The 66,651-nt window shown below is 38.4% G+C and overlaps 3 protein-coding genes and 1 long non-coding RNA gene across 4 annotated transcripts in view; 2 read left to right on the top strand and 2 right to left on the bottom strand.

Moving 5' to 3' along the window:
* LOC149068625 (eukaryotic translation initiation factor 3 subunit G-like) overlaps positions 1–6,843 on the top strand; it is a 13,227-nt gene extending 6,384 nt beyond the window's left edge. The window contains exons 4-9 of the mRNA XM_089251166.1: positions 1,577–1,636; positions 2,572–2,676; positions 3,557–3,722; positions 3,841–3,954; positions 6,473–6,609; positions 6,733–6,843. Of these exons, the coding sequence (XP_089107292.1) occupies positions 1,577–1,636; positions 2,572–2,676; positions 3,557–3,722; positions 3,841–3,954; positions 6,473–6,609; positions 6,733–6,843 (693 nt within the window). The remainder of the gene's footprint in view (positions 1–1,576; positions 1,637–2,571; positions 2,677–3,556; positions 3,723–3,840; positions 3,955–6,472; positions 6,610–6,732) is intronic.
* A 6,422-nt stretch (positions 6,844–13,265) lies between these two features.
* On the top strand, positions 13,266–26,239 carry LOC149068626 (uncharacterized). Its single transcript, XR_016195127.1, has 3 exons — positions 13,266–13,404; positions 19,091–20,098; positions 24,692–26,239. It is a non-coding gene; the product is annotated as an uncharacterized LOC149068626 (long non-coding RNA).
* Positions 26,240–30,128: 3,889 nt separating this feature from the next.
* On the bottom strand, positions 30,129–36,671 carry Ing3 (Inhibitor of growth family, member 3). Its single transcript, XM_089251306.1, has 2 exons — positions 36,297–36,671; positions 30,129–31,635 (listed from the first exon to the last, which is right to left on the bottom strand). Exon 2 carries the CDS (start codon positions 31,551–31,553, stop codon positions 30,294–30,296), a length of 1,260 nt encoding a protein of 419 aa, XP_089107432.1. The 5' UTR covers positions 31,554–31,635; positions 36,297–36,671; the 3' UTR covers positions 30,129–30,293.
* A 2,267-nt stretch (positions 36,672–38,938) lies between these two features.
* On the bottom strand, positions 38,939–60,318 carry LOC149068628 (uncharacterized). The gene is made up of 5 exons (XM_089251305.1): positions 60,036–60,318; positions 54,222–54,553; positions 50,211–50,488; positions 45,053–45,170; positions 38,939–40,806 (listed from the first exon to the last, which is right to left on the bottom strand). Exons 2-5 carry the CDS (start codon positions 54,526–54,528, stop codon positions 39,674–39,676), a joined length of 1,836 nt encoding a protein of 611 aa, XP_089107431.1. The 5' UTR covers positions 54,529–54,553; positions 60,036–60,318; the 3' UTR covers positions 38,939–39,673.
* Positions 60,319–66,651: the final 6,333 nt, after the last annotated feature.

Genomic DNA, 66,651 nt, shown 5'->3' on the forward strand with positions numbered 1-66,651 from the left:
AGTCTCGGCGATTACGAAGCGTTTTTACATGTTTGATGAGCTCTTTCACACGTAGATGGCGCACCTTTTTCTCGCTTCTTCGCGTGTACGCAATTACAACTGCTTATTTAGTTGATCGTTCACGGTTCTTGTGTGTCAGGGTGTTTCCTCGTGTCTTTGTATACACACTAATGCCTAATGGTAAAGTAATAATTTGAAAAGAAAAAAAAATGTTGTCTCACGACGTAGTATTGGGGAATGTACTTGTGATCATGTACAGAGACGCATTTACGGAGGGGGGGGGGGGGCTATAGCCCAGGGTGGCACGTTCGAATTGGCGATGGATTTGAGGAATGGGTGGTCAAGAAAATTAGTAGGATGGAAGAGAGGGCTGTAAAATTTTTACAGGCCACAGAGGCGATAAAACCATAAATCTCCTGCCTAGAAAGCGAGGGATCAAGTCACTGAGTCGCAAACGAGTGACCTAAAAACTTTGCAAGTACGAGAGTGACCAAGCGAGTGACATAGAGAGTTTACAAGCGCGAGAATGACAAAAGCGTTGAACTGGAGAGCAAGGAACCAGGTCAGTATGAAATAATGCACAAAAGAATGAGAGAAGGGTGACCCGTCAGTAGGAAAGAAAAAGAGTGTTTGCAAACATGTGACTTAACAAATGAGTGACCTCATCCTGCTAACCAGATCATGACACGCCGCTCTGTCTTAACGAAGCAGAAGGTTGAAGAAGACCTGGACCATGCTGAAAAAACAAAAAAAGAGTTACAAACAAAGGAGTGACCAAAAACATGTGCAAGCGTGTGTGTGTGTGACCAAGAAAGTGTGCGATATGTGTGTTACCAGAAACGGGACTTTGGTAACTCGCTGAAGTTAGTTTTTTGTGGTTCCCAACTCCGATACGCGAATGCGAGCCGATCTCCTCGTTAAAAATTCTCGCCACAGAGCAACAGGCCTACAACGATAAAACCTTCAATCATTACACTTCGCTCATAGTTAGCACAATTGACGGCAGCACTGCACATAACAAGCATTGCACACTTCGTTAGGTTCACTACACGAACACGCACGTTATAGCATGTACGAATTCGTTGGAAGTTTCACAGAAGAATGTGGACGAGGTGCATGTCTGGTTTAGTAGTAGTAATAGTAGCCTAGGGCTGTCAATTTTAGGAATGAGTGGCCGAGAAAATTGGACCAAAATAAGGAGATTGGCGGGAAAATTAGTGTAGCCCACGGGCAGCAAAACCATGAATCCGCCTCTGACCGTGCACGAAGGTAAAGGAGCTAAAAGTCGCTTAATTTTTCCAGTCTCTTGGGTTTTGGAGTGTTTTTTGGGGCTGCGTCGTGTGAAGAAGAACGGGCAACTTCAGTCGTTCAGTCGACGAGTCTCTTGGTCTTTGGGCTATTCGATATGGGTTGGTTTGAGTATCCCCCGTGTGAGGAGGCCGTATGAAGAAGCATTTTGTTCCAATTAAAAGTTGCTGCTCCATATTTGTAATAATATTTCTTTGCATGTGTCATGTTTAAGGGTGTTTTATATGGTGTGTACACTGTTGTGTCGTTTTATTTTTCCCCCCTTCAGATCATGCGCTATTACAAAGTTCAGAAGTTCGTCGTCTCGAAATCGGTTGCTCGTCGTAAAGTAAGTTCTTGTTGCATATGAAAAAGCTAGACATTTTCAACTTTTTTTACAGCTATTCCAACAACGAGATTGGACTTCGTGCGGTCTCTTTGGGAAGAGAGGCTCAGTTCGGAATTCTCTGACGCCGAATGTATTTTTTTATCATTTTAGTGAAAATCGGTATTTGTCGCGAAGTTCTTGCCATTCGAGTGCAAGGTGTTGAACAGTGTTGGCCGGCTAAAGTTGGTCTTCTGTTGTTTTCCGAATTCAAGGCGCGAAGGCGAGCCATTTGAAAAAGTCTCTCCGTAGAGAGCAGGCAGACCAACAACATGATATTTACATGAAATGGAAATTCAAACATTTACCATCTTCATTCCAAAATATGGAAGACAGATGACAGCGCTATCATAGGCGTATTCTTCCCCACCGTCGCCACGATGGCGGTCGGCTGAATTTGGTTTAATTTGGTTCCCAACTTCGAGGAGCAAATGCCGACGGGCCGATCTCCCCGCTAAAAAGTCTCGTCACGGACAGCAGCAATCCTACAATGATACAGTTATTCAACCATTACACTTCGCTTATAGTTAGAAAAACGTGACAGATGGCGCCACCGCACGCAAAAAACATTACGCAGAACCAAAATTCACGTCAGGTTCATAACACGTACACGCACATTCTCGCATGTACCAATTCGTTAGAGGTTCCGCAGAGAAATGTGGACGAGGTGCATGTGTGGTTTAGTGGCACTCTCATAGAAGCACAAATCTGACAACATAAATACGTTATGGTCACGTATATACATACACACCTACAAATTTTCCGGCATGTGTTATAGGCAACTATAAGTCGCTTGTGGGGAGCTATGCATCTGTGTATCCTATTATTGTATAATTATTATTTTTTTTTATGAATGTTCGGATTTATTTTTTTTCACCCTCGGTGTTATTTCATGGTAGAAATGGGAGAAATATGGAGCAGCAGCTGACGATCCCCCTGGACCGAACCCTGCGAACACTTACAACGGGGAAGAGATATTCATGCAGTTTCTCCAGGAGACCAAGGTACCACGTTTTTTTCTGGTAATGGGTAGTAATAATGCACTACGAAATGACAAACGCTGAAAATAGCGGCAGCATCAGTGCCATGGAAAATAGAGGGGGACTAGACCCACAGTATTTGGTTCCCTTCCCCCAGATTGCCGCGGAATCAATTCAGAAATCTGAATTCTAAATCTAGGTGAATCTGAAACAGATCACCCTTAAGCATGGCCGTCTTAGGAGCATCATTGGCCTCCCGGTCAAAGTGATTTATTTTTTTTGAGGTCCCCTACCTGACTAGAAATGCCTGCCTACCAATTTACATCAATTTTACCAATATACCTCTTAGAACTTTCAACCAGGTCTCATTTGCACGAGCCCTCCGCACCTGAGGTCTCTGGGTCATGGCAGGGTGGGTTCATGCGTAAACTCTAGCACTCACGACTCTAATGCTTAATTTCCGATGCCTCTGAATAATAGCTAACGAAATAGCCTATATGTTGGGATAAAAAATATCCACCGGCAACCTTTTTATTTAAACACTCCCGCAGAAAAACTTTTCTGATTTTTTCATCGGCAGTCGTCCGATAAACGTATACGATATACCGTTATAATTGTGTGTTTTTGTCTAAATATATTTTTAGCATTTCTGTATATTGTGTAGTTTTTTATACACTCTTTGGATGGTACTTCTTTCTCCAAAATGTGCAAAACGAGGCCCAAACAGCCCTTAAAATATTTTGTAAATACAGGCCCTCGACTTCATTGATATGGTCCTGTCTCTAAGTGCTAAACAAGTCCCTGGGTGATTTGATAAATGAAGCTCTTCGTGTTAAAGAATGTCATTATATTAATAAGTGATATTTTTCTCCCCTGGGTGCTCTGGCGTGTGGTGGAAATCTAGAAAGATAAGCAAGCAGAGAAACCGCCCGATCCCTTGACAAAGCTGAAGGCGCAAGGTCAAAGGGTGGTGCAGTGCCAGAACTGCAAGCAGGACCACTGGACTATGAAATGCCCTTACAAGGACAAGCTCTACGCTCTGCCTGACCATCTCAAACCTGAGAAGAAAAGTAAGTGCTAGAAAGTTCTCTGTATATACGATTCGCGGACATCTTATTTAGTTGGGTGAAATCTTTTGAATCTTCCAACGATTTTACTAATTGATTATTTCGTGTGTTCCTGTTGCAGCTGTCCAGGCGGCTCCAGTGGAAAAGGAACAGAAGCCAGATACGGTTCCCAAATACGTTCCTCCCAGCTTGCGTAACAGGGGCTCGCAAAGGTCCAACGATCCCGACCAAAGATGTAAGTTTATCGTTCACTCGATGATTATTTTGTACATGTGTGTCATTTATAGTGCCGTCTTAACGCATGGGCCCACCCGGGCACGACCCGGGGCCTTAAGAGTGGAGGGGCCTCATAAAAATGAGATCTGATTAAAATTTACTAGAATTTACAGGTAGGGCCTCACAAAAACTACTTGGCCCAAAGGCCCACGATGCTCTTAAGACAGCCATAGTCAGGTAATCTATCGTTAATAGTTTCAACTGGTGTGTTCTGCGGAGGCAGATTGACGGCAGCCATCAGTACAATACCAGGTTTGTTTAAAAACTTATCCGGCCAAAATTTTTCTTTCTTGAACCAATGAAGCCAGACAGGCGTGGTTCCGTGCTTGAATTTTTTTCCTACCTGCAAAAGCTGCCAATGGGCGAGGAAGTGTGAGTGTCGAATTTCTTTTTTGACAAAATGGGAGGAAAAACTTGAACAACGCTACTACATTAATCAGGATGAAACTGCCAATTGCGACAAAGAACCTATTTGTAGTGCACTCCTTGGTTATGGTCTGCCGTACAGTGCGTACTCGTAATGAACTACGCCACTGGGGTCAAAGAAGATGGTCAGCATGGCTTTGACATTGCATCTCCTGAAGTCCAAATCGACAGTCAAAATGAAATGAACGGATCCATGCTAATGCTCACCTCATCTGCAAGTTTTCTGATCGTGATTCGATGATTCTGCGTCGCCAGAGTCCTTCTTACTTGGTCAATAACGATCACATTTCTGGATGTTGAGTGCCTGCCAGAACGTGCTTCACTCTCCACAAAATATTCAGGGCCGTAAAAAGTAAATTAAAATGCATGAACTATATATATATAATCCATCGCAACTGCCTAAAGTCGTAGCTGGAAATTAAATAAGAATATAAATAGTAGCTCCGAAATATAACTATTATTTAGGAAGTCAAAAACGATTACACTGTCATGGAATAGTAAAATGTAAACAAATCCTTTTAAAAAAAAAAAGGGTGAACAACGCAGTAAAACCATCCGGTTCACCTTGACTTGCTTACTTCGGATCTCGTAATTTACACAGTTTGTACATTGCTTTTGGAAGCGGTCTTGAAAGAGCGTCATTCTTAAAAGAACTTGCGTGTTTTCATAATTTGCTGTGCATTGTCGAAGAGAGCTGACAGACTAGAGTGTGTGGAAGACTCCAGAAAAGAATTACATTGTTCAACACTGATTTTGCTATCAAAGATATTTGAATCATTTTAGGGTATATAGGGGCTGATGATTCCGAATCTTGCATTGGTTTTGTCAGATTGGGCCCAGTTTCTGAGATGAACTGAAAATAAAATTCCAATGGTAATACCATAAGCAGCATACAAATCACATTGAAACTGTGCGCTGTATACAAATATAGTAAACGATTGCCAAAAAGATAATTCAGTGATTTTAGGGTGATATATTGGGCCTCTAATTCCGAATCTAGCATTGGTCTTCCCGAATTGGCTCTAGTTTTTGGGATAATGCATACTCTCAACAATGTTATTTATATGCTGCTTATGTATTGCTAATGAAATTTAATTTTCCCTTTATCTCAGAAACTAGAGCCAATCTGACAAAACCAATGTCAAATTCGGAGTCAGCGCTCAAAAATGACTAAAATCACTGAAATATCTTTTCCAACGATTTACTGTATTTATTATTAATGAACAGTTTCAACGGGATTTGTATGCTGCTTATGGTATTACCATTGAAATTTAATTTCCACGTTATCTCAAAAACTGGAGCCAATCTGAAAAGAAACTTATGTCAGAATCAGCAGCCCCAATATACTCAGGAATACCCTGGAACCATTAAACTTTCCTTGATAACATGAAAAAAATATGTTTTTGTTTAGCTTGTTTGTTATATTTTTTCTCAATAATGTGTACACATTATAAAACAACCGGAGCCAATTCAGCTTTTTCTTTGTCATATTCATATTCAGCACATTGAATTAATTAGGAAATGACTATTTTCATCTCGGAAGCAGAAATTTCTTTTGAAATTTTGTAGCCCACAGGGCCGTCTTAAGAGCATCATGGGCCCCCGGGCCAATTGGTTTTCCTGAGGTCCTACCTGGAAAATTCTCGGAAATTTCAGTTAGTTCTCATTTTTGTGAGGCCCCTCTTCTCTTGAGGCCCCCGGGCCGTGCCCGGGTGGGCCCATGCGTTAAGACGGCACTGGCCCAGTGTTATCTGTGGGTGCTAATACACTATTTTGGCCGAAAATTGTTTTTGTAACCTGTCAATTTGCTTTGGCTGGAGAGAGTCAATCTTATAGGATACTGAAGTAGTGCTATGAAAAAAAAATTAATTTTAAAATTAAAAAAGGGGATGAGGTACCCTTCCCCCGCCCTACTTTTTCTAATTGTTTGAGTGGGAGCCCTGAATTCGTTATTGGCGGCCCGCAAACTGAAAGTTTGTTTCTCCGTGATAAAAGCGATGACTTTAACCCGAATAATCGTGATTTTTCTTTTTTTCATTTCTCGTGTTCAGCCGACGAGCCATCGACCATTCGGGTAACCAACCTGCCAGAAGAGACCGAGGAATTCGACATACAGGTGTTGTTCAAGCCTTTCGGAGCATTGCAGAGGATATACTTGGCGAAGGACAAGTCCACTGGCTTGTGCAGGGTCAGCTTCGATCTCAACTATTTCTGATTGATTTTAATCGATTACTTCTAGCTCAGATTTTTCAGATCATTTCAGCATTTATTGTCAGTGTATATTTGATGTTTTTCTTCTTAATTTCTCAAGGGTTTCGCTTTCGTGACTTACTACCATAGGACCAACGCGGAGCAGGCCGTTCGGAATGTGGATGGTTTCGGATACGAGAATCTGATTCTGCGCGTTGAGTGGGCCAAGTAAGTTGTTCATCGATTGATTGATTGTTTGATTGATCTTCTTCTCATCAATATTATTAACTATGATAGCAAACTGTATTTTTTGTATGTGCCTGAACCTCGATGTAAATAATGTCGCAAATTACAGAAAAATAACTCAGCTTTTCACCAACGTCAGTCATTGCAGAGACGTTTTTTTGCGGGTGGGTTGGGGGGGAGGGGGAAGAGGTGACAGCGGGCTGTAGCCCAGGGCAGCAAATTTGAGGAATGAGTGTTCAGGAACATTAGTAGAATGGGAAAAGGAATATTTTTTTTGTGTGTGTAGCCCATAGGCGGTAAAACCATAAATCTGCCACTGCCTACAGAACGAATGATTAGGTCATCAAGTGACCTAGAGCACGCATGTGAATGACAAAAACATAGAGAAAGTATGTAAATGTTCAAAAGAGACCTAAAGAGCGAGCGACCCAATTAATGAGTGACCTTGAGAGAAAACGATCAGATAAATGAGTGGCCTATAGGGCGAGGGACGAGATCAAGAATGAGTTAGAACACAAACGACCAGGTCAGTGAGTGACTAAAAAAAGTGAGCTACAGAGTAAGTCAGTGAGCAACTAAAACCCTGACCAGGTTAGTGAGCTGCTAAAAAGTAACTTAAAAAGCGAGGGACCAGATCGATGACTGATAAAAAGAGTGACCTTGACAGCAAGGGACAGTGAGCAACCAAAAGAGTAACCACGAAAGTGTGCAAGCATCTGAGTGACTAATTTAAGACAGGCGTATTTGCAGAGGCTAAGAGGGCTATATAGCCCAGAGTGGTAAATCCTTTGATTGATCGTGGTCAAGAAAATCCGCACGAGAGAAGGGCGGTAAAGTTTGTGTAGCTCACTAGTGACAAAATTATAAATCCGCCTCTAGTTTGAAGAAAAATGGGTTTTTTTTCCTGGTCTCAAAAGCTATCTTGTGTTTTACTGCAGTGTTCGGGGCCGTGATTAGGATTTTTGCCGCTTGGGCCAAACATGATTCAGCCACCCGGGGCAAAATAACCGCTACATATACACCGTTATAAAATTCGATAATTTTATAACGGTGTTCTTTGTTCCCACCTAGAATTGCTACCCCCCCCCCTCCCTTTTTTAACCCCCTAGAATTTTGCCGCCCGAGGCAGTTGCACCCCTCTAGTTACCTAGACTTCTCGTTTCAAGACCAACAAGCATCTGCCGATGTTGCTAAGGCTAACCGCTGGATGCAGACAGTTCAGCAACACGATACTTTAAAACCTCCCAAGATTCACACATCTAGTCACTTTCAAGCAATGGCGCTGACATGAAAAAAAAAAAAAGAACATTGCCGGACCGAAAAATCGGCATTCGTTCCGTATATATTCAAGCTCAAACGTAGAAGGCAGAATGGTGCGTTTGATTGTTATTCATGAATTATTTGGGGGGAAAGGGGCTCAGCCCCCCCCCCCCAGATTCCGGCACCTATGCTTTAAGGTGTTTATGGTGCTACAGGTACCGCGTTCCAACACCATTTGTGGGTTTTTACTGCCCCGATCACTTGGCGATGCATAAAAGTGAATGTTGCTTTTTGAAATATTTTTGTTGTGGGGTTTTGCTAGGGTGTTTCCTTCGTGAGCGCATGGTTTTGAAACACCTAAATCACGAATTTCATTCGCCATTCGTTGTTTTTTCGTTATATATATATATATATATATATATATTGTGTTGTTATATCTCTGGCAATTGAATTTCTGATTTTTGCATATTTTAATTTAAAATTATCAATGTCGAAATTCACTTGTAAAGATGGAGGTGATTGAGAAATGTTGATGAAACCCAAAGGGTGTTTCTTCGTAGAAATATCGCGGCTAACCAACACCAGCTAAAGCAGAGATGGTGTTGGGCTAACACACATACCGGAAAAACAAAATTATATATACGTATTATACATGTCTTTTTTTTTCGCCGACGCATTTCTTTTTACACCTTTTATCTTTTCAGGTGTTCCAAGGATCACATCTCGAAATGATGTAAGGAAGTGTCTCTTCTGTTTTGCTATTGTTTTTTTCCTATTGGTTGTAAGGATGTGTTTTCATGTTGAGATTATTTGAATTCTAATAAAAGGACTGTGTGTCTTCCTTTCCCGAGGATATTGTTATTTCACTAATGCATTACCAAATCCCCCCCCCCCCCCACTTTTCTTTCATTGTCGATTTTGTAAGCACGAGGGACTAGAGGGAAGGGATTGAAAAATAGTGATAGAAGCTGTTTGTTAGCATTCATAAATTACAAAATTGAAAGAAAAAAAAAGAGATGCACTTGCCTTGTTGAATTACCTGGAGAACCTCCTACAAATAGTGGTTATATTGCAGAAAGTTTTTGTTTTTCAGTGTAAGTTTGGTTTGTGCAATTTTTTTTTGGAAGTGTTGCTACATATGTATTTCCCGAAATGTAAGTGAGTCATTAGTTTGTGAGTCAGTTTTTTTGAGAAATAGATCGGATAGGAAAGGGGGTGGAGTGAAATATCCTGTTTGAAGGCTAGAGAGTGTAGCGTGCAGAGAAGTGATATTGAAACCATATGGGTTGAACTTGAGAACAAAAGACGTCATAAACTTATTGTTGGGGTTTGTTACAATCCACCGAATAGGGATCAAAACTACATCGCCAAATTGCATGATGAAATTTCCTACATGTGTAAGCGAAAGAGGGTTCTCATACTAGGGGATTTCAATTACCCAGGTATTGATTGGGAGAACCTTTCATCTGGAAATCAGTATGAAAGAGACTTTCTTAAGTTGGTGCTCGAAAATTTTTTGTATCAGAAGCCACTAGGGGTACTGCTATTTTGGATTTAGTTCTTACTAGTTCTGAGGATCTAGTTCAGTGTTTCCCAAAGTGGGCAATATCGCCCCCTGGTGGGCGATGGAATGGTCCAAGGGGGCGATAGAACCTACTGATTTAACATAGAATCCTATGGGTTTACTTCAGTTGGGGGGCGATGAGAGGAAAAAATTTCTGATGAAGGGGGCGATGGAACAAAAAGTTTGGGAGACTATGATCTAGTTGAACATGTTTCGGTGGGGGAAGAGTTTTCTTCCAGTGATCATCGTATCGTCAGATTTCACTGTAACTTTTCCTCGGGTAAGGTTGATAACAAAAGACTGGTTCCTTGTTTTCGGAGAACTAACTTTGATGTTTTGAGAAGAAGGTTAGCGGAAGTTTTCAAAGACCGGTTGCAATCAGTAGGGGTGGTAAGTCAATGGGAAGAATTTAGTACGAAGCTGTCCTCTGTTTTGCACGACGTCATACCCTTTGTTCGAAAAAAGCGTGTTTGTACATCACACCCTCTATGGTTCACAGATAGCGTGCGGAACCTTTATCTTGAAAAGAAAAGAGCATTCAGAGAGTATAAAAGTGGACGTGGTGACCTATCATTGTTTACTGATAAAAGAAGACTGTTGAAGAAAGCGATATGGGATAGTAAAAAGGAAGTTGAATCTAGGTTGGCAGATAACATTAGCTCTGACCCAAAATCATTTTTTCGATACGTCAATAATGGATGTAAGGGGACAGTTGGCCTCCTCTTGATAGGAGGGTCTAGGGTAGAGAGCAAGGTAGGCATGTGTAGTGCTTTCAATGACTTTTTCGCGTCGGTTTTTAATGGAGATAATGATATTCGATATACGGGTGTTGCATGGGGTAATAAAACCCTCAACGATATTCAAGTAGAAGACGTGGAGGTCCTAAATCTTCTAAGAAATGTATGTGCAAGCAAAGCACCAGGACCAGATGATAGCTATCCCAGGGTTCTCAGGGAATGTGCTAATGAATTGTTGGGTCCAGTCGCACATATATACAGGAGTAGTGTTGCTGAGGGTATCATCCCTAGAGATTGGAAACTGGCTAACGTTGTTCCGATATTTAAGAAGGGTAGTAGAGAAGTGGTGTCTAATTATCGTCCAGTGAGTTTGACGAGCTCCCTCTCGGAAATTTTGGAAATTATCATCAAAAGGCAGTTTGTGAAGTGGATAGACGAGAATAATGTATTGTCGGATAATCAGCATGGGTTCAGGAAGGGGAAGTCATGTGTAACTAACCTCCTTTGCTTCTATGATCACGTGACTAAGGCTTTGGGTAAGAGCAAAAATGTTGACGTTGATTACCTTGATTTCCAGAAGGCATTCGATCGGGTCCAACATGGCAAACTCTTGAAGCGTTTACACGAGATTGGAATAGGGGGCAACTTGCTGAATTGGATAGAATCGTGGTTAAGAGATAGGTCGCAACGAGTTATGGTGAACGGGGAATTCTCTGGTTGGACAGACGTCACAAGTGGGGTTCCTCAGGGAAGTGTCCTTGGCCCCATACTTTTCTCACTTTTTATCGATAAACTCGATCAGGGTATCGATGGGATTACTAGCAAATTCGCAGATGATGTGAAGCTACTGGGGGTAATCGGGAATCAAAGCGATAGGGAGTTGCTCCAGACCAACTTCAACAGGATTGTAGCATGGGCAAATGAATGGAGCATGACGTTTAGCGTTCATAAGTGCATAGTCGCTCATTTTGGTTCGAACAACCCACGGTTATCTTACGAGTTGAATGGTGTCACTATCCCGGATGCAACTAGGGTCACCGATTTGGGAATTCTCATTGACGAGCGGCTTAGGTTTTCTGAACATTGTTCAGCGGTGGTCAGAAAAGCGAATGGAATGCTCGGTTTCATTTTCAAAAAGGTCTCTTCGTGTTCTCCCAAAGTCATTCTTCCGCTTTTTCGAGGCTTAGTTCGTCCTGGACTGGAGTATGCTGTAAGGTTTTGAGACCATAACTACAGAGGGACATAGACTTGGTTGAAGGGGTGCAGAGAAGAGCTACGCGTGTCCTTATTGGCACACAGGGCTTGCGTTATGAAGAGAGAATTTTTTGAATATGTTTACATTGGATGAACGCAGGTGTCGAGGAGATATGATCGAAGAGTTCAAAATTTTCAATGGGATGGGCCATGAACTTTTAGTACACCGCCAATCGACTGCTTTTACAAGGGGACACCAGTATCGATTGGTGAGGGACAATGCAAGGTTATGGTGTTGCAGGGAATTTTTCTCTAATAGGGTTGTTAATAAATGGAATAGCTTACCCCCGGAGGTAGTAAATTGTAACACAATTGACACGTTTAAAAAGAAATACGATAAACATGTTGGGGTAAATCGAGAAGCTATCCATTCTTGGAATAAGACAACCATAAGTATTCTTTATGGGCATTGTATAATATTTTATCATGTGTATATATTGTTTATAATTTTTGTTAATTGCCTTTTTAATTGGGTTGCTGTATTTTTTAAATATATGACATCCATATTTTTATGGGCATCTTTTTATCAGCCACCTCGTTGGGCATTTTGCCTGTTGTGGCGTTGTATTTGTATTACAAATAAGTTTCACTTTCGAGCTTTTTTTTCACTGGCATGCAATCTCTCCTAGGAACGAGTTCTCTGGGAAATTTTACACATTTTGCGGCACCCCAAACTGTTGTATAGTTTACGGGTCCGTTACTACTTAAAATCAGGAACCACAAAACTAAAGGGGGGTAACTGCTCCGGGTGGCAAAATTTAAGATTGTGGCAAATTTTAAGTGCTAACAGAAACCGTTATGAAATCATCGAATTTTGCAATGATGTGGGGCGCAAAATCATGTTTTCCCTCCACAGAAATCCTAGAGTCCTGCGTCCAGAAAGACTACTACGAGTGACACTATGACTCGAATTGTCCGGAACATTCCTCTATTTCCATTTAATATTGGCGTACGAAAACGAGGGAGTATTTAACCCCTTAGCTGTGATTATAGTGTTATTTTTGCCAGGGAAAAATTCCCCTTCAGAAGAAAAGAAATTACGCCTTTCCACCCCCGAGAAAATCTCGCATATGTAGTTACCCGCTTTCCCCACCCCGTGTTTCAACATGGTCTGCGTGAATTTTAATTTTTTACTGAAATCATTTCCCCAATTATACCGGGACCCCCAAAAAACATGGGACCCCCGGCAACCTCACCTGTCGCATACCCGTAAGGGCGACTCTGGTTTACGATGCTTTTTTTTTTTTCATGAATTTTATTTCAAAGCTCAGTGATTCACAGTAGTGTTTCATTTCTCACCGATCAGTAAATTTTTCAGTATTTTCTAGCGGTTTCTTTCACCTAGACACACAATTTTTATCGATGACTGGCATTTCGCCATATTTTTCTCGGTAGAATATGGTCAGAGTACATTTGATGGATACAACACAGACATGAATAACTTAATATCGTGACAAACAGATGGCAGTATGTGTCAAGTGGTAACATGAAATCTGATTTTTCCGCCACCGTCAACGCAGAAACTACAGCGGCTAAAGCCGTCCCGATCCGTAGGCCCTGACAACATCAACAAGACCCAGTCAACAGGTAATTACCAGGTGATTTTTTTTCCCCACTGTTTGCAGCATTCTAATGGTGCCCGCGGTACCCGTTATCTACGTTTCGTGGGATACGCGGCACTGATTGCGGGCGCTAATGTTCGGAATCAAGCGTCAATCCGCGTGAATTTCCGGTAATTAAATATTTTCCTTTTTCTCCACGTACGCGATATTATAATTGCGATGTCCGCTAATGCTCAACGTATAATAATTTGAGCTTTCATTATTTATTTTCGAAATTCATTCTCCCTCTGTAATGATCTCCGTCTTAATTTATAGTCGAACCTCTGGGGGGAGTAATGGTGCCCCGGGCGGAAAATTTTAGGTTCGGGGGGGAGAACAAAATCATTGAATTTCACAGTGGTGGGGGCGGCGAAATCATGTTCGTCCCTCTTCCCCTTCCAGTGCCGTCTTAACGCATGGGCCCTTTGGAGACTCACCGGGGACCTGGAGTGCAGTGGGGCCACATGAGATTGAGGTCTGCTAAAGATTTTCGAGATTAAGCATGCATGTGAAAGGCAGGCTTTTCTAGTCAGATGGTGGGGGGGGGGGGGGGGGTGCCTCAGAAAAATCTATTTGCCCGGGGGGGGGCCCCATGATGCTCTTTACACAGCCTTGCCCCCTTCACAAAAGTCAGTTATGGCTCTGGCCCATGCCCCCCCTCCCCTACAAGAATGATCTGACAGGGTTCCAGACTTTGGCAAGTCTTGAACACATTTTCAGATTTCGCGCTATAAATTCACTGCAGAAAAGGGGAGTGTTACCCAAATATCCCTGCCTAGGGGCCCTGAAACGGTGTGGGGCGAGTCATACCTTGATCCATGGGAATAGAAGTTTTGTCCACAAACAGGAGAAGTGCCCCTAAAAAATAGTGGCCACTTTGGTTTACAAGCATAATTCATTCCGTTATCTAAAGCACTCCTAAATTGAATCAAATTTCTCCATATGGTATAATGGAAACTCAAATGATTCGTTTTGCAACCATTCCCCTCAGTTACGATTCTTTTTTAAGATGAAATACAGATGGTTCAATTCAAATAACTGTGTTCTTATATTTCATATTGAAGGCTTGGGTCTTTCTGAAATGATAAAGAAAAGCCAAAGAGCTGTTTCATTTTGAGATTCTCGCTTGCATTAATACTCAAGAAGAGTGTGAGAGCCCCTACAAGGTTGGGGTTGATAAAGCTCCAGTCCAGGGGCCCAGGATGATTTTTATAATTTCGTATTTTTCATACTATAGTGTGAAAAATCTGATTCGGGCCCTGCTAAAGATACTAGGGCGTAAGGGATACCGACTCCTCGTATGGAGGGGGGGGGATCACAGATGGTGTGTATAGGTGGGGGAAGGGCAAATGTGCACTTTTGTATGTGGGGGAATGGGGTGAAAGTGCCATTTTAATGCATGGACCAGGGACCTCAAGTACAGAAAAGCCTCATTACAATGGGATCTGGTCGAATTATCAACCATCAGTATGTAAATTGATTATCAGATATTTTTAGCCAGATAAGGGGGGGGGGGGCCCTAGAAAAATCACATTGCCCAGCCTGTGGTGCTGTTGAGACAGCCCTATGTGTATACGGGGGGGGGGGTGTGACAGTCTTTCATGGGCTTATGCTATAAATGTTACTCCCATAGTCAGTGTCACCTTAACACGGTGGTTCTTTCTTCCCCCCCCCCCCAGTATGATTGGATTCACCTTCCTGCATCCCCTGTTTTTTATTGTGTTGTCTATGTGTAAGAAAATTTAGTTTTTTACAATCAACTACATCAATTATTAACTTCTCTGAAAAATTCCAAACTTGAAAGATGGCAAAATTAGTTTGTTGCAGGGGGGAATGCATACTTAAAATTATATATACTAATTGCATTTATATATACTAAAATTATATACTTTTTAGGTATATGGGTCATTCCCAAAGAAGTATAAAAACTGTTTCTCTCTCTGAGACTTTATATTTTTTTTCTAGTTCTTCATTTAGTTCTCTGTCAAATGGCATTTCGTAATTTCTTTCACATGGTATCTAATTTTTTTTTAATCATTGTAGCGAAATCTCGCTGTCCAAGCTTCAAAAAAAGTGTTAAACAAAGACTTGGTGCAAATCTGGAATTTTTTTTCAAAAAACTTTGAATCATGTTTTATATATGTGCCATAGATAAATAAAACTGACGATACAAATTTTTTTCTTATCAAAAACCTCAGTTTTCATCGATAATTGATCAGAAAAAAATCCAAAACTAACAAAAACCAAGGTAATTATTTCCATATTATTCAATGTGAATCCAATTAATTTGTTCCAGACACTCCAAAATAATACCAAAAACACAGTTTTTAGTATAGTGTTTAATACTAAAAACAATAAGAAATTAATATAAAATTAATAAAAAAATACTTATGTAAAGAATAAATAAGTATTTAACATGGCATTTACATTCTTATACTTTCCTGAATAGACTTCTTGGCATATGGAAGATGCAAGGAGGGGGGGGAGAGAGGTGCTGATATTATCGTTTGGAAGGGAATTCCCCTTTCCCCTCCAATAAGGACCTTGGGTATCACAGCACTATCTGGGGTCACTTGTTCTTTTGGCACTAGGACCAGCTTCAGAGTCAGTGGACCCATGTCACACAAAAAAGCTGTCCAAAGAGGTCTGTTTCTGCCGCCTGTTTAAGATTTGCTTAAAATGGGTCATGACCTTCTTCGAAAGGCTGTTGTCTCTGGACACTTTCTTAGGTTCTACGGAATTGTTTGGCTAGACGTGCGAGGTGATGCTCACACAACGAGAAATAATGCCACACTGAGCAGGGGAATGAAAATTAGCAGCGAGGTCACGTGGGCACGCTAACAAAATCCAAGACAACCAGCAAAAATCAAAACTAACAAAAACCGAGGTATTACTGTATTTATTTATGCAATTTTGTTGGCCTAGAGGCCTATCCAAGAGGATACGATTGATTTATGCATAGCTATTTATTAACGTCTAACAAGAAATCAGAGATCGTGGGGGAGTCAACAATAGTGAAGGGGAGTTTGCTCAATTCAACTATAGTATTAGAAAAGAAACTATTTGAACTAGTAGAAGCAGAAATGGGTTATAACTTTTTGGAGTGGCCAAGTCTTTTCGAGATATAGTAAGGCTTAGTCAGAATACCTGACGTATCATAATTTAGATGACCATGAGTAATCTTATAAAGCATAGCTATTTGTAGTAAGATAAGGTGAGTAGCAAGTGGTTGGAGATTAAGTTTGAGTTTAAGATCGGAAACAGAACTAAAAGAGAAACAGCAGTCATAAATAAAGCAAGCAGATTTATTTTGGATAGATTCAAGTTACTAGCAGTGTGGGGGTACCAGATCTCAGCTGCATAAGAAAGAATGGGAGAAATATAAGTTTGATAGCAGAGAAGTCGGACGTCATGAGTAGAATGTTTGAGGTTGCAGCAAAGGAAGAAAAGTTTATTGAGAGACATTTGTATATAATCGATATGATTATTCCAACATTGGTCAGAGGAGATTATGACACCCAGGTATTTAAGGTCCGACTACCTTTCTTGTCACTTTTCTTTAAAATGGTTTCTGGAGTGAACTTTAAATACATTTTTTGATAGAAAGTGTCTCGAAATGGTGAAAACAGTGACAAATTTTGGTCTATCTATTATATATATACTATGAAAAAGTCGTTTTTATGTAAAAATTTCAGGCAAAATTCATGTGATATTCGAAACATGATTGCAAAACATTTCATTAATGAAATGCTTTGTGATTTTCACATTGGATTTAGCTACTAATGTTGCAGGTTATGAACCAAAATTTAAAGGATTGCATGATATGCTCATAAGTTACACCAAAATGTGTTTACGTGTGAATTTTTTGAAATTTCATCCTACATTTAATCCATCTATAAAACTGTTATTCAAAAAATATATGTGATAGACCTTAGATTTTGGTTCATAACCTCAACAATGTCTAGAAAAATATCACATTAAAATTTCGTAATGATGCAATGGATCAATTTTTACAAATCATGTCACAAAGTCAAGTAAAATGTCAAAAATATCATTCTTCGTAAAACACGTTTACAGTCTTTATTCGCGTATTACTTGTATGTAAAAACGCAATACTAAAGTGAACGTAACTTTGATTCTAAGCTTCATATAAACAAAACAAAGCCTGTTTTGGAATCACAGCAAATAGGGCTTTTATAAATAATAAAAAAATGAAAATCTATATTTTCTTCCAAAATGACATTTTCAACGTAGTCGGATACCTTAAACTTAGGATATGGTTACATTATTGATCAAGTATTTAAAAATTTGGGTTGGGAGAGTTACGAGAAGCTCTCATGAAAACTGTTTTAGAGAGGTTAATAGGCATATGCCAAAATGAGCACCTAATGAATCTGCGATGGAAACAATATTACTGTTGCAGAATTTCTTGATTGGACTTCTGATTAATTATGCTGTAAATTACACAGTCATCAGCAAAAATCTAATGGTGCAGTTGAGGGTTGGCGAGTGGACTACTTCCTGCGAAAGTACTTGAATGTTTTTGTAATTAAACCCCCAACTTTAGCCATTTTTTTACTGATGTTGCATTTTAGCAAGGCTTTGTGCAAAATAAAATTTTACACAAAATTTCATTCAAATTTTTGCATGCAATTATCTTTTTTTTAGAAATCAAAAGGTTTAATGAGAGTGTGACATAGTGTTTTTTCAAAATTTGATTTTTAATGACTTTTCTGAAATGAAATTTTTGGAAATTTTATCCTGATTTTCGATCTGGAATTTTTTTTTTACCCCTGCATGAAAAAACATGTAACATGACAAATATGTGAGACAAATAAGCCTATTTCATATTTTAGTCCCAATTACCATAATGAGTTTATAGGTTGGCAAAATAATTTCGAACATTAACTTCAATGAAGAATAAAAATTCTTACGTCTTCTTTGGAAAAGCAAGACATTTATAAAAAAAGATCAGGGTGGAAAAAATACTGGAATGCTTAAGGAAAACAGGTCATATGAGGAAAACAGTATGTGCACTGACTATGATGTAGTCAATTCAATCCCAAATAATCCCCATTTTCCCTTTTGTTTATGCCTTTTTTTCATTTATCAAAATATTTCCTCACCTGACAAACTACAGATTTTTTTTTTCTTTCTGGATAGTATGCCGAGGTGAACTCAAAGTCTGATCTCTGCCGGAAGTCAAATCCAGGTACTCTTACAAACACGACAAGTGATTTATCCGTGTAGGCTACACTACGGGAGTCCAGGGTTTTAGCTACGGTCACATTTTTCAGAAAATGCAAAACAAAATCTTAGAATGCAAAAGAAGCAGTAGCCATTCCGCAAAAGTGCGTACAGGAGGTACAAAACGGGAAGACATCCAACCATAAATCATTAGCATTGTAGCATTTTTCTAAAGTTCCCCCCCCCCCCTAATGTTTGCTAAAGGAATTTTTTATCTAGCTTAAACCCTGTCTGTGAGACAAAACTATTCCTTTCTTATTTACACACTGTGGTATGACATGCTGTGTGCAGTAGAGGCTCAGTAGCCTATCCCTTACTTCAGCAAATAGCCCCCAGTCCGCAGCAGTAGTGAAGATGAGTTCTTTTATGAGTTCACCTCTGCATAATATCCAGTATAAAAGTCTTCATAGGGCTGAAAAAATTATCTCAAACTATAGATTTTTCAAGTCTGAGAAATTGGCATGCATGCTTTTAACATATGTGAACAATTCAATCATTTCGTGCCCATAATTTCTTCAGTTAGAATTTTATTCAAGGTTTATTTTTTGTTCTCCCTTTTTCTTTTTCCAGAATGTTTGCTTATAGAAATAAAAAGGTGAAAATTGAGCTGGATTCCAAAATCGAAATTACCAGTGATGACAAAAATAATAGAAGCAGCGAATGCTATTGAAGATCTTCTGGAAGCATTTGAAAATTACAAAGCTTATCAAATAGATTGTTTTTCTCTTCTGCGTGTTAGCTGTGTGAGGGCATTGTCAACTGATGAGGCTACTCAAAACAGAGTCTTTGAGCTGGTGAAGCTGAACATGGAAGAACTTTATAAGCAAATCAGCTGGGGATGGAGAAATCGTCGGAAGAGAGCCGAGCTAACCAATGAAGATTCCAGATACTTGCTTTTGAGAAATAATGCTGATGAACTGGCAGCCGCTTCACATTTTAGGTTTCTGGATGATGGAGACTGGCCAGTGTTATATTGTTACGAGTTACAGGTTCATCCTGATTTTCAGAGAAAAGGCATCGGGAGGTTTATGATGCATATCCTATTTTCAATTGCGCAGAATCTGAAAATGGCAAAGGTCATGCTGACTGTATTCAAGAACAACAGCTCAGCTTTGAAGTTTTATATGAATGGACTCGGTTTTGTATTGGACGAAACATCACCACGGGACTCTAATGAAGTTTATTTAATTCTAAGCAAACAGACAACTAAAGGAATATGCTGTGATCAACCACAAATTCTTAGCTTCGAGAAAAATTCATTCGTTAATAATCATGAAAAATAGTGAGATCATAGGATGAGTGCAGTGTATGAGGTATGTGATCAGATTGCCTATATGAAATGCACAAAAGACATTCTTGCTTTCATGATCATCTGATTTCCTTGTTTCGTACTTCATCTAGCATTTAAAACAAATTTTTTCTTAGCAGAAAATTTCGTTATGCCTGACATGGGCAGTTTAAGTGAGGGTGCAACGGTAGTGGAGCACCCAGGCAGTAGGTTGTAAGGGGTGGCAGCATAGACCCATGCAGGACATTTGCCACCCATGCTGGTATATTTTCCAGAACAGTCAAATAAAGGTGAGGAAAAAATTTGGCTTCTCACTTATCCTGTTCCTTGAGCACCAGAAACACCTTTGAAATAAATTTCTTAATAAAAATCAACCTCGTTATAAATCATCTTTAAAAGATAAGTGGAAGTGATGATGGCTCATCACTGTACTGTTTTGGGGATTAAGTTATCTTGCATTATTGAAAATGATGAAATAATACTAGACCAAAAAGCAGGGAAATCTGCTTAATAAGCGGGACATATGGTCACAAACATATTGCACTCTAAAAGCAATGGTGTGGACTTTCTTCTGAAAAAAACCCAGGTTTATCTCATGGTCCTGTCAGCCTCCTGCTAGGATTGCATTTAGGGACAGCACATGATGTTTTGCGCCCGGGCAGCTGGTAAGCTCGAGCCACCTGTGGTAACACAATTTTCTTATATCAGTGCACACATGGAGAAAATTTTTGCAATGGAATTCAGGGCCGCTCACAATCCACAATATATGAGAAATATGTGCATCACCCCCCCCCCCCTTTAGAAGTGACCAAAAAATAGCAGCCTTGCTTGCATCGTGAGAAGCGTCAGGATAATTTCATATGCAGTGTGAGAAGGGAAAAAATTCTTCCAATATACGATTCCCAGGGGAAGAAAATTGATTTTTTTCCACTTTATTCATATTGGAATATGGGGAAAAATATTATTTCCCCCTTCTACCACCATGGTTACTTTAGGAATCTTTTTTTTGCACCAGTCTCTTAAATCGTTCGTTAACATGCACTAAACATTTGCGACTCTAGGTTTCATTGGAAAAATTGTTTGTCTTGACAGTATTATCACCCCCTGAATTTGCTGATAGAGTTCTGGGACATACTGTTTATGCTAGCCTATCGCATAAACCCAGATTCTGCGAGAATATTGTAAGCCTTTAAATAGGCTTTATTAAGCCAAAAATAGGCCTATTTGAAAATTTATTCATCAGTAATATTCTCATAAGCTAGGATTGAAAAACACTCTGCATAGAATAGCGCGAGATCTGAAGATTTTCATACCTTCGTTATCTGAGTTGTGGATAGCCTATTTGGTAATCATTTGTTGACCCAGATTGAGACGTTGATCTAAAATGTTTTTGTCCCTCCAAAACAAAAAGATATACAGCAGGTCTTGACAAATCGGAAAAAACGTTTAGGCATCAGTCAAATTTCTTATGAGTCAAGAATGATTTTTTCTCAAGAAAAGAAATCCTGAATAATACTTTTTCAACTTTTCATTGGCATGACCCCTTCCCATGTTGAAAGATGCATAATTATATGAAATCAGAAAATTTCTTTAGGCATAAACACTAATTTAAGAATTTAAAAAATCCAACAGCAACCTGGTGTATGGGATTTATCATGCCCTGGTATATAGGAAGTCATCAGGAGAGTAACATCATCATCTCTCTCTATACAGCAAAAGCTACTACTACTTAACCGAGCATGCACCTCGTACACATTCCTCTATGGAATTTCCAGTGAATCAGCGCATGCCAGAATGTATGTTCTGAGTGTATGCTTGGCCCTAAGATATTTATGTTGTTGAGTTGTGTTTTTTTTTGTGTTCATGCTGCCATTTGGCTTCCATTTTCTGAAGTAAAGATGGAAATGTTTGAACTTTCATGTTTTGTCAGTATCGTGTTGTAGGCCTGCCACTCTGCTGAGAGACTTTTTCAAATGGGAAACCAGCTCACACACACACTCGTGCCTTGAAAAACCAACTTCTGCCGACCGCCACTATGCTGTGAGTGAACCCTGTTGACTAGAGTGGCAACTCTGGTGAACAGGGTTCAAACTTGGATCCTTAGGACGAGAGTCCAGCACGGTGCCACAGTGGTTACAGCAAAAGCTGCATAACATTAGTCCTCAATGTTATACCCCTTAGCATTCATTACCTTTTGCCAACTTGCTTTTCGAGCTATACAATTCATTGACTGGGAGAGGGGGGTGTCTTTAATTCAAAGAGGTCTGTGGGGCTTGCCTGCAAAACATATCTCATGAAGGTGGTTGTTCAGAATCTGGTAGAGGTGATAATCTTTTTTGGTACAAGGGAGGCAATGTTTTATTTGCTGTACAACCCAGTACTATCATATTGACACTTTATAACCACTTCTATTCTAAAAATGGCAACCACATGCATAGGAAGTTTTGCAACTGGAGCAGAAATACCGCAAGCACTCAGACTTCGTTGCATTCTAGATCAGGGTTTGATAAATCGAAAATCAAATTTAGATGCTAGCCAAATTTCATAGGATTCAAACTTTTTCTTTCCCCTCCGAAGAATGGTCAAAAATAAGGTTACCTGATTTTTTGGGGCTGTGTAGCACCTCAGATTACATGCCTATGCAAAAACTTTCTTTTATTCCAAGAACAACTCCAGTCTATTAGCATGGGCTATTTACAATAGAATGAGTTGTGCTAGAAGCATGCATGTGTATCTATCAACCCTGCTCTCTCTCTTTTTGTAAAGGTGAAATCATGATACTGATTAATATTTGGGTCACTCAATTTGTTTGTGGTTTAATGTTTCCGATGGCATTCAATCAAACAGAGCACATTTTTGGTCTTATCGCCATGGGCAATTTGTGCTACAACTCACCCTCGCTTGAGTTGCGCCAGAACTGTGAGTATCTGTCAGAGTGCATATCTAGTATTGTGCCTGACTTTTTCAGCAGGGGCAGCTCATGAAGAATGTGCAACCTCCTGAAAATTTAAAGTCATAAATTTAATTCTTCAAATATATTTTATACCACTTTAATGCCATTCAATTTTTTTTCAAATGAATTTGATAAATAACAAAATATTTTTCGGAACCCTGATAAATAAGAGTGTCCCGTAAAATATGGGTCAAGGTTCAGCAGAGCGCTTTCCATGAAGAGCTATGTATTCTTCTTTCCCCTTTGGGCGCTTTCCATTGTCCACCGATATGAGATACCTTTTGCAGAGGGAGAAAGGGGAAGGTCAGCAAAGATTGTTATGCTTATTATTTTTGACTGTGTCCCAGATACTGATGGTGCCATCTACTTTCTATCTTTTAAATCTGTTGCATGTTTTATGCAAATTTAAATATAAAAAAATTATATGTATTTAATAACTTTTTCATTAGAATATAATGCACTTTTTAAATCAGAACATAATATTAAAAGAAGAGTGAATTTTTACTTTTAAAAACCATTGCCGATGGCAACTTCTGAACCTTAATGATGATTTTCAACGTTGATAAGATATCCATTAGGCTCACTGTGCAAATTATTTACATTAATGTTGCATTGATTGAGCATTGATATTTTTGTACTGCAGATATACAGATAATAGTGAAAAGTAATTTAATAAACAAAAATAAGCTTTCGATGCAGTGCAATACTTTACTGATTGTAAATACTTGACTACATGTTTTCACCAATAGATAGCAGCATATTTTTCTAAACCTGGACCCCCCCCCCCCCCACAATATCCAACCACGAGCCATCACTGCTTTTCTGTGCTGCCATCTTCAGTGCATTCTATCTTTTCTTTTCCTGATGGCATAAATAATGTTCAAGGAAATTTCCAAACCTATGTAGTTCATACTCATCTTTTCAGAGGTAATTGTTAAAGAATATTTTGTTTTACTAGCAAGAAATTATTCACAAATTTTAGTTCATGTATATGAATAAATAAATGCAATAAGTGAGTATCAAGACTGAATGATAGTCGGAATAGGGTCATTTCACGAGTGGTGCTGCTTGCAACCACTTTGAGAATACACCCATTTCACAGTGTTTTTCACACTCTTGAACTGAGAACATCATAAAAATTATGATGGTTTTTACTTTTCATTCCAGTTTGGCAGTAACACTATCTTGAATTAGCTGATATGCAAATAAAAATGTGTTTAAATAAGTATTAAATGGCAGAGAAAAAGTCATAAATTTTTTTCATCGCTATAAACTGGCACCTATGAGTACTAGTGGGGGGGGGGGGGAGCCCTGCACATTTTAACCTCGTTTTTTATAGATTGTGAATAAAAATTTATTCAATTAAAAATTAAAGTCAGCAAACAGACAAAGTTAAGCTATGGAAATGTGTAAAAAATCATGGGGGGGGGGGGGGGGGTGAAGGGACACCCTACAGTGTGCTTGAGCAATTTATTTAAGGAGGCTTATAGGTTTGAATACTGTGACTTTTCCCCCATCTGCAGTTTCCAGAACAATGCAAAACTGCTGCTTTGGTAAAAGGTGTTACAAAAACTGCCACTCTTCACCCTGTGACTATAATTTATTTGGTTCTCTTAAAGAAATGTTAGGAGAAAGATTTTCAATTGATGCAGTGGTAGAACACTCGAGAGAAATTTGCTTCACACATGCTCAACTTGTACCATAAATTTACAAATTTACACTTGAACAAACTGTTAGAAAATCAAATCCTGAGAGCTAGTTAAATATCCTAGTATATAGATAATATTTAAAATGTTGTAAATTATAAGCATAACACAGCTTTCTTGTTAACATTGATGTGATTTTATGCTATATTTTCATTTGATATTTTGATTGCATTGTTTTATTATTTGACTTTTGTAAACACATAATTTCCATTATTCTTCTTTAGTCCAAATTAGCTTGGATAATCTGATTGGTGTTCATCTATATAAGGGGTCTTCAACCTTTCAGACATTGTGGGTGAAATTAAAACTTTCCATGGAGCCTGCGGACCACCAATTCACACAGGACACATTAAAAACGTGGCAATTTTTGTATAAAGTGTAAACTTTTTGTCCCCCCCCCCATTCGGCTCGGGGCAGGTTGCCCCAGCCTAGTTACAGCCCTGAATTGTCACCATGGTACTTCCCATTATTAAACAGGTTTCTCCAAACTATTGTATTGAACACTTTTATTTAACCTGAAATTATTTCTTTCATTGAATTTATATTTATTTTGAAATTAATTCTTTCACCAATTCCGATTTATTTTTTATTTCTTTCACAAATTCTTAGTTATTTCCAGGAACTAATATTGCTTTTAACAATTCTGAAATTGTTTCTTTCAACAAAATTCTGTGATTTTTTTTCAGTAATTTTGTAGCTATTTTTTCACAAATTTTCATCAATTCGGAAATTATTATTTTTTCAATAATTTTAAAATTACAGAAGAGTCTCACTTATCCGACATCGTCAGCATCGATGGGGGAGGGGATTTCCAATTTGCTGACTTTTGATGACAAGAGGGGAGGGGTTTAGATGATGCGTACGTCATCAACCACCCTTTATGAAAATATGAAATATTTTATGGCATCTTACTCTGTGGCGCCGAAAACGAGAAAAACCTTTTGATAGTTTGTGGACACTTAGTCCACAAACACTTAGTCCTTTATGTCCCCCCCCCCATTGATAAGTGCCCTACAGAGCCACTTTAATGATCTCTAAATGTTTCACGGATCCAAGTGATCTGGAAATTTGTCCTGGCCACTTAAGTGCTCCGGAACTGTGCCACGCATCACTCAAGTGATCCGTAATTATATGCCATGGATCACTTAAATAATCTGAGAATGTGCCGCAGGTAACTTCAGTGATATAGAACCACACTGGGGGTCAATTAATTGCTCTAAAACTATGTCACGTCACTCCAGGGACCTCTAAATGTTACACGGATCGCTTAAATGTTCTGGAATTGTACCATGGGACACTTAAATACAAATACAACGCCACAACAGGCAAATTGCCCAACGAGGTGGCTGACTTAAGAACATCATGGATCCCCGAACCCCTACCTACTACTGTTACACCACACATGCGATCTGTAACACACACTTAAGCGATCTGTAAATGTGCCGCTTAGTTCATTTTTACAAAATTAATTTTGTGGAGGGCAGGCTGCATCAGATAACCCCTAGGGTCATATTAGGTCTGCGGACCAAGGGACTTTATGCGATTTATCATTGTGTGGCTTAGAGGGTGGGTGCAATGAATTTATTAAAGATAAATTTTTTGGGTTCATAGCCTTCAAATAACATTGAAATTAACAGAAATTGATTATAGTAACATATAAAGGTATTTTCTTCTAAAGTTTCAATTAAAAAATTATTTTTTGCATTAAAAAATAAATTTTTTATTTTCAGGGGTACATACCCCCCTCCCCCACATGCCCCTCCCTGTATACGTCTCTGATCACACCAATATGCGTTAGGATTCAGAGGGGCAGAGCTGATGACAAAATTTTGCTGGCCGGGGTTGAGGGGATCAGAGTTTTGCTGACGAGGGTGGGGGGGGGGGTCAAAAATGTCTAAAAATCTGCTTACGTAATACTTTAACGGCCCCTAAGGGAAAATGTCGGTTAATACGGGTGTTAAGAAGAAGCCTATTAAACTTCAAATTATGTTTTAATTTTACACATTAAAAACCTGATAATCATGTTATACAACAAAACAATTAACTCAAAAAATGAACTTAGAATTACAGACTATTCCAGAAGTTTAGTGCTTAAAAAGTTCAGTCCTATGATGATTTAAAGAAACTTTCTGATCGTAGTCAGCTTTCCTGATGAGTGCCGTTTCTTCGCTGCCAAGTATTGCCGTCTTTGCAGCATAATTATGTCGATTCCTATAGCTTCTTCTTGTTACTCAATGTATTTAGTTGCAGTTTCTAGAGCCTTAGCTCTGTCATTATGTGAAATTCTGAGAGACTCAAGAATTTTGGTGCTGGGTCTTTTTTGTCTTTTCTTTTGCTGTGGGACGTCAGATAATACGGAATGTCGAATAAATGAGACTCTACTGTATTTCTTTCATTAAGGTGTTTTGCAGCATTTCTTTAAATTCTGTAATTATGTGTACCTTTTGGATGTCAAATTTTGCCTCTTAAAATATATGAAGTCATACGTCTAAAAAATTGTTCTAGCACCGGGTCCCACAAATTCATTACAACAGCCCTTTCAATGTACAAAATGCACAGCATTGGATCTGGAAAATATGTTACCATTTTTAATACAGCAGTACAGATTTCAGTGGCCAGCACTCTTTAATGTTTTGTTTGTTTTTTTTTTTGGTAATTTAATCATTTTTTTTTATCTTAAATAGCTATTTTCTCAAAATGGTCTGTGGGCCACGGCAAAAACCTTAAAATTCCACATTTGGCCCATGGACCCCTGATCTGTATGCATCAACCAAGAAAATTTCTCGAGTTTTTGGTCTAAAATTATGTCATAACTGTCACATATTTTAAAATGGTCTTTGCCATCAAAGAGTTGGAAGGAGTGCTGAGCTTGTTTGGTTCAGCTTGGTACCCACAGAGATTGAATGTCTCTCTGTCTGAAATGCTAGTCTCTCTCAGGTAGGCTTGACAAACCTGAGAAACTTGGATGCCAAGTTAATTTCCTGGAGGTGTTAATCTAAGCATTTAACTTTTCTGGTACTTGGTGAGATGATCAAGACATGCTGGCATTTCTCCAACTCAGAGGCATAACTAATTGCTTAGTCAGCTGGGACAAGCATGTATTTCGGCACCCCCGTGTGATGTTGAAGGAACGATTAAGGGTAAATTCAGCACCCTCCCCTTCCGGTGCTTGAGGCCCCCAAATCAGTTTGCTCATAAATAATGTTTAGTTTGATAAAAATTGTTTTTTCGGGTTCGAAGACCGTCGTCCGTTTGAGTTGGTTCTCAACGTTTCCCCAACACTAGTGGTTGGCATCATCAGGAGAATTGATAAACTGGATCAAAGTCAAGTTTTCCGGAGTCTCAGGTTGTATTTATGCACATAAGTGGCTTGAACTACACTATTGTAACTGACCAATCGCAAAATAATAGTGTAAAATCGAAACCGAAAAAACAATTTTTATCAAATGATGGCCGCGAAAACCTTATCAACTATTTAATGTTTAGTTTATTTAATATAACTCGCCTACTTTCACTTAGTTCTGCCCTGTTCCAACTCTTAATTTAGTAGAAAGAGATCGCCTTTTAGTTGTATGAATAAAAATATATAAACAACATAGATCAGCGGTTCTCAAACTTTTTTGACTCACGGAGCCCTTTCTGGTCTATAATTTCTATGGCAGAGCCCTGTATGCCTATTTTTTTTTTTATTCATCAGTTGCTGATTTATTTAATATTTAAAAATTCATAACTATTTTTTTTTCAAATTTACTGTTCTTTTTTTACTTTCCTCGAGTGGCTGCAGAGCCCCTGGAGAGTGCGCACGGAGCACTGGTTGAGAACCGCTGACATAGATATTCCCAAAATATATATGGTGCGAACAACAGCTGTATGCTTTTCAGAGCTATATGAAGTTCCTTCTTCAGTAGCGAAGAAAACAAAAGACCAAAAATAACCATGCAATAGAGGTTGCTCGCCTGTCAAGATGCAAAGTCAAAATGGCATTTTTTATGACATTTTGACATCATGACAAGCGAGCAGTAAGTAAGCCTCATAAGCCTCTGCTGTATGAGATTATTTTCCGTCTTTTCTTTTGTTACTGAAGAATGAACTTCATATAGCGTTGCGTTAAGTGCATTTTATTCCCTCTGGAGTTGTAAATAGAATATAGTTTTGAAATGTATATTGCTGTTGTTTTCACCATATACAGGGTGTTCCTGAACTCATGGGCCAAAATTAAGGGAAGGTAAAATACATGTAAAGAGCATTTTTTGTGTAGCAATGTGGAATCGGAAATGAAAAGTGTTCTCTCAAAACATGAGATGCTGAGGAAATGAAAAAGTTTTTCTATTTACATTAACAATTACAGTAAGCGCTCAAATGTGCCACCACCAACATCAATACAGGCCTGGCAGCATCTATCAAGCGATTGGCATATTTGAAGATATGCCATTCTTAGCATGACTTTTACACAATGTAAATAAAAAGGGGTTTTTTTCATTACCTTTAGAATTTTGTGTTTTTCTGCCAATACTTTTCATTTCTGACCTCACATTGCTATATAAAAAATTTTTCCTTATGCGTATTTTACCTTCCCTTAAAGTTTGACCCATGAGTTCAGGGACACCCTGCATTTTGAGTATATCTATACATTATTTACATATTTTTATTCTAGTTTAGTAATTAGTGTGGTGTGACATATCTGGAAAAAAATTTAGACATCAGCAAAATCCAAGCAGATTTTCTGATACTAGTTGGTTATCAGGATGACCACTGGCAAAATTTAGAACTCTTTTGATGGTAGCCTGGTTACAAAATCGTATTTAAGCAGCAACTTTTTAAAAAATAATAATAATAATCGATAGACTCTTACTAAAGGCACAACTGTTTTTTTTTCATCAGAAACTGTCCCGCACTAAATTTTCTCAAGATAAAAAGGGGGGTTAATTTTCACTGCAGATGTACACCATAATTTTAGCTTGGGAAGTCAAAACCCCATTTCCTGTATGAATATGGTTCTGATAACCAACCAGTAGATTTATTTCAAGAAACACTGAAATCTTTCAGGGTTTTCCCTTCAGATTTTTTTTATAACCCTTTTCTATGTTGGTGGTAATAAACTTTTAAATTTACACATGAAATACAGGAAATTTTTTAGGGGTCCATACTAATTATTAATCACCATAAAGACCTGGTGCCTGAGATCTGTGAAGCCCCTGGTAATTACACATCCTTAATAGGCCTATACCCACATACATTTTTTAGTCGCTCCAGCAAAACTTCAAATTTGTTAAGACTTGTCTATCTGTAATGCTTTTTTTCCTTGTTTTTAATGCAGGGGTCTGTCGAGGCACTTTACATAGGGTCCCGTTTTTGTGAAAATGATTACTAATTTTTTTGGGAAGTGAAACAATTTAATTTTGTAGGAAAGAAGTTAAATTTAAAATTAATGGTTCTGTTAATTTGTATTTTATAAATGGACTGTTTTTGAGATACAAAAGTTTGTGAAGGGTCCATTTTTGGGATTTGGAATTTTGTGAAGGGTCCAAAAAAACTGACCTCAATTTAGGCTGGACAGACCCCTGTGACTTTTCTAGAATTACAATTGTTTACTTCGTGAATACATATTTCATAACTTAGCATGAATACCATAGAAATGAAAACTTATTAGGGCTAAGATCTTGTGTGACACACGCATGCCAAAAATAACATGCTAATCATTATTTTTAATCTCGTGGAACAAGCAAGCATATTACACACAAACAAAAATCACTTAATTTTTTTTTCTCAAGAAACAAAGAAAATGGACCAAGCAAATTCGCTTTTTTTTAATATATCAGCGAGTCTTCACTTCTCCTTCCTTCTTCTCTTCATGGATATGGTACACTGAGGACAAAACCATTTGCCCTTCGGTGGCTGGGTGATTCCGACGCATGGATAATGGAACCACTCGAACGGACAATCTCCATTATCACAGGCTACCATGTCTCCGTAAGACACTTGATTGCATATGCAATATCTTGGCTCGTTGGGATCGCAAGACCAATCGACAGGCAACCCGCTTTCATCAACTGCTGAAGAGTCTTCCGAGTCGTCGAACATCGGAGGTGGTTCGGGTGGCTGTTGCTGTTGAACAAGTACATTAGTCCGGGAAGCTTTTTTAGTTTTCACTTTGACTTCAGATGTGGCTGCTGAACTGGGGCTGACCTGAGCGTTCACTGTAGTTGCTTGCAACGACGACAAGTCTCTGGAAGTGAACGTGAAGTCTTTTCCTAGGTTTGGGAAGCCCGAATTAATAGCTTCGTAACTGGCTTTCAAGCTGGCCGTACGGCGACCTTGCTGTACCATCGAGGATTGACTCTGGTTGCTTGAGCGTTTTAGGGACTGTTGCGTAGCAGCGATCGCCTGCGATGCAGCCGCTGCCAGCGCATTGCCTCCGCCAAATGGGTGGCCTTTAGACTGTGTCAGCACATTATTTCGTTCGGGTAAGGAGTTCATCGAACAGCTACTGCTAGTTGAAGAAGATGAAGGGGAATGACCAGTTATCGACGCTCGATTCACTGGCAACGTATCCCTCATAATATCATTGGTTGTTGGGGGAATAAGTTTGTCTGCAGATGGCAACTTATCTAGTGGGTTATATGGTAAAGAGTTGTTCATTTGGGCATGTTTTCGTTTTTCAGATTTTATAATGGTCAGTGGTGTGGTTGTTATTGATGGGGGTTTATCTAATTCATAGGATCTTCTCTCCAAGATTTGAGTGATTCCTGCATTATCCGCTTCCAATTCCATTTTGAATTTCTGCAGTTCTTGATCTAGTTTCCTTATATACCTTTCTAATAGTTCGTAAATCTGATTTGCTATGTGTACTTTTTCATCTGCGTCTTCCAGTGCCTTGTAATAATCTTGGTCTATTCTTTGGAACTCAGTGTCTCTTTCGGGTTGCTTCATTTTCTTGGCGGCCAAGAAAAACTGTTTCACACGTGCATCTAGACTGTCCATCGCGTTCTGGACTTGCAAATCCATCTCTCGCATCTCAGTGAAACGGTCTCTCAATTCCTGTGGCAAATGTTCGATCATTTCCAGATAATCTTCTAAATACAGCATTTTGAGAATTTGTTATTCTAATGCGATAATATCACAGAATTCAGGAGATCTGACGGTACGTGAAGGTAGGTTATTTTTTAACCTAAAGAGGGAGGAAATAAATGCTTTTTAGATACTGCCATGAAAACTTTTCATGCAAAATTCTCACTTTCATGCAGTTCCAATATATTTATAAAAGACTACTTTATGATAAACTTAATTGACTGGCGGTCCAATAAAAATTTAATTCACGGTGTTGTTATAAAACTGTTAAATTTTTTTTATGTCTTAGGTAATGGCTCAGGCCATGTCCCCCCCCCCCCCCCAAAGAGTGGGGCTGACGGGGCTCAGGACGATTCTTGTCATTTTTTGCTTTTCCACGCTATAAATTTACCATAGAGGAAGCCTGTGAAAAGTCTGGGCATGGCTGGACCTTGCTCCAGAATGTGGGGGCCATGGCTCAGGCCATATACCCCTTTTCTTTTTCCCATTGAAACATCTGCATGCAAGATCTCTTTCAGCGTTTTAAAAATGTAAGGCCTTTTCTCGCATACAGGACTGCCAGTCGGTTAAAACAAGTGAATGTAATCTTTTACACCTTTTAATACTAGTCATGTGAAATGTATTGAAACATCTGGCAGTCAAGTGATTTTCATAACATTCCTCTGGTTTGGGTCTTTGTGATGTCAACTGCCATGTCGCAACAGTAAAGTGTTTTGTTTGCAGTTTAAATAAAAGACAGTTAAATATTAAGTTTTTGTTTATTGAAAAGGTTATTAAAAACTGCACTTCAGTTTGGCCAACATTCTTTAGCTACATTTTTTCATTGGCAGATTAACCAAATCGCTGAAATTAATATAAAAGCTATCAGGAACCCTGATCTAAGTACCAACCTGGGACCATAATGACCTACGAGTATCTGTGTCCTAATTTGGGATCAACTCCCAAGTTAATAGATGCACGAGTCAGGAAGAAAGGAGCCAATTAATGAAATGGTAATTTGCCACAGCCGGTGTAGGCTAATACGCATCATACTCCCCAAAATTTTGAGTGAAAAATACTTTTTCAAATTTTAGAGTTTTATTAATGAATTTATTTGTTTTTCATTAAAAAAAAGGCCAGTTTTTACAGAATCGCCCATTAAAAGTTTGGAGAAGAGTGGAATTTACTCTTCAAGATTATTTTTTTCAAATAACACTGTGGCTACAGCTTAATGCCAAAAAGCAGAATTTTTAGCATTATTCTGCAACCAACCCTCAACTGACCAAAAATGTTTGTGCAGTTAAAATTCCCATAATAGTATAGAAAAGTCACAAAAGAAGTCACCACATTGGTGCTGACCACACTTATGGAAAATATTTGCCATGGAACCTCTATAGAAATTATTTTCCTAAAATTCTTTGTAGTTGTGTTTCAATAGATTCACATTTCAGGCAAAACTTAGATATCAAAATCAGGTATTCAACCAGCTGATAAAAAAAAACCCGTGAAGTGAAAATTTACACATGCTTGTGGCCTGCAGGCGAATGAATATTCACTGTAGTTATGTCCATCTTTCGGAAATCACAATTAGAATATTTAGTAAGGGTTTAACAAATTCCTGAAGTTGACAAGTCAAAAACTTGTTCCTTCCGATTTCCCCTGTTGCATTTTCCGAAGTAGTGAACTGCCTTCTATGTTGACATAGATTGCAAAAATTTGTACTGTCCTTTGACTTTGATTTAGTAACCACACATAGAAACGTTTTGCCGCAAATACAGATTTTTTTAGTCATGTGGCGACATGGCTTCTGGGATTTGTCAAGCCAATCATTATCATTCTGAAGTTATTTCACTAGAATACTAACTGAAATAAAAACTGCATATTACCGACAACGTTTCTGAGACACAGAGTTAGTATTCTAGGGTTGTGATTAATATTTGAACATGTCTTTCTTGTTTCAGGAATTTTAATGCCAATTTTTATATTAAAAAAAGTAAGCCATCGACATGATTCATTTCTTAAGAAAATTTGACGTTTCATCTAATTTGAATACATTTTGTGGGCCAGAGGCATCGACATGAAGAAAACATCAGTGAAAGCTGGAAGTTGTTGGTCGTGTACGCAGGAGAGGGAGAGTGCATTACATTTTTTTATCAAAATTTATTGTGGGGGGGGGGGAGGGGGGAACTCAAGCGGCCTCCAGCAACTTTTTTTAATTTGCTATTTTTGTATAGGTTAATACTAAAAATAACTCTCCCCTTAGCATGCACTTCAACCTCAAAGTAGAACATTTTACTTTGTTTGCCCTCAGCTGGCTGGAAATGTTCTGTGGTGGAAATTTTCAAGTTTTTCTTAAAATTCTTCCCAGATTGTTCTGCAGTAGCACTGATTGTTCTGCTGCTGAAACTCACATTTTTTTTCCCATATTATGCGTTGGATGGTGCTTTAATGTGCTATAACTAGGCAACCAGTAAAACAAGTCATTTCCTTGAAGCATCTAAAATGTTTACCTAATCGTAATATTTATTCAATGATTTGCACAAATCATACAATAACACAGGGCTTGGCTAATCCAAGGTGTACCGGTGTATATTTTCTGTATATGATTAGTTAATTGGAGTGTAAAAAATGCACGATAGTTTGTCTGTTGACATAGGACGGGGATATGAGTCCCAGAGAAACCGAAAAACAAAGAAGTGATTTTCTTTTAAAAAAAATCATGTTTGTGGCTCCTAAGAAATATGGCTGGCACCTTCATTTCTTTTCAATCTGTCAAGCCCCGTAATAACACATAAGTCAAGAAAAATAATTAGAGAAATGTATTGCTCAAGCTCTCCGGCATTTTCTTCTTATTATCACAAATACCCAATAACCAGTGGTTTGAACTGCTCTTGAGTGCTGTGGTGGTAAGAAGGTCATCTCCCGTAGTGAAGTCCCTGAAGTTGGGTCCCTGGTTCGAACCGGGATTATATATAACAAGAAATTTTCCCTAACAAGCTTCATTAACAGCAGTATAGCGATGTGGCCTGATTTCGGGTGTGGTGAAGTAGTAGCGGTTTGAACTGATTAATGCCTAGCTATCATTCAGAAAAACTAGTCATCATAGTTTTGAATACAAACTCAAATCATGCATGATCATTTGCCAGTTTTTCAGAGTTGTATGCCTCAATTCAACACTTACTAGTAAGAAGTGTTTATGAAGCTTGTCTTGCCTCTGCTACAGCCAGTCGCTTACTACAGCTTTCACAAGAGATTTGTTTTTTTTTTATATTATATTTGCCCAAAAGTTTAAATACAGTTGTGCCTTTATTTTTTTATCGCCAGACACAATTTGACACCATTTGCTAAAGTTAATGAAAGAATGATAAAAACAATGTTTAAAATATGTCAGAGGCAATGGTGTTGCCACATTACACTGTTTTTGTAGTCAAAAACTTGACAATAACAAAGTATACTCAGTGGTGCTTTTACGAGGAGGCTTGCCGCGCCATAGCCCAGGGCGGCAAGTTTGGATTGAGCGGCAAATTCGAGGAATGAGTAGTAGCAGAATTTGTATAGCTCCCCCCACCCAAGGTGGTAAAACCATAGATTCGCCTCTACCTAGTCAGTGAGTAGGTCAGTGAATGAGTAACCTACAGGGAGTTTGTAAGCATGCGACTCAACGAAATAGTGTGCAGGCACATGAATGACCAAAAAAAAGTAACCTAGGGAGTGTGAGAGCATGGGAGTGACCTAGAGTGAGCATTGGGGGGGGGGGGATTACCCAAAATGTGACCCCTTATGTGTGTGAGGATAAGAGTGACCATAAAGGCGAGCCATGGGAGGATCGAAAGAGTACACAAACATGTGAATGGCAAAAGAGTAACCCAGAGTCAGAGGAGTATTTACAGGGGTGCTGGCTATGGCTGCAGATTGGAGGAATGAGTCAAGAAAATTAGACTGGCCTGGGAGAATAGCAGTAAAATCATCTTCCCTCGATACATCTCGAATACAAATCTACCCGTCAACCGAATTCAAAGTATTAACTTATTTGGTATCAAGTAGAGTCTTACGTAAGTAAAAATAATGTGAGATATGCAATGTTTCATAAAACAATCTGAATTTTCAACAATTTATTGCACAATATTTCTCTATGAAAGTAATTACCTAAACTTATTTCAATATGCAGTAAGTACATGCATAATTAAAAAACAGTGTATTTACAGTCCTCGCTCTTTTACATAATTAACTTAGATTGGTCAAGGGAGACTCAGAGCCCATATAAATACAACTAAAATCTAAATTTGGAAATGTATGGGACGACCCTTGGACTGATATCAGTACCATGTGAAAAAAAAAAAAAAATTAGAATCATTTCACGCATTTGTTTACCTGTTTTATTCCCTAATAATCTAGAAGCAATTTTATTGTCTCTATGTATTTTAATAACCATGTTAATATCATACCTAAATAATTAACTCAAGCTCTTTGTGGCAATTGTAATAGTTAAGGAGATAATCATTATACCGTATTGATCGGTGTTGGATTTCGTGAACATAAATTATATGTTTTTACCGAGGAGTAGAGAGAGACGCATCAATATACTCACAAATTAAAAAAAAAACACCAACTGATATTCATTTATAACAATTTATTATTTACCACTAAAATAGCGTTACCGTACACTCTGGTGGGGGTTAGAGTGGGTAATATTTACCGTTATAATCTCCAATAATTACCGTTGCCGTCTCATATTACGAGATCAAATAAAGCAAGTATTCATTTCAAGGAACGTATATTTACCGTTTCGAGGGGGGTTTTATAAAGCGATCGCCGTTAAAAAGCTCTCTATCCCAGCACCGAGTTACGAATGGCTCCCAGTAACGACGGCCATGCTTTGTTAGGCTTAGCTAAGGCCTCCTCTCGGTTTGGAGAAGAGCTTTTTTTCTCTTTCTCTCTACCAGGGATCAAATGGCCGTTTTAATCGTGGATACGTCCTCGATTGAGATTTGTTTTTGTGGGCATTAAATCGCTTGCGATTATTTTGATTTCATCTTGTTTATTTTTAGATCATAATGTGAATGAAATTTGAGAATAAAAAAAAAAATACGTGAAACAATAGACACGGCGCCATATTGGATTTTCGCCCTGGCCACCATGTTGAAATCCGCTGGACTCTCGTGGTGGAGGGTGTCGATTGGCTGGCGCTCGCTGACAACGCGACGACGAATCGTATCCGTCGTTTTATATGAGTGAGAAATGTTCTGTTTTTAAAATGATAATCAATTGGCTAAAATCGAATTCGGCTCTAAGCCATTTCTAATATAATGAAATAAATATACTCGATCACGATTTTATTATTAGTGTTTCTGATTTTTTTTTTAAATATTTTCTGAATTAATCAAAAATGTTATCTTTAAAAGATATAAACGAGCTGACCATATTTACATAAGAAAAATACGAGACATGACCAGTTTACGCCAAAAGTAAGCGAAGTCGTTACTGCAAATTGCAGTGAATGAAACAAAAACATGTAAATGAATATTTTTTTTGTATTGGAATTCGTAATTAAATTTCTGAGTTAGGATAATTTTAATCGTTGATTTGAACAATAAAATGTCAAGTTGGCTTCGTTGAAGCACCAGGACTGTTTCGGAAAATGCGAGGTATATGGTCATCGCTTATATGAGCGATGTTATATTCCATATTTGTGTGCTGCCGTCTATTGCATACTGAAGTAGTTACTGCTATGGTGTTTCCAACTCGAGTAGCTTTCACGTTTTACCTATAACTAGGAACTCTCTTCTGGGCAAATTCTCCTAGATCTTTCATCGCTATACGTATTTGACTATCAATTTACATACGTTCAGAAAGTGTGAGGATCGAACCACCCTCCTCTCGAGTGCTGCCACTGAGCTAGGGTTGGCAGTTTAGCATTTCATTTCCTAAGGAAAGAAAATGCCAGTCCTCTGTATGTTGATAGAGCACTCACCTGGTCCGCGACGGGTTGGTGGTTTGATTTCCCGCAGGACAAATGAATTCTCTCCAAACTTTACCAGTCTTAAATAAACAGCGGAGGGTGACATAGTTTTTCTCTACTTCATAAACTCAGCGCTGTCTTAAGGCATGGGCCCACCCAGGCACCTCAGGAAAAATCATTTGACCCCATGCTCTTGAGACGACCCTGCATAAACTAGCCAGGTTTCAGATGTTGACTGCAAAATATGTGGAAATAATGTAGGTTTGAAGTTTAAGGTGTTACTTTCATGTAAAAACTAAAATCCCTTCTTAAATTTAAAATACAGGACAAATGCCCTAGGAGAAATGGAATTGTTTGGACTGCACCACCAGTTCATAATGACCTGATAACAATTTGATCACAGCCCTATTCACAATTGAAGCTTCTTGGATTGGCGACATTGTGAATTCCACATCAGACTCAATTTCAATACACAGGGTGTCCAGAATTAAAGTTGTTGTCCAAGCTGACTATACAGACTTAACTTGCTGTAAGAAAATTGATGAACGTTTTTATAGAAGGATGAGAATAATCTTCAAGTCCCCTTTAAAGACCAAAACTCTGTGCAAAATCACATGCTTATTAAACTCAGCACTATTCCTTTTATGAAGAAATAATTGAAATGATTCCACTGGAAGTGTATTTAGATACCCTGCCATTTAAGCTGAACAGTTTGGTCCCATGTTTGCTATAAATTAACATTTACACAGTTAATTTATAGCAAACTTTACAAATAGCAAATTTATGTAAATTTGCAATAGCAAATTTACATAAAATTTTTCCTCAGCTATTTTTCTTATCCATTCATTAGTGTTTCTCCCCCAACCCCCATATTATTTTCCAGCTAACTAGAATTGAAATCAAAATCTCCAGCTTATGCTGAGCACCATAAGTCTAAAGCACTTCCAACAGTTCTTTCAGTAACCTTGCCAGTGGCAATCCAGAGTATCTCAGATTCTTAAAACCCTCTCAAATCAGCAATCCTGAGCCCATCTACTGTCAGCAAGCGAAGTCAGATTTTGTTCAAAGTCTGATAACGGAAAGTATTTTCCATTCTAGGTAGTATTGCATTACAGCATAAATCACAGAAAACAATTGTTTTTGTTACATTACTTTTTGTGTTGGTTTCCAATGCAGATCAGGAAAATTTTGAAAACCTCTTAAAGGGTTAATGCATTCCCCACAGTATAGCTGTATATTTATAGGCACCCTACATATACAACCAGGAGAATAAATATTAAGTGATACAGATATTAACATATAAATTTGGCAACTACATAATGATTCTTCTGAGGCATTGAACCACGAGTCAAAGGTCTGAATACCATTATAGGAAACAAGTAAAATATTTGATTACACACAAAGCAATGACTCAACAAGTTAGAAGAACCATTGTGTATTGTACAGGAACCGATTATGTGGTGGATAAATCGAATCAATAATTTTTATTTGTGTATTTTTACATAAATTCACAAGACATTAAATTCACACGTGGTCATCGAAAGCATGTCTCGCTTTGCGACACTTCACTTTCCATTGCATAGTACAGTATAATGAACCATTAAGTTTCAATCTCGCAGGATTGTAATTATTTGAAAGGGAGGAGCAAATAAGAAATAATTTTCCAGAATTCAATTTATAATAAATTTCCCTTTGATCGGGAATATCTTGCACAAAAACCTTCATATACGAAAATAGAATATATCAGATCAATCGTTCAGAGTGAATGTCATGTCAGGTGTTTGTGAGTACACATTTTCGAGTCTTATTTTTTTCTTAGACGAACAAGATTTATTTATACAATACACACTATGACATCTTGATTTATAGCTACATCTCCGTTTATTACAAAGCCATTCACACATAATTCAGTCCGTAATTCAATGGAAACCAAAAACAAAAGAAACAACCTCTGACTATTCATCAGAATAAGAAAATTAAAACTTTCTTTTGTTCATTTTAATTTTGTTTACGCATATTTAGACGATAAGGCGAACTATGAATTGCTCTGTGATGTTAAGAAAAAATCGTCTCAACAAGTTTGCTCCAACTTCCTCTAGAAGATTGGGGGTGAAAACAAAAACAAAATTCTGATATAAATTCAAATAGACCTCTCACACTCATCCACAAACGCTCTTGTTCCCGCAATGTTTCTGTTGAGTTAGTTTTCATTCCGACTGTAATTCACATAGCTCAGTAATGGCCTAGGAAGCGGTAGAGATTTGATTTTTTCTGCCATGAGCACCGAATAGTTTGGTTCATTTGAGGTTTCAGGCTTGTCTGTAGCACTCGTACTCGTTTTGTTCTCCTCCTGCTGCTGTTTCTCCTCCTTGTCAGAGTCAGAATTCCACTCACTCGGAATCCTTTTCCAAATGTAACCTAGAGTGGTGGTCTGTCTCAGTTTCAGTCTCGGGTAGGAAGCCACGCGCTTGCGACTTTTGACGATGCGTTGCTCTGAGCCGGAATGCTGCCGCTTGCGACGCGATCTCTTGACTGCTGATGCACTAATAGGTTTAGCTCTAATTATTTTGGTCTCGCGCAGTAGCTCTTTGGATTTGAATTCCTGGTCACCATAGAAAAATTCAGACTCACTACTCGCTGATTTTTCATCATCGGTATTCATGTCAGAATCAGAGATGCCACTATCATCCGCATTGGTGGCCGCAGTCTCCGTCTGTGACTCTGCTTCTTGGGTTTTCAACCCCTTCTCCGTCTTTGTCTCGACCTCTTTCTTTGACTCCATTTCAGACTTTTTATTAGCACCAACTTTCAGCTCGGCTTCGGTATCAGTTTTTGACTCACTATCTACATTCATGTCCACATCAGCTTTTGGCTCTGTCTTTTTGTTCACGTCCACGTCAGTCTTTGATTCAGATTTCAGTTCGGCCACAGCTTTTTTAGAATCACTTTTATATTCCCTCCAGTTGCTCGGGCCAGCTACAACTTCATCCACCAGGCTCGCTGGGCACCTCATGATACTCCTAAGGAAAGTGGTAGCTTCGGAAGGCACAGGCACTCGACGGGTGCTGATGGAATACTTGAAAGCTGAGCTACCCGAGTTATTATCTTCGTCGTCGTCATCGTCCGAGTTGTTTTGGCTGTTATCACTTCCGGATTCACTTTCATCCACTATAGGAATTACTATTCGTCTCACTGTCCTGCTACGATTCGTGATCTTATAAGGTAGCGTTTTCTTCTTTTTCAGGTTGGGATGCTCTGTATCGATGATCTGTCGTAGGACTGCTCTGACTTTAGACCTGCATATTTCTTTCAAGCAAGGAGGACTCATCTCAGCTGCAAATGAGAGTAAATAAAACCATGCTATCAATCTCATTTCACAGAGAGCATGTCCGACATTTCCAAATAAAGAATCTAGAACATTATAGTAGTTTAAAAACATAATGTGATAATTCAATGCACATTTAAATACATAAAAGTGAGCAGTTGCAAGTTTGAAGTACACATCTTCAAGGCGCCGTCCCTCCCCTTTCCAAGTTACACAAAATAAGTCAAGCAATTTTATGGAAACCATTCTATCCTTGAATCGAAGCAATATTTATTAAACATTTATTGCTGAGATGTAAACATTCATGTGATTATAAAAAATCTCTTAAATTGAATAAACCTTTTTAACAACACTTTTTAATTTGATCTGCCACTTTCACTTCTAAAATGGAAGACGGGTGGCAGCACGACTGTTACTACTATTTAACCATATATGAAATTTTTAAACATTTTTCTGGGGAATTTCTAAAGAACTTAGTGTGGTTTCTACTGGTAATGCCATCTGTCCTCCATATTTTAAAGTAAAAATGGTATAGACGCTCGAGTTTTTACGTTATGTAAGTACCACATTAAAGGTCCGCCTGCTTTTAAGACTGCTGAAACAATTTTGAAGGGATCAGAGAAACGTGTCCCACAAAGTAGAATATTTTGCATTGTTCCGCAATGAATTTTCTGCTGACTGGAGATGTTCTCCAGTAAAAATCACCTAAATAGTGTTTTCTACACTTTCCTTAAAATTATTCCAGATTGTTCGACAGTAGCACTGATTACAGTGCTTCTATGTGTCGAAAATAGATGACAGCATTTCATCAAGCATTACACAGAACTAAACCTCATGTTAACTTCACATTACACGCACACATTCCAACATGTACCAATTCATTAGATGTTCTGCAGAGGAATATCTCATTGATGCACCCCTGACCCAGCCTTTGGGCCATACAGGAAATTGTAGAAGAGACGTCGCCATCCCGCTCAGTACTCAATGAGACTGGCGGGCGAGATGGGAAATAAATCCCCCAATCGAGAGCCGGGTCTGATTCGAGGGGTGGTGCCAATCTTCTTAATGTCTGTCGTGTGGTTTTTAGCTATAGCTACAGAGCTAAAGCCGCTGACACCAGGGCTTAGTGCAGAAAGTGCACCAAGCTGAAGCTTCCCCCCACAGTATCAATCTAGAGAATCCAGCCTATCAACAGTAGGGTAAAACTAACCTGTCTCATGATGGTGTCTGCAGAGGAATATGGAAAGAACAGCATGAATGAGGGAAAGAAGCGTCCAATACTTTGTTTTCTTTCAAACTGAGCATACTACCTACCTAGTGAATTGTGCTGGAAGTGTGAGTACCTGACAGTCTGAGTATGCATCTAGTGTTTTCTGATTTTTTTAGTGCTGCCATCTATATTTCAGAAGTGAAGATTAATGATTGAATATTTATAACGTTTATATGCCTGTCGCTCTCTGCAGTGAAGCTTGCTTTTTAACTGAGAAATCGACTTGCATTCGCGCCTTGTAGTTGGCAACCACAGAAAACCAATTTCGGGCTGCTACTTTAGTTTATGCTGTTCTCTCTTAACTTTCCATAGATTTTGAGTTCAAATATCTCAGCGAATATTACACTTAGAAATGTGAAATTTTTTTTTGGCCTCAGGAAAGACAGGGCAACAACTTTCTAATTGGGAGTTAGAAGACAGGTTGAAAAAATAAAAAGTTAATTTTTCTGTTGCAACAACTTGCAATATCAATGACATATCTGAGTTTTACATGTTATTTGGATATTTTTTTTCCAATTGGAAGTCTGTCTCTAGGATAAACGGTTTGCCAGTAAAATGCAGCAAGGAAAATTAAAATCACCATGCATATATAACTGTTACTATATGTATCTCTTATGATGTTCGGTACTTCCTATACATCCCTTGAGATTGTCTTTCTGGCAACAAAACTGTGAATCTGGACACAACTGAAAAAAACTGACCCCAAAAACTGAGGAGAATTGAAACGAACCTCTCTGCCGATACAAAGTATAATTGCCTAAATACCAAGTGAAGATGAATTCGAGAAAGAAAACACATTGTTCTGTAGGCAATCAAACCAAAAAGAAGAAAATGACTGTTCTCTGTAGCTTAAAGGCAGAGCACTTGCAGGACTGTGAGAGATTGATGGTTTGATTCCCCACAGAGGAATGTGAATTTTTTTTTTCCGAAATTCCCCTTTGCTTGGTATTTTGGGCAATTGTACTTTGTAAGAACAGGAAGGTTCTTTATTAAACATCTTGCATTTATTTGTGTTCACTATAGGAAGTTCATTGCAGAAGCAGCTGCACATGTACATGGATAGTAGTCGCTACTATGTCCCGATTAGAACATTGTGAACAATACTACATTGCTAAAAGTCTGTTCTTTTTGGAGTTTAGAGATTTTCTTGAATTTCTAGAAAAATACTGGACAAATCGTTCTGAAATTTAGGTTGTGAACTCTATGCGCGTACTCATAATTTCCAGTAAAAATTTTGTCATGAAAGCATTTAGGGGGGCCGACAAAAAATTAAAATAAGAAAAAAAAGGTTTTTGATCAATCCTGTATGATAAATTGCAAATGACATGTGACTTTTGCAATACTTGTGTGCATTTTCGTGAGAATAGCACAAGAAGACAGAGTAGACACAAGAAAAGAATAGTCAAGAAGACAAATGTTTTCTATAAAAATTCCAATTTTCATTGCATATTTTTTGCTTAATAACATGCAGAGCTTTCAACTAATTTTTAAGAAATTTACACAAAATTTGGCAGTGCACATGCGACACTCTGTGTAGGTATTTTTAAAATGTGAGAATATATTCTTCAATGAGATAAAAATATTTTTAGTGAATGATTTTTAATTGGTCATGCGATTATTTTTTTTCATATTATTTTGTTTACTTTCTTCATTTTGATATCATGCACATGTGTATGATGTTCACATATCAGACGTCTTCACTCATTTGCATAAAGCTGTGGGCTTATTATTGAAATAATCAAAATACCAATTTGTGGAAAATTCTTTATCCAGGTACGCTCAGCCGAAAACTTAAATTACAGCTCATGGTATTGCATATATCTTTCTTGGGGTAAATCGAGAAGCTATCCATACTTAGAATAAGACAACCATAAGTATTCTTTATGGGCATTGTATAGTATTTTATCATGTGTATATATTGCTTATAATTTGTGTTAATTGCATTTTTAATTGGGTTGCTGTATTTTTGAAATATATGACAACCATATTTTTATGGGCATCTTTTTATCAGCCACCTCGTTGGGCATTTTGTCTGTTGTGGCGTTGTATTTTTGCAACATTCGACTGGAATTTTTAATACCATATATCTGGCAACCAAATTATAAAAAAGTAAAGTCGCTACTTTCCACGCAATGAGCAATTGAAAATCATTTACTAAAACTACTCATATCTCATCAAATAATGAATTGTCACATTCAGAAATTCCTACTAGAGTCTCGCATGTGTGGTGCCATTTTTTCTGCAAATTTCATAAAAATTTGTAGGAAACTTTGCATGTTATTAAGCAAAAAAATATGCAATGAAAATTGGAATTTGCTATAGAAAACATTTATATTTTTTTGAATATACATGCTATTCTGACGAAAATGCACAAAAATATTACACAAAGTTATTACAATATTTTGTCACAGTTATAAGTCACTTGCAGCTTTTTCTGATGCAGGGTTGATGAAAAACCTTTTTCTTCCCTCATTTAAGTTTATGTCGGTCCCCTAAATGCACTCGTGGCTACATTTTCATTGGAAATTATGAGTACATGACCAAAATTTCAGAACGATTTGCCCAGCATTTTTCTAGAAATACAAGAAAATGTCACAAAAAATGTTTTTGGAAATATAGTATAAGTACTGAAATATTTGTCAACAAAGGATACACCTTCTACATAGTCTTTCAGGCTTACAATGATAAAAAATGAGCGGCAAAACTTGTGTGTCAAAATAAGCAAAAAATACTTTCAACAGAAAAAAACATTAACTAAAGTCCTGATAACAATAATGGATTCTTTCCCATGCTATGATAGTGGTCTGTTCTGTACTTTGGAAAAGTGAAAACATACCTAATTGGTGACATTATCCATAATTTTCCAATAAGCAGCATCTACTGTATTAAGATTATGAAAAGTGCATCTGAGCCAGAGAGAGTAATATCGTTTATGAGATTTTCACTACAATATACTATAAAAAATATGAAGATTTCAAACTCACGAAGGTCGAGGAAACCAAGATTCTCTTTATCTTCCGGACAACTGAGCGGAGCAAACGACACTGACAGTACTTTGCACTCTGACCATGAACTTTCCCCGGTTCGAGTTATTTGCAGGAGCTAGGATGAATTTACATAGGACAAATGTTAAGATTTTTTTTTTCTAGCACTAGTACAACATTCTAAAACTAAAGAGCAAACGGGAGAAGAGAAAGGCTTACCATAGCGTAATTTTCATGAAATTAGTTTAAATTGTGACTCCCAGCAATTTACATTGGATATATTTGACAGAATTTTTTTTGTCACTTTCTATTTATATTCCTGTTTCCGACAAGTCGTTATTCTATTTAAAATTTCTTCTTTAATCAATTTTTTATGTGTTTGAACGAATTCTCACTTGTTAACAAAATTTCCTTGCCCCCAGCCTATTCTTCAAATTTTAAAATCCTTTAATTTAGCAGTATTGATTGCATATGATGCTTAAGAAAAGCTCCTATAACTTATTATAAGTGTAAAAGTAAAAATGACAACACTGACAACACATGTTTTGACTTGACTGTTTCAGTACTGAGTAAGTTTTTGAGGTCAAAAACCTAATCCTGTGATCTACCACACACATATTTTGAATAAACAGCTCTATTTCGCTTAGGAAATTGAACACAGGTAATTAGTAGTTTACATAAAATGGCAAACTTTGGATTTTCATCCAAGGTGTCCTAATTCCGTCGTCCTCCTTTACAGTTATTATCTACACATTTATTTTTATTGGAAACTTGATTAAAACAGTGTTAAGATAATTAATTTATGGAGATGGAAAACAAGTTTATACATTTTTACACATGAATTTTGAATAAGTTTATGAGCAAATATAAGTTGCATCTAGATTATTTAGTCATCCAAACAGAAATCACAAAGTTTTCGAGTTTTTTTTTGAAGATGAACACATTTCTTAATATATAAATTTTTTGAATAATTTTAGCTTTTTTTTTTCTTCAACAATAAGACATAGAACCTTTTAACACAGTATTAAAAAGGTTGACAAGGGATCATACATCAATCAAAATGAGTCTAAGTAGTTAGGGAAATATATATATCACAAGAAGAGTAAATTACAAGTGCCCTAAATCCATTATCAGGACGGATTTGAGATACTCAGAGGAGACAGATTTAGGAATTATGCTACAGCAAAAATTGTGACTGCTCCTGACTAAATGACTGCAGCTACATGACTATGACAATATTCAAGTAGTGATCTATATAATTATCAATCGCTACCTAATGATTAAACTTACCATACATATAAAGCATAAATATAACTGTTTAAAGTTGATTTTTCACTGTAACAAGTTATAGCAAAAATTGTTCTTGAAAAATTAAAGTGTAAATGAAGGGAGCAAAGCAAATGCATCACTGCAAGTAGTCAACTGAATGGTTCTGAAGAGTTTCCTGGCACTCTTGCCAGATAGCAGCTTTGTACATATGCAAATTATAGAGGGGGTGAATTTAGGGCAGGGGTTGGATTTAAGGCACTTTCCCTTACCTATGTTTGCCCAAGTTGAAAATAAACTGCCAAAATTTACAGAACATGTTGCGAGTGTCAAGCATAAATATCAAATGAAGTGCTGAAATAGGCAAAATGCCACGTCATATTTGCCTATCTTAACATCGTTAAACTTAAATCAATTTTTTTTCACCCTTGAATTTTGAACAAACTTCACTGCTGCTCATTTCATTAATCAGTAGGTGATCCTAAAAATTTTGGATATTTTGGTTGACAATTTATTTTTGATAATTTTTAGTCCAGTTTTTGTCAAATTTCTTGAAAATGACCCCATAATAGAAAAATCACAGAAGGCATAAAATATACACTATTTTATCATGAGTTTCCACAGACACCCTGAAATTTTGTGGATCTGATTGAATGTGGATCAAATTTTGTGGATCTTAATCAGTGACTGTATTTTTTTCTTCTGCTATGAACCAGAGAAGAGAGTTGTAAAATTTTTGGACCACAGATCAAATGCAGCCCTTGGGAGGGGGTGGAGGTGTGTGTTTCATCCTGCCCATAAAAGATGTTTGTAAAATGAAGTATCAACCAACAGAACATAAGTATATCATTTGTTGCCCGCAAGTGGTAACCATCTCGCATATCTGGCCTGTCGACTGAAAAAGTTGTACGGGGACCCTGGACTAGACCTTTTAATTCCCACGCACAGTGCTTTGATCACTGAATTGAATTATGAATTAACTCTGTTCTACTCTCTCAAACTGTGGCAATAATTTGGTAAAGGGGGGGGGGTGGATATTTGTTTCAAAATTACTGAGCATCAGCTCATTTTGCTAGTGTTGTATGCAGCTGGTTTCATAAAAATGAACATTCAAGAGTTGGGTTGTGACTGGAAACTATTCTCAGCTCTTCTGCAAGAATTCAAATCCAAACATTCCAAAACAATTGGTTGATGGCTTTTCTGAGGTTGTAGCAGCTGTGATCGCAGTAGAAGGTGGCTTCACTCATCATTAATTTCTTCTATATGGGTCGGTAATTTAACACTGAGGTGTCAGAACACTTATGTTCAGATAATGTAGAAGCTTTTTCTCAAACTGATGGGCTTTCTGACACTTTTAACACATTTGCATTGGGAAACTGAATTCTTGTTTTGCAACAAGTGTGCGCTTTGCTGATAAATTCATAGACAATGGAATTATACAAGGTGGATTTCACTTGATCTTCCAAACTAAAGGGAGTGATAGATGAGTCTATGTGGAGCATAAAACACCACAGAAATGTTTCAGTTCTGAGGGAAACCCAAATTTGTGAAGTTTCTGAAAGGCCTATACATAAACTAGACCTATATTTGGAAATAGCAGAACAATAGTAGTGACACCGTTTTCATCAGGATGTCTGGATTTAATGGCAAGCTACAAGCACTCAGAGATTGGCGAAGTGAAAAATTCAATTGTCACCAAAATATATTAACTGCTGATTCCACAAACACCCTTCTAACTATAATTGGCCAAATTTACCAGAAGTTTGTCCAATTCACCAGCTTTTGAAAGAACCTACCATAAATCATATCAGTATTATAATTCAGGAGAAATTTAGTCTTTTGTTTGCAATACATCACTGAAATTAAAGTGAAATTGGGTGTTTGCAGAAGGAGGAAGAGTTTGAAGGTTACATATTTTGGCAAAAATTTGATTTTGCACTTCACAGATCTTTCAGTGCCTGTAGCTTGTCATTAAATTCAGATATCCTGATGGGAAATGGTCCCCCTACCCCACTCTTAAAAAATATGTGCTGAGTTCCAGTGTAGGCTTTTTAAGATTTGACACATTTTCCTTCCATCCACCATACTTCTGAAACGATTGGAGATAGGACAGAGTTGCCAGGTTTTTTTATGTCACAGTATGTCAACTACAGCAGTGAATTTTTAAGCTTAAATTTGCATTTGAGATATTTTCATTTCATTAAAAAATACCATTTTTTACAAAAGTTTTAAATGAAACTGCATGATGCAAATGTATTAGTAACCAAAACACTTTATGGCTCTTAATGATATAGAGACATTGCATAAAATTTAAAGCAGACATTGCTTCAAAAATCTACTAAAAACCATGTGCACAATAGTTGGTCTATATTAATCTATATTACGTTGGTCTATATATTAGATCATGCACAGAAAAGTTCAATTAAACAAAAAAAAATACACCTCAAATTTCAAAAGGGTTGAGACAATTCGTTACAATGTGAAAGAATTATATACAATTGTTAAGAAATAATATTTTCTAGATGTCATGCCAAAAACAAATTATTGAAAAAAAAGTTATATGTCTGCTGTAGGAATCAAACCCAGGTGCACTTGCATAACAGGCAAGTGCACTAACCAATACACCAGACACACTCTTCTCATTTCCTTATAACAAGCATTATCAGCATGAAGCGCTGAGTGGAGAGGCTGCAGCCCTCAGCTATATTAACAATTTCCACCGCAGGTGGCGATAGTATTAAGAGATGTGTAAGAGTGTTAGACACATCTCTTAATATCCAAGTGTTATTATTTCAAACACTTGGGTAATTTTTTCAAGTTCAGGCAGAATTATGCACCATCACAATTACACCGGTACAAGCAGAAGAGTATCGATACCTAAACTTTTCTATGCCTTATTACTGAACGTAAAGCTACCAATTTACATGGAAGCCTTCAGATTTTTTAGCCTTAACAAAATCTCCTGGTCAGACACAGAATTCTTCAGGTTGTATCTCTATAGAAAAATTCTCAAATTGTGTTTTGCAGAAATTAGAAAATCCTTGCAATTTCAAAGTGACCGTTTTCTCTCAAGAAAAATACAAGAAATTGCCAATTATCACCAAATATGATACCACAACTGAAAATGTCTAATTATTGGTAAAATATCCAAAAAAATCAGCAATGGGCATAAATAAAGTGTATTGATAATCACAGTGGATTAAAATTAATTCCACGAAAAAAAAAAACAAAAAAAACATTCAACATGACAAATATGAGATGAATATTCGGTCATAATAATGAGCAGTGAAAAATAAAAAATTGATTTGGCTTTGTTGGAAATACTGGAAGGGGACAATTTTTGTTTTAAAAACTCAGGATGACCAAAATTACAGGGCAATATGAGAATTTTCCAGAAAAATAGGTCATATGGTCATCTCAAAAAAACCCCAAATGTTCCCTTTTATTTGTATGACATGTTTTCTTCGGCTGTCAGATATTCTGTCATGTGAAAAGCTACAGATTTTTTTTTGTGGTCTGAGGGCAATGCAAAATTAGGGAATTAATGTCAGTGCATCTACAAGCATTGAGAGGGGTCCTGAAAAAGTAAGAAAAAAATTATTTTGCACCATCTTTTTAGGGAAAATGTTAAGCTTAGCTCCTGAGAAATATTTGACTGGGACCACATTTTTTTTATGTCAAGCATTGCAGAAAGCATAGCCCATTCCGAGCAGCTGTTCAATCACGTTTAGGTAATAGCTGGAGGCAGTAAAGAAAATACGAGTTTCATACACTTAACTATAAGGTGGCAAGATAATAACACTAGTAATGACTACTGTCTCATAAGTAAAAGAGAGATTTTCATGCATTTTGACAAACAGTTGTCATTTGAGGAAAAATTTACTCATCTTACCTTGTTATTCAGAGGCATGACCAAAATCCCGCCAATTTTGATCAAACTCTTCATGTAAGTTTCATGTTCCTGCGGACATGCTGCACCACAATATACTCTGTCATAAAGTTGCATGTTGCAGCTGTCAAGTCTCAAGCAGTTTCCAACCGTGAACCTGGGTTCGCAAAACTCATAAGCATCAACCGCCTCAGACTGCAAGAGGAACTCTTCTAGTCGATGGTAGGCAAAGTCCACCACATCATTGCAGAGCTCTATTCCATGGTTAACACCATATCGTCCTTTGGAAAGCATAAAGGGGGTGAAAGGGAAAAATAGTTAATTTACGTTCGTGCACATCAGAAATGTTAAATATAATATGTGGCATTCATATTGATCACAACATGAAAATCAAAAATTTCAGAGTATCGCAGAGATAGATTTTGAAAACCAAGTTCTTCTGCTTTGCGTAACAGAAAGAAGGCATCAAATAGAAGTGTTTTTTTTTTCATACACAATATGTTCCCAATGTGCCACTAGTTCTGCATCAGATTGGTGTCAAATTATGAGGCACATTTTACAAGGATTGTTAATATAGATATATCAAACTTTCATTCATAAAAGTATTTGTATTCAATTTTTCTTTCAAAGTAGTCTGGACTATCACACACGTCTTCCAATGGTTCTGCCACTGCCGGAAGCAGTGCTGGAATGCCTCTTTTGAAATGATGCGTAGATGGTCTATCGCATTCTTCATGAAGTCTTCTCTGTACTGAAATTTGGTAATCTTCAGGATCATTTTCAACTTGGGGAAAAGCCTGATGTCACACTGAGCCATTTTGGGAGAGTAAGGGAGCCTGATGAAACACATGTGTTTTGTGTGTTTGGCAAGTGAACTGTACCAAATGTGAAGAATGGGTGGGTGCACTATCATGATGGAACTGCCCACTGCTTCAGTCATTTGTGTCTTGTTGGTGGTACTTCTTGGTGATGTGTGTGGTTGGGGTACATACTCATGATGAACCATGCCACTGGAATCAAAGAAGACGGTCAGCATGACTCTGACATTGCTGCAGATGCTGCCTTGTTTGTTCTTTTTTTTTGCCCCAGGGATGTTGGTTTCTAGATCATACCCATAAAGCCAGGGACTTGTAGTGTTAAGAAAGTTGGGTCACCGCTCACAGACTCTAGCATTACCGTGTGTGATCCCCAGACAGAGTTGCTTCTGCTTGATAGTTAGTATTTGGCACAAATTTTGCTGATATTCTCCTGAATCCCAAATCCTCAGTTGAAATGAATAAATCCAATGCCATAGCTGCCAACTTTTGAAAATGAAAATTCGGGAGATTTTCGCGCAAACCCGTATTTTATGCTAAAATCACTCACTAATAAATACAATAGGGATTTTTCCAAATAAAATAGGGATTTTCCAAACATAAAAGTTAAAGCGTAGGGAATAAAATCTCTACTCAAAAACTGAAGTCAAATTAAAATAGGGATTTTACACACATGGAAGTTAAACCCTTGGGAATAAAATTCCTACGCAAAAAACAAGTGAAATCGGAGGCCAAAACTTCAATGATGTAAAAATAAATATTGCGTTCAATCAGAAACGCTGTGAACGAACATTCTGCGCGAATGACCCCAAAATCATCGGAAGATGAAGAAAAACACCGTCAATTTTTGAAGAACACTGACTTTTTGTGACACTTGCTTGATGTTTTTTTTTTAATTTCACGAGTGATGATGGTAGTCTTTCCATGCCCGATGTTTATGTCCGTAACACAACTTGTACAAAAAGGAAAAGTCGGCGCTCTTCTGGAACGTTTGATGAAAGGAAATTCATCGGAATAAATATCTTTAAAATTGATTAAATATGTTTTTGCTTATCATTATTCATGCTTTGTTATAACGCACGTACGTAACTTCAACAAAAGAAATTTTGACCATATGCGCGTCACTATAATCTTCAATTATTATCCAGGACTATTGGCTGCTAAGCCATTTCCCTGCACGATAAGACAAACAACTTTCTTGTTACCATCAGAGGGTTTGTAAAACTTCTTTAAAAAGGGAATTTCCCCATTTACGACGTGTGACGTCATTTCGAAAGGGAAAAAAAAGAGGCTTCATGCCCCACAAGAAATTCCTTAGGGATTGTTTTCATAAGCGGGGATTTTTTTTAATGAAGTAGGGAATTTTTAGGGACAATTAGGGATTTTTGTGATTTTCGTAAAAATTCGGGAGATTTAAGAACTTTTCGGGAGATCGAGCGATGAAGCTAAAATTCGGGAGATTCCCGAAAAATTCGGGAGACTTGGCAGCTATGCAATGCTGATGCTCACCTCATCTGCAAGATTTCTGATCAAGATTCAATGATCCTGGCATTACCAGGATCCTCACTGGCAACCTCATTTCTGGCTGTTGAGGGCCTATATGAGAACTTGCCTCGCTCTCCACTGATGTGCGGCCAACTTTAAAGCAGTTGTACCACTCTTTTATTTGTATGGCACCTGTTACTTTATCCCCAAATGACTGCTGAATTTTACAGATAGTTTCCACTTAGGAATCACAAAGCTTTACACAAAATTTAATACAGTAGGTAGTTCAAGTTTTTCTGTCATTTTGCCAAAAACAAAAATTTGACAGCACTCACTTACACTTTATCACTCATCGGTGGCCTTCTGGTGACTGCCAGCTTCTGCAGGCAGGGGTCTGTTCATACTTTTTTATAGGGTTCCGTTTTTGTGAAAACTTTCCTTATTTTTATGAAAAGGATCATTAATTTTGTGAAAAATAAGTAATTTCATGGGAAGCAAATAATCTAGTCAATTTATCATAAAAAAAAAAATTAAATGCCAAATGTATGGTTTTGTTAATTTGTGAAGGGTTTATTTTTCAGATCCAGAATTTTGTGAAGAGTCTGGAAAATGAGCCCAAATATTTGCTGGACAAACCCTTCATGGGCATTCGGATTGCCTACATATGTGCATTACACTATGCATCTCTAGCTTCATTTGCTTACACACAAAAAAATTTTGATCAATGTTTTTGAAACAAACCTTGCATATAAATGAAACACTAATGATTTTCACGGAGCTGGAGGGAATTTCCTTATCATAGATGAAATATAATTCATGTACAGTCAGTGGCAAATTTACAGGGGGCCTTAGCATGCTATAGCCCAGGGTGGCAAGTTTGAGGAATGAGTGGTTGCAAAATTTGCATAGCCCCTGCCCCAGGTGATAAAATCATTGCTGAGTCTCTTCTTAGACAGTGAGGAACTAAGTCAGTGAATGACCAAACAAGTGACCTACAGACAATTTACACACATGTGAGTGGGCAAAAACGGGTGCAGGTATGTAAGTGACTTAAAGTGTGTGCAAGCATTTGAATGGCAAAAACAGTGACCTAGAGAGAAAGGGATCAGGTCGGTGAGTGACCTAGACAGTGTGGGAGCATAAGAGTGATCCAGAGAGACAGACCAGGTCAATGAGTGAAAAAAATTAGTGACCCAGAGAGTATGAGAGTTATCAAAAGAGTGAAAAAGTATGTGAGTGACCAAAAGAATATTCAAGCATGTGAGTGACAAAACGAGTGACTCAGAGACAGGGGCATATTTACAAAGGCGTAGGTTAAGCAGACTATGGCGGCAAATCTGAAGAATGAGTCATCAAAAAAATTAGACCAGCATGGGAAACTGGCGGCAAAATCATAAATGCACAGTGAAATGTACAGTGAAAACTTGCTACAACAATACAATACTAGATATAACGAAAAATCCCTTTACAAAGATAATTTTTCAAGTCTTGTTTTGAAATACCTATACATTAATATTAAACTGCGGCCTCTTGATATGAGAATTCTCCCCTCCTACAACAGTATTTTTTCTAGGTCTGCAGAGTATCGTTATATCAGACTAAAAAGTAATATTGCTATAGATGGAATTTTGAAATGCACACAATATGACATAGCTTGCACTAAGACAGATATAAATGAACCATGCACATACTGTAATAAATTATTTTTACTCACCTAGAATCAAGCCTGCCACAGTACTCAAATACCCACTTCCACTCCCGAGATTCAGGAACGACAGTCCACTCTTCAGCTTGAGAGCCTCCATAACCTCTGAATAGATACACGGCGCAGACAAATGCAGGTTTCCATGACGATAAGCAGAATCCCTATAAGCACTCGCTCTGTCTCCCTTAGAGTAATAATCACCACGATCTACTGCACGGAACACTTGCTGCAGGTGGGGGGATTTCAGGTAATCAGCTTCAATCAAGTTGTCAATGAGCTCGTCGTTGTTCCTTCCTGAACTGATTGATCCACCCATCGCTCTTAAGGTCAACGTGAAGGTGCTGGATACAATACAATGCAGAGATTGTAAGTGAGAAGTTCATCATGAATGCTTTCGAAACAGCAGATTTTCATCAATAAAACATATTAAAATGCATTTTCACATCATTTACATAAGATACTTGCATTTGCTTGCTCATAGCTGTAAATTTGGAGAATGGTTATTAGGGAAGTTCTAGCACAGATTCAAATTTCGTACAAAAATCATTTGATCATTTTTGTCGCATCACGGTCATTTTCTGCTCATGAGGACTAATTAGACCGGGACCTACAATTTATTGCCGAAATTAAAACGGCAGCCTGTTTTTATACTGATCGAGAGGTTGGTGCGCTATCCCTTCCATGTGGGACTCCCTGCAGTAGCAATCGCTTCCTGTGGCCATGTCACCATTTCTGTTGTACTGCTGTGTCAGGAAAGTTTCTGACAAGGACAAATCGGATATCAAACTGGTAACACCTCTAACCATCCTTTGGAATTTTAGGTGAGTATCTGATCGACCTGGGCTACCCCCGGTATAAAAATAAATATAAAAAGAGTTTTTTGAAAACAATAGGCTTGTAGGTGTTTTTCTTTTTGTGAAAACGCGACATCGTACAAGCCATTGCAGATTAGCGCCAATTCACGATACACCTGTTATAACTACTCTCAAATCAAATCTCCCCAACAAAAAAAATTGGCATCGGGCCTGAAATGGGACACATGTTCAAAGCAGATGCAAGTCAGCTCGCCGATTTGAGATGCTGGAAGGCCAAATTGGCAGTAGCTGTTTGAGGAATTTTGTCCTCCTGCCAAAAATGAAATATTTCTTGTGATTTGTTACGATGGCTAAAATTTACATTAGGCTCGTAATGTCATTTTTGGGGATGAAAAACAAAAGTGTATTTTTTCCTCCAAAAAAGTAGAGATTTTTCCCAATCTTGGTTGAAATTCAGGGGATAGGCCTATAGAGAATTCCTTGGGAGTCCAGGAGATGGAGTAAAAATTCAGGAGTCTCCCGAAAAATCTGGGAGGCTTGGCAGCTACGCTAAATTAATTACAGTAGAATGCTGCTAATTTTAACAAGTTGGGACAAATGGTTATAAGATCAGCAAGAAGTTTGCAGCACACACACACCGTCCTTTTACTTTTCTTCCTACCTTCAATGATTTTGATTATAGTTAAAGTTTGTCCTGAATTATATCTTTTCCCCTACAGTTAGCGATATCCCTTATTAAGGATTTATAAGTAGAGAAGTACTGACCATAGGTTGTGAAAAGCTGGCCTACATCATTTTTAAAAATGTAATGTAGTATTTTACCTTCAAGACACAAAATATGACACTAACGATACTGAAAATTGAACACTTTTACTGCAGTTGGAGACTTTAAATCACAAACTATACACATAGTGTACCTGATTGATCAAAGTATGATCAGTTGCTTACTCAGTGCAAAATAATGTTACTCATATTTGGCAGATATTAAAAATGTTCTAGAACTAGTAAAATATCATATTTTAGTGAAATTAGTCATCATCTGTATTAGGAAATGCACATAATGAAAAAAGCAACGGTAAAAAAAATCCCACTTGGTATGCAAGGGGAAACACAAAAAAGAACAATTGTAATAGCATGACGCCTGAGCAATGATATCCAGGGTAAAGAAAAAAGAGTGTATGATATAAGTTGCATGGTTCAATCGAGAAGAGTCAGAAATGTATTTGAAATGTTATACAGGGCACAGATCGCAAAACAAACAGTGATAAGGCATAATGACAAAAATAACAAAAAAATTTGCTGTTTTCTGGCTTCTATGCAGTAACTGCGCATAAAAAATTTGAGACACCAATATCAATCTTGATCCTTACAAAGGATCCAAAATCATCTTGATCTTTGCAAAGGAAATTTTGACTTTTGAATGGGTGCTCGGACCATGCCATAAATTACCGTAAGTGCTCGAGCACCCACAGCACAGCTAGCTCTAATGATACCACTGGTTACAAGAGTGTGAACTAAATAGATTTTTCAATGGAAACTGCTATTACAAACATCCCTATTAAACCCCCCCCCCCTTCCCCTTAATAGTTGCAGTTACTCTAATAATAATAATGAACTATAAATTTGTCTTTCCCATTCAATTTTTGGGTGGCCCTCTACTGGCACACATAGATTAAGTGCACATTTTTATTTTTTTGCAGAATTTTAAACAGTGTTCAGATATCATTTTCTAATAACAATGATGGATAAGAGTTTATATTATGTTAAAAAAATAATAATCCAATGCTGGGGTCTGTCCAGACCTTTTCCTGCTTTTGTGAAAATTTCCCTTATTTTCGTGAAAAGGATCATTAATTTTGTGAAAAATAAGTAATTTTGCGGGAAGGAAAATAATCTAGTGGATGAAATACTGTCTGAGGCTTTCATGGCCGGCGTTAAATGACTTGCAAACGGTTTCCGGGTTATTAGGCCATGGTCTAGGAGATTTTCTTCCTGACGTTTTGCCCACATCTGTGGCAGGCATCATCTGAGGTTAATTGGATGTAAGTCTCCGCGGCAACACATCACATCACAACACAACACATCCACACAAGCCAACCAATGCGGTTCTTCTGCGGCCGATCAAGTCTCAGAAATGCATATAGAGAACAAGTCGATGACAGTAGATGTACGAAGCCTTTCTCGCTTGCCGCGGAGACTTACGTCCAATTAACCTCAGATGATGCCTGCCACAGATGTGGGTGAAACGTCAGGAAGAAAATCTCCTAGACCATGGCCTAATAACCCGGAAACCGTTTGCAAGTCATAATCTAGTGGATCTACACAAAAGAAATTAAAATTCCAAATTTATGGTTTCATTAATTTTTATTTTGTGAGGGTCCATTTTTTAGATCTGAAATTTCATGGAGGGTCAAGAAAAAGACCCAAATTTTGGCTGGACAGACCCCCCCTGAAATTGATATTACTTCAAGTTTTAAATATAATGGATAAAATGTTCTTAAGTGGTTCACTACTGGTGCATTCACCTTACACCACTTGTTTTTGCACGATTTTTCAAAGGAATGTTTATGAGGCGCATGTGCAACCCAGCAATAATAGTCAGCATGCTTGCATGGTCCTCTTGCCTAATATGCAGTGATTTCCTGGCAATACTCTAGTAGAGCAGCCGCTGCTCTACTAGAGCTGACAATGGTCGATAAAGAATGGGTGGTGTACGGTATGAAATGAAAAAATGCTCTACTAGAGCAGTGAAATTTGAGTTAAAAGGACAAAGAAAGACTGTCGACCTGAAAAATCATGGGCAGGAGCACCAGAAATACATCCCACATAGGTCTAGAGATATTTCTCGAATCACTTCCTCCCCCGCCGCCATTGCTACCTGATCGAAGTAGTTCCCAAATCCAATATTTTTCAACCCAGTTATTTAAGTAGGTACCCTATGTATCGTTAATTGTCATTGTTACTTCCGGGAAGCTAATATATAAAAAAGTCCTCAGTATTGATGATTTTCTGATGAGAAGCAGCTCAAGTTTGTCGCCCTCACCCCTACTATGACTTCAAGACTCAGTTATAACTATGACTCAAAGCCTAAAATTGAAATTTGACTCTGAGATAAATCTTTGTAATTTGTTAATAGATGATCAACGGTATTTTAACCAAATGAGCAAAAAGTCCAAAGTACAAGAAATGCATCATAATGTCTATCATGAGCAACATGATATATTTTTGAAAGCATTTGTGTATCATCAATCGGATGAACATTGATCATATCGTGTTATCAACATGCACGTGTGTGGCCCATAAACTTTCATTATTGACCATAGAAAGGGGGAAAAGATTCCCCTTCCCTTAAAAACATATATTACAGACATAGGCAGGTAAGTTGACAATCGTTTCCCACTCACTATACGATTATACCCCTCATTTGAAGATTCCTATATCCACTTACAGTGAGGTCTGGCATGTGTCTCATTTATTACATTGCATCATTTGTGCTCCTCCTACTCATTTCACATAGATTCACTGTGGAGCAAGCAAAAATAAAGTAAAATACAGATAGCCCTAACCATGGCCTACAAATCTTAGCCGGGCCCCTATGAAGAGAGATCTTTTGTGTAGCCCAGGTCAGGATTTTCCATGCAGGGCCGCAACTAGATAGTTTGTCAACCGGGGCAAGCTCACATTTTGGCACCACTGTGTAATGCAATGGTTCAGTTAAATGATGAATTCAGCATCCCCTTCCCTCTAGCCCAGCGCACAGGATACGAAACCTGTCTGCTCTGCCCCCCCCCCCCCAGTTGTAGTGCTGTTTCGCAATTATTGATACACCCTGATCATGGATGGGGGTTATGACTAGAGGTGGATTTATGTTTTTGTCACCTGTGGACTGCACAAATTTTTCCGCCCTTCTCAAATTTAATCTAATTTTCTTGACTCCACTTATTCAGCAAATTTGTCACCCTAGGCTACAACAAGCTTGATCCCCCCCCCCCCATATGTTTAAGTCACTCCCACGCTCACTCTTTTGGTCATTCATATGCTTGCACATTATGGTGACTAACTCATATACTTGCATACTTTTTTGGTCACACACACATGTTTGCATACACTCTAGGTCACCATTTTGGGGTCATACACTCACTCTACTACTAGATCATTCTTTTGGTCAGCCCAATGCTCACTCATACACTCTGTAGGTTACTCACTGACCTAATTTCTTGCTTTCTATGTTGCTCGTTTGATCATTCCATTTGAGCATTTCCACAAGCAATATGTCACTGTTTTGCTCTCTCGTCAAGCACTTGCACACAATTTCGTTCACTTATACATTTGCAAACTCCCTTGGTCACCACTCACTGATGGGATTTAAGGTATGCAATGCAAATTTTACCCTTCTCCAGTTCTAATTTTCTTGGTCACTCATTCCTCAAATTTGCCACCCTGGGCCCCACCCCGTAAATACACCACTGGCTATGATCCCCAACAATTACAAACTAACCAAGCCTCAATCTGGGCCTGATTTTCTAACTAAGACAAATAGGGCAATTTCCCAAGGACCCCCATAGGCCTGAAGGTCTGGGGGGAGCCACAATCATGATGTCAGTAAATATATATATTAGATCATCTACTACATCACTGATATTGGAGAGTGGATTGCCCACCCCCATATCACGGCCCATTAGAGGGGGGGGGGGGGCATTCCAAACGAACACATTCAGTGGCCATCTTTGCCCATAGTCAAGACTTGGCCTCCCCCCCCCCCCCAAAGTCCAAATCAACATTATATTAACCCTGCGAAATAGATGAGTATTAGGTCCCAATGGAAATTTCCTAATTGGAGATTTAGGAGAAAAAAAACATTTCGCAATCTGACGCAACATGGCGGATCATGTTCAATCATTGACGAACAAGCACATCAAATAGACATGATAAAATACATGTTGAAACAAATGCATTAAATTGGATATCATTTCAGTAAATATAAAAGGAAAAGGATCCAAGTGTTAACCTATAGATTGGATTCCTAGGAGTCGACGCCAGGATCAGTTATATTAGGAACGTCTATCTCGGGTCGACGAACACTCCCGCACTAAGTAATTATTGAGAGCCAATGATTCATTTACCACTCGATAACGCCATTTTCCAATTCATATTCAATAACAATAACAATCGCGAGAAACAATAATAACAATTATTATTACGTCCCCGAACCCTCGAATAAACAAAACGTTTCCGACGCGAGCGAGGAATTCGACGACAGCTTGTTTTCGTTGCCAGCTGTTTTCTACAGAGGTTAATGCTGATCCCGATCCTAGACCGTAGAAAACACATGCGTGCAAAAAAAACAAAAACGACGGAGTGTGATTGGTCAATATTTATGACGTCATCAGTAGAGTTGATTCTGATAGCACCCCATTTCTATCCTGTTGCAACTCCAGCCGCTCTGCTGGATTTTTTGCGCGATTCTTAATAGTGAATGAATTTATAGTTTAAGTAAAAAGATGGTCGGTGCCCCCCCCCAGCGTCAAAAGTGGAGTGGGCAGATCTAATGTATATGTGTGTATATATGAATTGACATCATCATCATTGCCCCCCCCAGCAATAACGACCTTGCCCCCCCCCAGACTTCCAAGTCTATCACCGCCTATGAGTAAAAAACAACAAAAAGAATGATATTTTGCCCGGGACCCACCCCCCAGCATCAAAGGTGGTGTCGTTTGATTTAATGTATATGTGTATATATGAATTCACATCATCGTCCCCCCCCCCCAGACTTTAAGTCCATCTCCGCATATGGTCTCGGGGTAGGGGCGGCTTAAACGTGGGCGCAAGGGGTGCGGCAGGTTGTAAGGGGCGGCAGCGTTAAGACCCAAAAATTTAACATAGTAAAAATTCACTTGACATCACGCGCGTTTGAGTCACACCTCGACAACGAAACGTTGAGAAAATAGAGAGCCTCTGACCGTACCCATGCGGGACCTATTTTTTAAGCCTCCTGCCTGTTGTCCATAGCCCCTACATCCTGTCAGCCCCCCCCCCCCCCAGACTGGAATCTTTCGTGGGGCCCAAGCCAGATTTCCCATGTGCCTTCTACAGTTAATTTATGGAGTGAAAAAAAGGAAAATTATAAGGATTTAGTCCCGGGCCCCAAGCTGGAGCCCTGTTAGCCCTACCCTTGCAGGTCATGCTCCTCCTTCACAATTTATCTAAACAATTTCTAACAAAAAAAACTTCTCGCCCTTTCATCTCGGATTTTGCGCCCCTCCAGAGCCGACAGAAAACATTTTCTTTGATTTTTTTCGGCCAATGGAACTTTTTTTTACCTATTCTCCTCGGATTTAGCACCCCCTCTGGAGTAACGCCCCGTGCGGCCGCAATGGGTCGCATGTCCAAGTGCCGTCCCTGTACTCTATCACAACTGTGATCCTTAAGGAGTAAGTGTGCATTTTGGTTTCCTCACCCATTCCCCCCCCCCCCCCCACCACAAGGGCCAGGGACAATTCTCATATTATTTTGGTTTTTTCACGCTATGAATTTACTATAGAAGGGCCCGTGAGCAGTTTGACTGAGGAGGGGGAGGCGCAAAAGATCCATCCCATCCTGAGAGCCCAACTCTAGGAGGTGGGTGGGTGCCATGCTCTCACTCATAATTTGTTCCACAACAGCCAAATGAAAGCAAAAGAAAAATTCGGTTTCTCACTTGTCCGGTCCCTGGAGCACCAGAAACACCTTTGAAAAAAATTTCTTAAGCAAAATACCCTCGTCACATACCATCTTGATGGGAAAAGTGATGATGGCTCACAAAAATAAGTGCTGTTTCAAGAATTAAGTTATCTCTGGCATTATTAAGAATGGTAAAATAATTCTGAAACAAAAAAACAGGAAAAGTTTCTCCAAAAGCGGGATGTATGGTCAAGCAAATTTTTCACGGTAAACAATGATGCGTGGCTTTCTTCTAAGGGGAAAAAAAAATCAGGTTTACCACAAGGTCCCCTTCACTGAAGCCCTGTCGGCCTCCAGCTCGGGTCGCCATTAGGGGTGGCATATGATACTTCGCACAAGGGCGGCAGGTAAGCTCGAGACGCCCCAGTCTCGGAGCACTGCCGCTGCGGTGGTCGAGTGGTCATAATGACGGACTCGCGTCGCGAGGATCCGGGTTCGAACCCCACCGTCACCGCAGTGGTGGTCGGCTGAAGTTGGTTTCCTGTGGTTCCCAACTTAGAGTCGCAAATGCGAGCCGATCTCCCCATTAAAAAGTCTCGCCACAGAGAGCAACAGGCCTACAACGATTAATTATTCAATCATTACACTTGACTCATAGTTCGAAAAACTGGTGGAAGATGGCAGCACTACAAATAAGAAGTATTACACAGAAACAAACTTCACATCAGGTTTCACTACACGTACACGCACATTCCCGCATGTACCAATTCGTTAGAGGTTCCGCAAAGGAATATGGACGAGGTGCATGTCTGGGTTTAGTAGTAGTAGTAGTCTCGGAGCACTAGCTATCAACCATACTAGATCTCACAAGGAGGCAAGGCAAGGCAAGACAATGGAGTGGGGGGGGGGGCACCGAATGTGTGAAAATGGCTTAGGATTAGAAAAAAAAATGACTATGAAATAACATGGCCAAGTTCCTCTCTTTGGTCAAGACCCCACCAAGCATGGCTCTCACATAATGGAGCAGGGTTTCTAGGCTGGGGCTCAGTGGCGGATCCAGGGGGGGCGATCGCCCCCCCCAAGAGCCTTTAAACAATAGGTGAAGGGGCGATCGCCCCTCCCAAGAGCCTTCAAGCAAACATAACTCCAGTTACCTCACTTTTTTTCTTTATTAATCCTTAATTTTTTTAATTAATTTCCTTTTTTTCTCAAAGTTCCTTTCCCTAAAATTTGTTCCCCAAGTTTCACCTTGAGATTTCTTCTGCTGGTAAGGTAGAAAAAATAAAGAAGTCATAGCCGGAGGAGGGTCAATTGTATTCCCACCAAGGTTCTACAGGGATTCCATACGATTCGGCTGTCACGCTGCCTTTTCGCTTACCCCCCTAGCGCCTAAGGGCTCGTGTAGAGAGGCAAAAAAATGTACACCCTTCAGTTTTCTTGGTAACGTGCAATAAAGCACAAGCCATCCAATAAGATGAATCATCGTTTTCTAGCCTTTGTTATCTCTTTTTTTTTTAATTCAGTCCTGAAACCCGCAAGCTTGACGTGGATCAAAAAATGACCATGTCTTCGAAAAAAACTGTTTTCAGTAAGCAAAAATTTTAAAATTTTAAAATAAATGGATGTTAAGAAAATTAATTCTATTACTTTTTGTAGCACATCTGGGGTTTTCCCAGAGAATGAAGCTGCATTCGCTTACGGATTCACTGATAATGACATTAACGGGGGGTTCCCCCACAGGGTGAGGCTAACAGGGCTCAGGACGATTCTTATCATTTTTTGATTTTCACTCTACAAATTCACTATAGTGGGGCCTAAAAGTATGAAAAATCTCAGCAAAGCCCCCCCCCCCCCTCCTCGAAAACGTAGCTCAAAAGACCTGCGCCAGAAGGTGAGCATTTGAACACACATAGCTTCTCTATAATATCTATGAAAATATAGGCCTCTGCCCCATCTAATAATTAAAGCCTTTGTAATTTGAAATAAGTACCTGGATTAAACATTATAAGTGGATCGCGCGTATAATGCTTTTCCAAAAACCGCCATAAAGTCGTTTTAAGCGGAAAAACGCTTTAAACGGGAAATATTAATATTTCACGTTTAAGGGGTCTCACGACTCTTTCAGTAGCGTCTCTAGGGTCTGAGCATTAGTTGAAGATGGAACCACGAAAATGAATCGCACTAAGCGGGAAAAGGTTCTAAGAGCAGTGCCGCAACCAGATGCTTGGTCAGCATCTTGGTGTCCCTTGTAATGTTAAAGGGCAGGTAAAATGTTGAAATTCACGCCCCCCCCTCCGGTCCAGCGCCCGGGGCACCAAACCTACCTCCTCTTCCCATGTTTCGGCCTTGAGGAACGTTATAAGTGGAATCCACTATATAAAATTGATTGTGTGGAGTCGGATGTTCTGCGGGAATTAAATTTAACCACCACCTTTTCAGACAAAAAATCTGAAAATTAATATTGTGCACTTGATAATCATAATTAAATAATAATGAAAATCATTTCAATTTGCATGAAAGTAAGCTTTTGCTATTTAACGTATCTGTGGCGAAAAACTGTTTTTGAATAGGTTTTTGACAACCATATAGTCTGCACAAAATTGAATAAGAAATTTATTATTTTAAATCGCGCAATATTAGAATTTCATTAGGAAGTTTTTTTACTCTTAAATTTTTCTTAATTATGCAGACAAATTAGTACCCACATATTTTATTGAAATATGCGTCAATTATTTCTTGTTATCAAAAACAGTCTATACTTGTTTCAATAACTTTTCAATGCTATATTTTCATATTTAAAAACATTTTCATATTTTATCTTGACGTCCTATTCTAATAAGCAAGATTTACCATTTAGTATTTCGTGTATTTGTGTTTCCAAGATTTTATATTTCCTGATTAGTAAGGAAGTTAACTTTAAGTTAACTTTTTCTCTGAAACTCTTGCTAAGGTTGTTCCAAATTAAAGTTTTCATCCTTTATGAGTTTGAAACCGAACCCGAGATTCAGGTTAGGAGATTGAGAGTAATTTTGATGTTCAGTCAGAAGCGCATTTACGGTTTTGCCGATTTGAAGGCTATTCAAATTTCACCGCCCTTCCACTCTAGTCTAATTTTCTCGACTAGTCTATCCACGAATTTTCCATCCCATGTTATAGCCCTCCCCCCCACTCGTGCAAGTACACCTGTATTAAAGTCACTCTTTTAAAGGTCCGTCCCACGAGAGTTTGCTAGGTGACGCTGGATAAGATAATTAAAGTTAAAGATAATAAAAGTCTTTGTCAGGATCCGCGGTCGCCTCGGGCCTCCGGGAAAGATATAATTTTTAAGGCTTTCAATACAAAGGCAGAGGAACGAGCGTCTTCCTTTGTGAATGACCGAACAAGCACGGTTTACTTCACGCCGGCTGTTATTTTTGCGGTTTATGTCCGACAAAGACTTTTATTAACTTTAATTATCTTACCCAGCGTCCCCTAGCAAACTCTCGTGGGACGGACCTTTTAGTCATTTACATGTTTGCACCCTGTTTGGTCACACACGTGTTTGACGCTGGTTTTGGTAATTGTTTCGTTACTTACACGCGCTCTAGACAATACCGTCTTAACGCATTCCCCTCAAATGCAGAGGGACCTCTGGTTTAAAATTTTAAAAGTAAACGTGTCTCGCCAGGTAGGGGGCTCAGAAAAATTACTTTTTCCGAGGGCCCAGTATATGCTTCTGACGGCTGACTCTAGGCCACTCACTGAACTGGTCCCTCACTCTTTATGTCACTCATTTGATCATTCATTACTCCCGCTCTAAGTCACGCTTTTGCTCATTCACGTGCTTGCAAACTCTCTAGGTCACTCACTGACACGGTCACTTGCTGTCTGGGAAGAGGTGGGTTTATTTGACGGTTATAAAAATTTCACCGCCCTTCTCCCATTTTGCTAATTTTCTTGGCCACTCAATCCTCAAATTTGCCGACCTTCTGAACTTGCCGCCCTGGGCTATAGCCCATTTAGTTCTGTAAATAGGACATTGTCTTCAGTAACGGGGCATGAGGATGGTTAAAATCAGTGTTGCAAAAAAAAAAATTGAGGGGAAAAACTGAAAAATTACCAGCAAAAAAAAAAAAAGGCTGATGGAATTCAATTTTTCTAGAACTAATAGAGATATGAATTATTAGTACAGTAGACTCTCGCTAATCTGGCACATATCACACCAGGGTGTACTGGGTTAACGAAATCGCCGAGTTACTGCCGATTGATTGAAAAAGTCCATTTAAATAACAAACTTCTGCTCATAAACATGTGCGCACTGTTTTCCTCTTCTATGCTCGGAGAAAACCGGCCTAAAAACACCGGATTACTGGAGGGATTATTGAAAGTCTGACTCTATACGTAGTAGGATGGGAAACTTTATTTGAAGACAAAAATGGGTTTCAGACGCAAAATATTTTCATAAATCGGGTATACAAAGCTGGAAATTTGTGATTTTTTAAATTTTATCGTCTCGTTTGAAAATTATAAGTGATAAATGAGGAAGTTAAAGGTATTATTTGTAAATACAGACATGTCATAAATGGGTGTTTTATTGTGTGTAGTACTTATTTTCATTTTAACTCTTTAACACCCAGACAGAAAACCTGGGAGGGTCGTGAAAATACCAAGTTTTTTCTGTTCGAAGTGGACTCGTCCAAATTTCGGCCACTTTCCCTCTCCCCACCCTTTCTCCATGAGTATCTATTCATGCCACCCTTTGTATTGACGTTCACCCTTTCATTTCAATGGATTTTCGGGAGATAATTTGTCTACTGAAAACACCCCTTTCCTCACAGCATTATCTCTTTGTAAAATGCATTGAGTACCTTTAGTCCATTCTCAAGGAACATTCTAGTACATCAGCTTTTAAAATCCCATTGATAGGGCGTTGCAGTTGTATTTCCGTTCCCGCCTCTGACAAGAGCTTTCATCTTCTTCCC

This window comes from Pholcus phalangioides, unplaced genomic scaffold, assembly GCF_987345545.1.
Source record: "Pholcus phalangioides strain wild (caught in Gottingen) unplaced genomic scaffold, Ppha-v1.0 ptg000024l_1, whole genome shotgun sequence".
Classification (NCBI taxonomy): Eukaryota; Metazoa; Arthropoda; class Arachnida; order Araneae; family Pholcidae; genus Pholcus; species Pholcus phalangioides.

Bases quoted from the DNA above. Each gene is read 5' to 3' on its own strand.
- LOC149068628 (XM_089251305.1), bottom strand. From the start codon at position 54,528: ATGGGTGGATCAATCAGTTCAGGAAGGAACAACGACGAGCTCATTGAC. The intron at 50,489-54,221 runs GTGAGTAAAAAT...TGCTTTCCAAAG, and splicing joins TGTGGCAGGCTTGATTCTAG to GACGATATGGTGTTAACCAT. The intron at 40,807-45,052 runs GTGAGTTTGAAA...TCTCATTTGCAG, and splicing joins TCTTGGTTTCCTCGACCTTC to CTGAGATGAGTCCTCCTTGC.
- Ing3 (XM_089251306.1), bottom strand. From the start codon at position 31,553: ATGCTGTATTTAGAAGATTATCTGGAAATGATCGAACATTTGCCACAG.